General features: G+C 35.0%; 3 protein-coding genes across 3 annotated transcripts; 2 read left to right on the top strand and 1 right to left on the bottom strand.

Moving 5' to 3' along the window:
* Positions 1-17,346: 17,346 nt before the first annotated feature.
* On the top strand, positions 17,347-21,565 carry LOC141672248 (glycosyltransferase BC10-like). The gene is made up of 2 exons (XM_074478804.1): positions 17,347-18,558; positions 20,850-21,565. Exons 1-2 carry the CDS (start codon positions 17,989-17,991, stop codon positions 21,489-21,491), a joined length of 1,212 nt encoding a protein of 403 aa, XP_074334905.1. The 5' UTR covers positions 17,347-17,988; the 3' UTR covers positions 21,492-21,565.
* Positions 21,566-24,530: 2,965 nt separating this feature from the next.
* On the top strand, positions 24,531-26,104 carry LOC141674319 (uncharacterized). The gene is made up of 2 exons (XM_074481046.1): positions 24,531-25,220; positions 25,310-26,104. The coding sequence occupies exons 1-2, from the start codon at positions 24,531-24,533 to the stop codon at positions 26,102-26,104; spliced, it is 1,485 nt and encodes a 494-aa protein (XP_074337147.1).
* An 18,183-nt stretch (positions 26,105-44,287) lies between these two features.
* On the bottom strand, positions 44,288-46,595 carry LOC141672822 (pentatricopeptide repeat-containing protein At1g10270-like). Its single transcript, XM_074479505.1, has one exon. It carries the CDS (start codon positions 46,486-46,488, stop codon positions 44,776-44,778), a length of 1,713 nt encoding a protein of 570 aa, XP_074335606.1. The 5' UTR covers positions 46,489-46,595; the 3' UTR covers positions 44,288-44,775.
* Between the last annotated feature and the right edge of the window lie 25,494 nt (positions 46,596-72,089).

Below are 72,089 nucleotides of genomic sequence, written 5' to 3'. Positions count from 1 at the left end.
AAAAAATTAACATACTTTAATCTAGCAAAATTAGTCATTATCTAGTGCATACAAAGTAATACCAAGATCAAAACTTAACCACTTGAACATATAGTCATGAAATCATTTAAACTTGAAAGTACTCTACTAATACCTTTAGTTCACATCCTAAAACTAACATGCAAGCATTTATATCATCATATATTAAGCAAAACGTGGCATGCAAGAGTTTATGCTAACATTCAAGACTTGAAAATTTAGAGATCATTGACATGCATGAACTTAAATCAAGATATATGTTTGGAAACATGGTTTTTACACTAAAGCAAAGAAGATGACTAAAATTGGTTCCATTCGGCTCCTTTTTAAAGCCATTGCCGAATGGTGAGGAGGGAAATGGTGGGAGTATAACACTTCACCAACCATTACCTTCTCCAAAATAATGTATCTCATGATTTGGACCTTAAATTCAATGGAATCAAGGCCTTCCACTTGAGTTGTTAAGTATACTAGGCATGCAACACATAATCACTTAAATTTCTACACAAAACATACAAATATAACTTGGAAAAAGGTTGGAGGGTTAGATTACAGTAAGATCTTGAAAGATTGAATGAAATTTAAGTGTGTGTGTGTGTGTGTGTGTTTTTTTGGTTCGGCCGAGAGAGAGGAAGAAGAGAGAGAAGAGAGAGAAAGAAAGTGGTTTGGTTGAGTGTTTGATCTCTTAAAATGATTCCTCTTGACAAGTTTATGTGTTGATTAGATAGTGGAGTGAGTAGATACCAAGTTACCATTCCTCTAAAATAACCAAGTTTTGCATGTTATGCTACTCTAGTAAATTGGCTAGTACAAAAGGTGGTAGTGGGGTTAGAAAAGACCTTAGTACCCTTTGCTCCTTTTGGATGATCAATTGCATTCATGGGAAATTTAGTAATCAACAAATTATTATACACATTTTCAAATATCATTTAAAAGAATAACTTTTATAAATAAAAATATAATTCCATAAATTACAAGAATTATACCATAAAATAGCTTGGAATTTTAGAAATTTAATGAGATCACTCTTATAATTTTAAAGAAAATATATTTTTGAAAGTAATTTTTTATCAATTAATAATATCTTGAAAATCACACACAAAATTCCAGATAAAATATTTCGCTTATCGATTTATAATATTTTGCTACACTTGGTCACATAAACATTTACTTGACACATATTCATGCAATTTTTTAATTATTTGCAATCAAATATTTAAATACAACTCAATTATGAATAACTAAATAACGGTTGTTAAATTAAGACTAGTATGTTTGTTGATTGATGATCATATCTCATTGATCATAGATATAGTAATACTAAAGTCAAAAACATATGCAAATGTAAATATACATGGTGGTGGATAGACCTAATGTGAGATTCTACATGTCTGGTGTGTTATAAGTAATTCTCACAGTGATAATTATGTAATGATCCTTCGAATTGAAATCATTATATTTTTATACGATGATTAATATACTTTGATTACATCAAAAGTCGTCTTTAACTGGGTAATAATAAAAGTGGACTTGGGTATATTAGGAATCGTATGAGAAATATGAATGATCTAAAAATGATTTAACCCTCCTAATTGTGGAGAGATATTACCGGCCTCTTGTATAAGCTAGACTAAGAAATGTGTATCGCCGTGCTCATATGTTGATTTGAAATGATAGTCTACTCATTGATCAAGAAAACCTGGATTAAAACATGAAAATGATGACACATAACATGCCTCGAGTTTGATCTATAATATTTGGTTAAAGGGATTATATTGCATTGTACATTGTTCACGAAAGGTTTAATCGATCACTGATTTAATTATTATTACTTGGATAGCAATGATGTATTACTAGATGTTACTCCTTGTTTATAATTTAAATATGAGATATTTAAATTATTTCCAACGTAATAATAACCTATAGGGTCGCACAAAGAAAGCTTGGAGGAATATTTAATTTAAATTCGGATTTGAATTTGAATTAAATAGGAAATTCGTTATTTATTTTTGATTAAGTTGGACTTAATTAATAGGATAAATGAATTTCGAATTTGCATATTAATAAATTCAAAATTGAGTTGTTATTTGATAATTGAGTTAAACTTAATTATTAAATAAATAGAATTTCAGATTTTAATAAACTCTAACTTGGATTAGGGTTAGGACTGTTTTTGGCCTCTCTATATGAACTTCCTTAAGGCTAAAATTAGGGTTACGTTTTTATTAGATAAAAATAAAAAATCCTAGCAGCCAAAGGTGAGAGAGAGGGGGAACCAGATCCGTTCTTGGTGCTAGTACACGCCTCCTCTGTGCCGACTTTCGTGTGGAAACCTCTACGGTGTAGATCGTTACGGCGGCATACGTGGTGTTCGGTTAAATCCAGAATCTCCTTTTGACAACCATAATCGTAAATATTTTTAAGGTAAACATCGCATCCACGAATTAAATATTATTTTTCGCATGGATCATGCTGTGGGTTTCAGTTTTATTCTGTTTTTACGGTTTTATTTATTGGTTCCGCTGTGCTTTTATACCCCGAAACCCCACACAAAGTGCACAAGCTTCAACTGAAGTTGCTCTGGTTTTCTCCCAGTAGACTTGAAATGAGTTTTAGTGGGAGGTTTGAATGTAGGAGGTTTGAAGAGATTCTTTAAGAAGGTTTGGTTTGCTGTGATAGGAATTTTGAGTAGAGAGTTGACAGTAGGTTTGTATAGGTACTTAGACTTTGAGGCTTGGATGTTATAAATTTGTGTTTGGTTAGGTGTTTGAGTTTAGGTTGGCAAAGTTTTGGATATTTGGGTTACTACTGTTTTTTTGGAGTCTTTTCCATATTCTCCACCTTTCCTCTTCTTCTTACTTCATTGTTTCCCTTCTTTTGATCATTCTTGGCATCTTTAGCATCCTTATGACTCCCACCACCTCTGTTTGGCTGACTTGGATTTGAGCCAAAAGATTTATGCTCATCTTTTTTTTGCTCATCATAATCCAAGTCATCATCTCTTTCATTGATTTGAGTTCTTGGTAGCATGCTATCTAAATTCTTCAATTATTTGTCAAAAAAAATAATCATATTCACATTCGCATGAGTTTTGTTCTTTTTAGTCTTCAACTCAGTCTCTATCTATGTTCATCATCAATTTCTCGTTGCCCATGACACTGTGCTTTGGTAGCTGGAAGTGTTTGCATCTTCTGGTGTTGGGGAAAATATAGGCCACTCATTTTCTTGATTGTACGTAGGCCTCATGGAAAGCTTCTATTTGACCATTCTTTAGTTCATGAAGCAAAAGAGTCTTCTCTGGACTCGTCACTTTTACTTTGTTGATGAAGATGTCTAGTTCTGAGGCTCTTCTTGATTTTAGAAATGAAAGAGAGGCCTACATGCACCTATCAAGACCAGAATCATTTACATTCACAACAAATCTTTTCTATTTGAATTTGTGTCTTGTCACCAACACCACTCTCAGGAAATTGATGTTATTGTTCACAGCCTTCTTGTAGGTGAAGTGATTTAAGTTGAGGGAGACTCTCTGGCCTTCAAGAAACTCAACAAACTTCTTGTCAAGACAAGGGCCTTCAGCTGTAATCTTGAGTCTTTCAATCCCAATATCATCTTCACTTTGGCTTGATTTTAGCTTGGGCTCCATCATCTCCCTCTTAGGCTTGATAGCAGGCAAGGTGATATTGTGAGAGATCAGGACCCTTACCATTTATGGAGTTTCTTGTAGAGGGACCTTCAAAGCACCCATAATAGCTCCTAGAGACATATTTATCTGTATCTAAAAATACTTCTGAGAGTTAGGGACTTGATATCCTATTGTTGACTTTGAACCAAGGAGGTGAGTTGAGAGACTTGGGATGTGAGAAATTCATTTAAAGCCTTAAGTTCAGTTATTTGACTTTGAAGTTCTTGAACTTGATGTGGGGCAAGTGTGGAAAGACTAGGCGTATATGTGGTAGAGATGGATAAATCAAATATATCCTACACCACACTTTTGATTTCCTCCATCACCAAAGCTGAGGGCTCATATGCGGCCTTATGTAGTTGATCCAGTTTGACCTTGGTGTCATTATTTTGAGAGATCTAGCCCTGGATAACTGTATGAAGAGCCACAAAAGACTCCATTAGCTTCTTGACCTTGGTGTCTTGATCTCCCTTTGACTGGGAAGAAGCTCATCTATTTTAGCAGTCACCATGTGTTTGACTTGTTCTTGATGTCTTTCCAGTGTCTTCTCTAATGCTTTACCAATGAAGTTAAATGCCTTGAGTTGTGCTTTGTGAATCTATGTGACAACATCATAGACCTCTTGAAGAGTTAGCTCTCTTGTATTGCTGCCAAGGAATGGTGAGATAGTCTTCCCTGAATCTAGAAAGAGCTTCCTCCATGTCAATTGCGAAAGATTTGGATAGCTAAGCATCTACATTCATATCTCTCTCAACTTCATCTATGATTTTGTCTTATTGTTTTTCAACTTCCTCCCTGTAGGTGAGAAGGATTGCTTGATAGTCCTGGTTTGACATATCAGAAGTGAGGAGTTGTTGAGCAATGTTGGCAAACCCGTCTATTTGATCTATAAGCATTGCATCTACAGTTTGGGGTTGAGCCTGTGTATCTTGAAGCTCATTGAGAGATAAGGTGAGAGGATTATGCAGATGTGGAGGGTTGGTGTGTGTCTATTTGGGTTGAGGTTGAGGTAGATGGAATGGTTTATGAGGTGGTATATGTGACTGTTATCACAGTTAGACTCATAGTAGAAGCCGTGGTTATGACAGTGTGTTGTTCACTTGGTAAGTAGACCTCCATTGGAATTGGAGGGGAGTTGACCAGATTACTGTCATGTACCATGACCTCAAACCCTTGTTCTTCTTGCAAAGAACTGGCACTTGAATGTACTATTGTACTTGCCTCCCCAATAGCTGGATTATTGGCAATTGAACTTCTAGCTTCAGTTGTCAATGCAATTTCAACTAGGATTTTGAGGGGAGTTGTTTCTGTATGAGAAACCTTAAATTGAATTGGAGAGGATTTGAGTAACTCCCCCTCAAGAGTACTACCCTCAAACCTAGCAGTCTGTAAAGACTATTGTGTACATGAAGGTGCATTGGAAACTCTAGACACAGGGTTTTCAGTAAAAAATGATGAAACCCCTGTGTTTGTGATGGTGTGATTAAGGTCTACCTCAGCATGTAGCCTCTCACCATCTAAAGATTGTTTTTGAGTGGTGATCACAGCTTCAGGAACTGTGTCATTTGATCTTGGCAGAGCTTGAGAAGTGGATTCAAGCTCTTCATTATAAGAAGAAGAAATTTGAGAAATAAAATTTTGTAGATCAGTATTGAGTTTTGGAAACTCCCCCTAAATGGAAGATGGATTTTCAAGTGATGTGCTCTCACTCATGTGTATGCCATCTAAATTGCTTCTTTGACCCTCTTGAGAGGGCTCAAGAGGGTGTGCAGACTCTCTATATGTGGCACTTGAAATGGTGCTTGATTCCATAGTGACATCTTGTTGAGAGGATGTCACCAGAATTTGTTTACTCCCTATTTGTACAACTGAATCTTTTTGACCAAAGAATCAGAGGTGGTCATTTGAGTGATCAAATCTATTTTCCTTTGCTTCCTTGGCTTTTTGACCAAGGGTGACATCGTTTCACTTGGTTCCTCGCCAGTTTCACTAACTACCACTAAGTTGGTTTGCTTCCTCTTATTTTTAATAACTTCATCCTTTGGAGAGAATGAAGCAGTTGGATTACTACTAGCTAAGGAATGGTACGAGATGGGTACAACTATGGTATGCTCTTATGGGTGTGCCTGCATTTGTGCTACTGCAGGACCAAGAGCCATAGTTGAACTAAAGATTGCAATACTTCTCATGTCAGGCATTGGGTAAGGGTAAGTTCTAAATTTCTTCAACATGAAGTTAGTGACATTTAGACCAACCTTTACCTGGTTCTTTGTATTAAGTGATCCAAATAGAATTATGGACATTTGTTTATAAATGCCTATTTAATTTGCATCTATACCTTCTAATAAGTGTATGTCAGTTACTTTATAATTTAAAGTTGACATAATGAACTTATGGAAGAAAATTTTCTTACCCCTACTTACCAAAGGCATAGTGAGTCATGCGCTCTTAGCTCTTCCAGTATCAAGCTTCCAACATCTAGATGCTTGTTATAGGCCATAGAGTACACCAGTTGGGCTATACTTGAGATGTTGTCATAGCCAGTTTTTCTGAATGTAAATGCCCTGATGATGGAGTAAAAAACAAATGACCGCCTCAGGTTATTTTTATTTAGCCTGGCCAGGTCAATCTTTTCATTGTAGTTTATGAAGTCCATGAATTCAGCCAATTCCTGAGTTGTAGGAGTTTCAACCAAATTGTCTGTAGGAATGCCCATAGCTTTATTGATGTCATTTCGGTTGAACTCAACAGCCACACCCCTTATGGTCCAGTTAACCACCAGGGAAACTTTTGATTGTCATGGATGTTGGTGTTAATAACTGCAGTGTTCGAGAAATCATTTAGAATATCCAAGTATCTTTGGGTTGGCGGTTAAGTCTCCTGAGAGATATGAATCAGCAATAAACTTCATAAAACACTTAAAATTGTTTGGTGCCTGAGTTGGATCAACAAAGGCAAGAAAGTTGGTTCCATCCTTGGGGATGGTTGCTCTGGAAGTGTTTGTGTTGTATGCCATTTAGAAAGAGTGTTAAATTTGAGTGGGTAAGTGTTTTGAGAGAAATAAAGCTTAAAAAGTTTGAGAATGGTGAAAAATTATAGAAACTAGGTCAATTGAGATCTCGAAAGCGTAAAGAGGGATTATTTTGAGATGTATGGGTATTTATAGGGTAGAGATGTGACTTATCGAAAAGAGAAGAATGAACGGTTGAAAATCACTTGTAGAGAAGTCACATGACTTATAGAGATCTCATGTCGAGATGTCACTTTCCTGACTCTTATCGAGAACTATATAGCGACTTATCGAGATGTTGTACAAATACCAGTTTATTCTTTTGGACTAAATTGTTCTAATTTAAATTAAAGAAATCAACATAAAATTAAAATTGATTTTATATCAAAAGTATTTTACTGAATTAATTTATTGAATTAAATTGTTTCAGTTTTGAGTTATCGGGAAGTCTAAAATTTGAAATGTAGAGAACTCCATATTGATAAGTATGTCAAGATCTCTACAATACTTGTCGAGAAGTCATAAAAAGGCTTATCGAGAAGCTTATTCAAGAAGTCATAAAAAAAACTTATCGAGAACTCTATCGAGAAGTCATAGAATGACTTATCGACAAGTCATTTAGACTTATCGAGAACTCAGTTCTCTACATACTTTTGATCTTTCTTAAATCTGTCTTATATTAATTTCACATATTAACAATGTCAACTAACAGTTGGACAATTTTTCTGAGAATTGGAAAAATTCCATGTTAGATTTATTTTTGAAGAATAAATATATAGAGAATTCTGAAATATTTATAGATCATATTCCAGTTAATTCCTAATTAAATCAAATTTATTTGATTTATCAAGAAGTAATCAACTACAATATGTTAGCTGAGTTCTTTCCTTTCAGATGAAGAATTCAACATATCAATTTCACTTGCAAGTGCAGTGAAGGTTGCTTCATCCAAAGATTTAGTGAAAATGACAGCTAACTGTTTTTCTGTTGGAACATAAACAAGCTCAATACTACAATTAGTAGCATGTTCTTTAATAAAACGGTACCTTACATCAATGTGCTTAGTTCTAGAATGATTAACTGGATTAGCAACAATAGATATTGCACTAGTATTGTCATACATGATTGGAATCTTTTGTAACACTAGGCCATAATCCATTAGTTGATTCCTAATCCAAAACACTTAAGCATGACAACTTCCAGCAGCTATATATTCTGTTTCAGTTGTGGAAGTTAATACATATTGTTTTTTTTTCAATACCATGATACAAGTATTTGACCAAGGAATTGAAAACTTCCACTTGTGCTTTTTCTATCTACCCTGCATCCAGCAAAATCTGCATCTATATATCCAAGAGCTTCGAAACCAGTTCCCTTAGGATACCATAATCCAAAGTTTGGTGTTCCCTTCAAATATCTGAAAATCCTCTTGACAACCATTAAGTGCGATTTTTTAGGATTTGCTTGAAATCTAGCACACAGACATATAACAAAAATGATGTCTGGTCTACTTGCAGTCAAGTAAAGTAAAGATCCAATCATTCCCCTATAGCTTGAGATGTCTACACTTTTTCCTTTCTTATCTTCATCCAATTTGGTAGCTTTAGACATAGGGGTAGATGGAGGTGAACAATCCACCATTCCAAATTTCTTTAGAAGATCTTTGACATACTTAGTATAACTGATGAAAATTCCATCACTTCTTTTGATAACTTGAAGGCCAAGAAAGTAACTCAGTTCTCCTATCATGCTCATCTCATATTCACTTTGCATGAGACTTGAAAATCTTTAACACACCTTTTCACTAGTAGAACTAAAGATGATATCATCCACATATATTTGAACTAGGATAGTGTCATTACCATATTGCTTGTAGAATAGAGTTTTGTCAATTGTGCCTCTAGTGAATCCATGTTTGAATAGAAATTCTTATAAGGTTTCATACCATGCTCTTGATGTTTGCTTCAATCCATAAAAATCCTTCAAAAGTTTGTAAACAGAGTCTGGAGATTCTGGATCTTCAAAGCCAAGAGGCTATTGCACATAGATTTCTTCTTCTAGTTCACCATTAATTAATGCACTTTTCACATCCATTTGATACACCTTGAACTTGGAATGTGCAGCAAATGCAAGGAAAATTCTTATTGCTTCAATTCTTGCAACTAGAGCAAAAGTTTCATCATAATCAATTCATTCTTCTTGTGAGTGGCGTTAGACATTGAGTACAACACAGGGGGTGAATGTGTTTCTTTAGATTTTTAGCCTTTTTAAACAGTTTGGATATTAGGTGAACAACTCAGTTTATAATTTGCAGAGATATTATGTTTCTGAAATAAACAACAAGCACAATATTTCAAAACTCACTTAATTTTTATTAATTAAGTTTGTCTTGTTACAAATTCCGTGTTCTTAAAAATATAGGAACTCGGCTTCTTCCTTGAGAGAATACAAGAAAATGTGAATCTGTTCGTTACTTCTAAACTAAAGACCAGTGCATTCTTTATACACTAGCAGCACGGGTTTACATGACTTGCACTAAAATGTACTAAACTCTTTTCTAAAGCAACCTTTTTTCTATTTCTATTTCTAGCTTAGCAAATCTGTACAGAATCTCGCAGGTTTGTGATCATCCTTTGTGTAGTTAATCTTGGCCCTTGATCTTGTATTCTCCCAGCTACTTTGTAGACTTTTCAATCTAGTTGATAGATCATTTGTTGACTGATAAACTTGAATCTTGAACTTGTTTGCATTCTGTATATGAGAGGCATATCGAGATCTCCAGTTTGTTCTATAGAGAAGTGACATCTCGATAAGTATAATGACTTATCGAGATCTCTGAGTTCTCTATAGGTATATTTGACATGTCGAGGTCTCTTGATCTTTACATGGGAAATGACTTGTCGATATGTCTGATATCTCTACATGTAGAATTGACTTGTCGATATCTGTGAGATCTCTATATACATTTTGACTTGTCGATATCTGTGATATCTCTATATATATTTTAACTTATCGATATCTTTGAGATCTCTAATGAGAATTTGACTTGTCGATATCTCCAATTCCTCATATCTTCATTTTGACTTGTCGATATCTCTGAGTTCTCTACATGCAGAAATGACTTGTCGATATCTTTAATCTTCACATCTTTATTTGACTTGTCGATATCTCCGAGACTTCTCTATAAGCCATTTTGGACTTCTCGACAAGTCATTCTGGACTCCTCGAATGACTTCTCGACATTGCTTGATCTGTAACTTGCGATATCTTAACTTAGAACATTTTTCATAAAATAGTTTTATTCAACTCCAAGCTTCTTCACTTTTCACTGAGGCATGATCATGGCTTGATCTTCTTCCAGAGTTTATTCCTTAGCTTGAACCTGTTTATAGAAAAATACTCCGGTCTAATCTTCTAACCTTTTTATAGACTCAAGTAATACAATACAAAATACAAAATTGATTATCAAACAACTAAATCTCAGGGTTGTTAATGTGACTTAGTCTTGTTATTATACATGCATATTTTGCACAACAAGTAGCCCCTGTCAACCAATCTTACTTTGTTTCTTGTCACAATACCATTTTCATCCATTTTGTTGATGTACGCCCATTTTGTTCCAATGATGATTCTGTTTCTTGGTGCAAGAACTTATTCCTAAAATTTATTTCTTTCAAATTGGTTTAGCTCTTCTTATATATCAGTTATCCAATCAGGGTGAAGAAGAGCTTCTTCAGTTTTCATAGGCTCAATTTGAGATATAAACTATGAATGCAAGCATTCATTTGCAACGACACTTTTAGTCCTCACTACAGTGTTATGATAATAATTTATGATGTCTCTTTTGTGACTTCTATCCCATTTTCTGGTGTGATGATTTTAGTGACTGGAATTATCCTTATTTTCTTTATTGTTGGCATGACTTGCAGAACTATTTATCTCTTTCTCCCACTGAGTTTGTGCCATCAAATTCAGGTGAGCTTCTTTCTTGAGATGAATTCTCATTGTCAAAATTCACTGGTTCACTTGTCTCTTCTTTCACTCTATTGTCTGCATTATCTTTAACTTCATCTTCATAATCACTGTCAAGGTTGAGATTATCAAATTCTAAAGTTTCAACTTCATTTTTATCAAGGCATTCCAAGCCTGGATACTTGTCATTATCAGATGTCACATCTGTGCTTTCCATTATTTCTTCTGCTCTAGCACATAAACTCTGTAGGCAGTCCTTTCCAATGAATATCCAAGAAAGATAGCTTCAAATACTTTGCAGTCAAATTTTCCAACATACTCAGAGTTGTCTTTTAACACAAAGCACTTGCTTCCAAACACATGAAGATGCTTAATAGTAGGCTTTCTTTTTGTTTAGGGTGACTTCCAATGTTTTTATTTAATAAATATTTGTTCCGAGTGTAACATATTGTGCTAACAGTTTCTTACCAAAAACTGGTTGGCAGCTTGGCATCCTACAACATTGTCCTTGCAGCTTCAACCAGATTCTATTTTTCCTTTCAACCACACCATTTTATTGAGGTGTTCTAGCATCAGAGAACTCTTGAATAATGCCTTTATCTTTACAGAATTCACTTTGTATTGCATTTCTGAATTTTGTACCATTGTCTCTCCTCAGTCTTTTGACATAATTTTAATTTTTAGCCTGCTTCTCAATTTTCTTTATGTGATCAATGATAATGTGTGGAGTTTCATCTTTTAAATGCATAAATTCCACCCAAGTGTACCTTGAGTAGTCATCCACCATCACCAATATATATTTCTTTCTAGATATGGATATGACATTTACAGCGCCAAACAAATCCATATGGATAAGCTAGAGTGGAGCATTAATGGAATTCACGACTTTGCTTTTGTGACTAGACCTCTTCATTTTGCTTTTTTACAAGCTTCACAAACTTCGTTTTGAGCAAATTCCAAAGCTGACATATCTCTCACCAATTGTCTTTTCACCAGAGTATTAATTGCTTTGTAGTTTAAGTGAGAGAGCTTCTTATGCCAGGGTTTGCTTTGTTCGCTAGATGCCTTGGTATAGAAGTAACATGTCATGTCCTTATTTGTTGAGTTAATGTCTGGAACAAACAGGCTTCCATTTCTTACTCCTTTCATAGCAACTTCACCGGTTTTTTTGCTTGTGATTGAGCAATCTTCTTTGTCAAAAATAACCTTGAAACCTTTGTCTGTAAATTGTCTGACACTTAGAAGATTTACTTCAAGACCTGCAACCAGTGCTACATCTTCAATGACAATATTTTCATGAATCAAACTGCCATATATCATTGTGAATGCCTTGCTCTTGTCTCCAAAGGGCCAGTCATCTCCTCAAATCGTGATAGCAGGGCTTTATCACCTGTCATGTGTCTGGAGTATCCACTATCAATGATCCACGTAACTTTATTCTTCTTGTCCTGCACACAACGGGGTTTAAGTGTGTTTAGCTACCCAAGCAGTGTTGGACACTTTCTTTTTCTTGACAGAGTAAACATAAGTAGAACTTGAACATACAAAGAAAAAAAACATTCTTAGTTTGATTAACATTTTCTTCTTTGATCACAAATCTAAAGTTGACTTCTTTTAGATCCTTTCTCAACTTTTGACAGCTGGTCATAACTTTCATATTGCATGAAATGCAATCAAACTTGTCAGAGAAAGAGTAGGGATCATTTATTTGTCATTATATTTAAGCTCCATACTTTGGCTCACTAACAACCTTTTTATAAAGGTGAGTTAGATGATTTGTTGAGCCACATCTTTGACATTGCTTTCTGGGAGCATCTTTGACACGGATTTCCAGGAGCGTCTGCAACATAGGCATAATTGTTGCTTTTGTTGACACTTATCTTCCCATTTTTTTTCTTATTTTCCTTTACAGTGCTTTGATTCTTGATCTTATTTGATGGTGTCTTAGCAATTGGACTAACTTCTGGCTCCTTCTCACATTCAGTGTTGAGAGTGGATTTTATATTCTTCTTTTCTTCATATTCATCTGCAATTTCTTGCTTGATGATAAGCTCCACTTCACTGAAGTTCACCTCACAAGCTTTAAACAAGGGTGCATTCACATTTCTGAGCACCTCAGGAACTTCTTTGTTCACTCTCTCTTTTCCCTTGTTAACATCATTTTTCTTGTGAGATGCACCGTCCTCATAGTCCAAGCCAATAGCTATGTTAGCACAAGTCTTGTTCTTCTCATGGTATTGACCAGCCAATTGAGATGCATTTTTGAATGATTTGAGCTTAAGATCATTTTTCTCAACTTTGTCTCTTAACACAACTTCTACTTTCTCTGCACACTTCAGCTTATTCTTAAGGTATTCATTTTCTTGTCTAACTACTTCTAGACTAACAAACTGCAGCTTTAGTTCTTATTTTTCAATCTCAAGTTTCACATTCACTTTTCACAATCTACGTACTTCCTCAGTAGCTGCCAACATGCTTATGTGAATGTGAAATATCTCTACACTCATCTTTTCAACAGTTTCCTTATATTGTGTAGCATTCAAATCAATGGTGGTTAGAATAGGTATCTCAAATTTAGATGCAGATGACTCTCCTTGCTCCAAGTCCACGAGAGCATAGTTTCCATATTTTTTAACATCATCTTTATCATCTGTGTTATCCCAACTTGTACCTTCAATAATATAAGCTTCTCCCTGTTGTTTTATTAGAAGTCCTTCATACTTAGTTTCAAACTCCAAATAAGCCTTATCCTTCTTCACATTCTTTGGCTTCCTACATTATGTGACAAAGTGGACAAGTTCATGTTAGTGTAGGTGCCCTAGAGGCAATACATTATTCTTTTAAATCTTTATGTCAGTTGATCATTCAATAAATGTATTTATTATGACCTTAATTACTGCGATATTTTGTTAGCATAATAAATGTCCTTAGAATCATGATACACATTGTATAGTTTAAGTACATGACTTAAACTTGAGATTATATAATAGATCATATTCTTGAAGGTCCCTAATTGAGTATTATTATATAGGACAATAATAATACATAGATAGACTAGTATGTTGTTTGACAAGATAACCACATCTCATTGGTTATAAGTATGGGGATACTAAAGTCAATACATAGGTACATGTGAGAGTACATGGTACTGGACAGACCCACAGTGAGATTCTTCATGTTTAATAAAGTCATAAGAAAGACTCACAGTGATAATGGTGTAACGATCCTTTGACTTGAAATCATTATATTTTTATACGAGGATTAATATACTTTGACTACATTAAAAGTTACTTTTGATCGGGTGATGATAAAAGTGGACATCGGGTATATCATGAGTCGTATGAGAAATATGAATGATAGATAAAGAATTTAACCCTCCTATAATTAGGAGAGATATTATTGGCCTCTTGATTGAGTGAGATTATAAAAAGCATGGCCATGCTTAAATAATGATTTGTCTTGATATTCTACTCATGGATCAAGTAAACTTGGATTAAATGTTGAAGAGGATGACTAAATACATGCATCGAGTTTAATCTATAATATGTATGGTTAAAGGGATTATATTACACAAAAAATATTAATCACAAAAGGTTTTATCTAATCACGATTTAATTATTATTTAATTGGGTAACAATGATGTATTACTAGCTACCGCTCATTTTTATAATTTTATTAGAGAATAAAATTATTTCCAATTAAATAATAGCCTATAGGGTCGCACAAATAGAGCACTTAATGGAATAGTTAATTTAAATTATGGATTTAAATTAATTGATGATTATTTGAATTTTGTTATAATTAAGTAAGACTTAATTGAGATAATATAAATTTGAATTAAAGGGAATGTTTTTCCCATAATAATTAAGTATGACTTAGTTATTAATTAAATAATAGAAATTCATTTTTATTATTTAATCTTATACCTACTAGGGTTCGACTTTGCTGTTATGGGCCTTTTAATCAGCCATTATAAATAGATAATGATAGGTTAAAGAGGCTAAGAAGTTTTGAAAAAAAAACCCTAGCAGCAAAGAGAGGCAGAGGCAATCCGGATCGTCAAGGAGGCTAGTACATCCATTCCGTAGTCAAGTTCGTGAGACGTTCTTGGATGTGCTCGTGTGGATACCATAAAGGTGTTTTTTCGAGAGGTAGACACAAAGCGTGATAGCTAGGATCTCCGTTGAGTTCGTGAAAGTCAAGCTCTTGAAAGGTATGATTCGTTCTTGTCACATGTGCTTTTTATCATACACATAATATGTAAGTGTGCTAAAGGAATATTTTATTTAACTTTAAAGATAGCTACTTGAATTCTGGAAAAAAAATGATAGTTACTTGAATATTTGTACAATTAATTTTAAAGAACTAAATTCCAGATATAAAGTTAGGCATGGTACATAAATGGATTATTATCTTATTTATTATTATTTTTTAGTTTGAAAATATATCTCATATATTTTTAACATATTTTTTATTATAAAAAGTAATTAAAATGTACATATATAATTTTAAAGAAAATATTGAAAATAGAATCGCCTATATATAAATAATCTAGATTGGTATTAAATATTTATATAAGTTCGAATTATAATGAGTCAATAAATTTTAGTTTATTTTGAATTTGAAATCAGAATTTGGACCATTATTCAAAAAATACTCGAAATTTGACTACATGACTAGCCGAAAAATATTGTCACATTCTACGTTTAGTAAATTTAAATTACAAGTTCGACGAGAATATTTTACCAATAATGTAAATTTTTTTGATATCTTATATTAATATAAATTGATGTGTTTGAGGTATTTATAGGATTAACTCAATTGATTATTTGTATTAAAATTACTAAATTCACTGGTAGCGCAATAGTGTTTTGGGATTTGTCCCGATTTTAAAAATATTTGAATTTTGATATGAGATCTCACGAGATTTGTTAAAACTACGATGATATATTAAATTGATTTATTTTTATTTTTCACTTAAAAAAAACTAGCATTTTAAAAAGAATTCTTTTAGATAAACAATATTTATTGATCAAGATAATATTGTACAAATATTTTGAATTATTTTAATATTTTGAATTATTCAAATAAAATTTATATCTATACTATATTTTAGCATTTGATTCAATACATTTTATACTATTTAAAAAAAATATATTGTTCAATAATTTGAAGGAATTAACCAGTTCAACTAATATTTATAAAACTTTATCGAATTGAATAATATTTAATTTTAGGAGAATAGTATACAATATTATCAAATTATTATATGAAGAAATATTAGAGTTGTAATGAAAGAAACTTAAAATAGTTTAAATAACAATATAATTACAATTTTTCCTTCAAATTCTTGAAAAAAAAATCATGAACATCAATAATAAGTCTTACAATATAATTTATTTTTATGTTACATGATTGATACTCGGTCGCTGAAAAAACAGATATGGATTGTTTGTCAGTGATAATGTGAATATCATATATAAATTATTGCAATTTATTTATTACATAATTTTAATTTTTGAATAATTATAAATACATGTTATTTAAGTAATCAATTGCCTCACTGGATATTAATAATGATTATACATGTACATAAATCAGATATTTAGCATATAAATAATTGAAACCATCGTAATTTCCTAAGAAATGTAACATACGATAATTCACATGCTAACGTAGACACATATAACTTAATCTTATTTTGTTAAGAGCAGTGTAAAAAAACTAACATTTTTCCAAATATACATACGTTAAATTTCAAAAACTAACATTTTTCATTAAAATCAATTTTTATATTAACAGTAGTGTAAATTTTATATTACTTTATATTATGATTGCAAGTAATTCTGAATTCAGTTATTCATTTTTTATCTTTTTAAATTGAGTAAGTTAATTGTAAGTTAGTAGAGAACTCAGTAATAATATAGACCAGTTATATAGTTTATTTAAATAAAACTCAAAATTTTTGTTCAACCCTGTATTCAACATATATGTTAGTTTTTAACTTTTTCTTTGTAAACATACCAACGACATTCTACATATTAAGTTTATTTGTTTTATTTCAAACGTACACTGACTACCCTATTTATATTAATTTATTAAATACAATTATACAACACAGACACGAATATATATATATATATATATATATTTCTTAATGAGCTATATTGGAAACGTTGTGTAATTTAGTAATGTCTTTTATGAAAATGATACACAGATAAATACGTTAGACATTATACAACATTTACAAATAAGAATTTAACTAAAAACATTATAATTGCATGCATAAAAAAACTCTAGAAAACAACCCATGCCTCGCACGGGTTATTATGCTAGTTAAAAGTGTAATACTCATCCTTTTTCAACTCAAGAATGACTTGTTTTTTAGGTTTCGTGTTCTTCTGCTCAACAGGTTGCATAACTCAAGTCTGAGATTCAGTTTCATCTTCATTTATTTTCTTGTCATTAGCTATCAAGGCACTTGACAGATCTACAACATCTACAACGATTTTTATAAATTTTTATAAATAAAAATAAAAAATTATATTTTATGTATATTTATTTTTTTGACACAAAATATATTTAAAATAGTTGCAAAATATTATTAGGGACGGAAATTACCACTTATAAGGATCCTTGAATTATTTGGGAGAAACCCAAACGGAGCCTTATTCTGTTTGAACTCCGTGCCGGTTGTTCGTTGGTCTTAATACTACACTTTCCCAATCGAAAGCATTTTATGACAAATTCTATTTAGTTGTAATTTGTAAATCTCATAGATTCTGCCTGTACTGCACTTGCAAATTCAATCTCTCTCTCTCTCTCTCTCTCTCTCTCTCTGCTATATACATCCCCCCACCCTCTCCGTCTCTCTCTCTCAAATCTATGTACACAAACACTCTCAGCATCTCTCTCTAAAATCCTATTAAACTTCTCGCCTTCCTCGGATCACACTCCTCATATACACACAGATAAGAACTCTATAAAACTTGTATATAATATTAGTGTGATCTACATCAGTTTAGCTCTAAAATACAGATCATAATATCATATCTCGGTTTGTTTATAATATATATTACTATTTACAACTGAAAACTTTGATATTATATATATTCAAAATCAACTATAGGTTAATTTCTGTTTTTAATTGATATCTGATGATTCTGTATTGGCTTGCTTGGATTGTTGTCGATAGCTTCAATTTGATTGTAGACATGTAGTGAAGCTGTTATTGTTGCTTGCGCATTTAATTTCGACATTTTATAGATTTTGATCGTGTTATCTTAAGCGAGGGAAAAGAGAAATGAGGAGTAGAGGTTCTTTACATGACGTGAATTATAAATCCGTGCCAGGTTCCGTAAAGGATTCTTCGATTGGACTCATTAAATTGATACTGATTTTGATAACTTTTGTTGTTGGTGTGGTTGTGGGGATAACTTCGAGCTCTCACGTTGATCGGTACTTTCAGTTACAGGCTGAACAGTTTAGTGGTAATCAAGCTGTAACACCCGAGCCTGATCGTAATAATGTAATTGCTATTCCTTGTCCTGTTATACCTAAGTGTGAGAAAGAGGATTGTTTGAGTATGGAAAGTTTTTTGGCTCCGAAGAATTTGTCACATTTAATGACTGATAAGGAGTTGTTTTGGAGAGCTTCATTGAGGCCACTTAAAGCTGAGTATCCGTATCTTAGAAAGCCAAAGGTGGCTTTTATGTTCTTGACAAGGGGACCTTTGCCATTTTTGCCGTTGTGGGAAAGATTCTTTAATGGACAGAGTAAAACGATGTTCTCCATTTATGTGCATGCACTCCCTGGTTTCGAGCTTGATGTAGCCAATACTTCTGCTTTTTACAAGCGGCAGATACCTAGCCAGGTGTGTTCACTTGTAATTTTATGTCTTGCTGAAATATTTAATGATTTATGTCAGCTAAGATGCAGGTTATTGTGTTTTAGTATATTCCTTGAAGCTCATTGTCTAATAGATGGAACGATGCAACAGTTTAAACTTAGTTTTGATTGTAGTGATAAGGTTTTACTTGACCGAGCTAGGACTAACTCCCAATCCACTCTCTCAATAGAACTGAATGATCATTTTCATCCATATCAGAATGCAACTAAAAGTTGTTTGGACTTGTGTTATTAGAGTTGAGACCCTGTGTACTAGTTCGTTAGCTGAATTGTTCTACATGCAGCATATCCTACTTTCACTTATGACATTCTGATCAGGAGTCTATGTCAAATTATGTGGCGTGTACTTTCTTATATACTTAAAGATTTTCACCACTGGATGCTTAAAATGAGAAAATTACAGAAAAAGAATAGCCTCAGAAGACTTTGTGTGGACAATAGTAGAGGCCATGCCATGTTAACTAACTATAAATTTTAAAATTGTATCAGCAAACCCAAACAACAATTCAGGTTCAAGTCGTACGTAAATAGATGAACACCTTATACAAGGAGCATTTAGGATGTTCTCGGAAAAGTATGGAAGTTAAGTTTTACTCCACTATCTAGTGGAAAGTTGCCGATGATGAAATTAAATATCTAACTATTTCAAAATGATACATCTTAAAGTTTTTTTCAGCACTGTAGATCTTGGAAGATGTATTCGATGGACAAAGAGCGGCTCACTGAATGTTGTCTGTGCTGCACTAGTTAAAACTTTAAAGCATCTTGTCTGAAGTATTCGTACAATTTGTGTGCATGTATTACCTGTTTTATATGAACTTGGGAAAGAAAAAAGAACTGTTGGTGGTGTTTGAGAAGAAAGGTAAAAGACTAAATAGATAACCTAGAAGTGGATGTAACAAAACAAAAGCTTAGCAAATAAAAATTGACAGAATTATATGAAATTTAATACATAAAGTGGCCCTTTATGATAACAAAAGTTATTTCAAGCTAAATAATTTGTTTATTTGTTACGCTGATCACTCAGTCCAACTATTCTTATCTTAGGCCATCTTTGGTTGATATTTTGTTCTCTGCAAGTTCTGGTGTTGTAATTTTTTATCTCTCATCCTTGATTCTTCTTTCATATCTGTTTATAGGCTGATGATCTAGAAATTTTAATTGATTCCACTCATCATTTCTTAACCAATATTCTCTTGTCTGAACATGAAGACCGAAACCAATATTTTTTTAGAAACATCTAGATGAGGATTATAGAAAGGGGGATAATCTGTGTCGACAGTTGCAGGGTCTAACATATACCATATTGCAAGTTTTTGTAATAGTCTTGGAACTTTAGGTTTGTTGCATGATAATATTAGGGTCTAGGATTTTAATCTATCCCCAATCTGCTACAAGTAGCCTAAATTTTAAGAATCAAATATTTACCAATTGATGGAAGACCAAAGACTGCCAGGGATATCATTAATTCATTATGTGTTTAAACTTTGAATGATGTAACGCCTGATGAGTGTTGAAAAAGCAATAGCACTAATCTTTCTTCGTAGATCTGGCAAAGATAATTTCACAGAGTTGTAAAATTTTAAATTTTTTCTCCCTATTTGATTCAGCAAATGGAATTGCACCCTAATTGCAAAATAAGCTTGTTTTTGCATATTTAGGAGGGGGTGGGGACACTGACAGATGTAAGGTTATGAATCACATTTGCATATCCTGATTCCTGTTAAAAAGAGGGAGGTCAAATGAATAGAGATTTGTAGGGGATGGCTATTGGCTTGTATTTGTTATCTTCGTGCACTATGTTGGTTCTTCTATTGATCCAGTTTAAAACATAAATTTGTTTGGTAGCATTTCAGTTTCATATCTTTGACAATATGGCTTTTGACCTTTTAAGCCTTAAGAAGGTTTGCACCAATATACCCATCAGCCCCTATATTCAGAATCATACCTTTTTGCCCATGAAATACTGAAAACGTATTTTTTTACCCTTGGTACAAAAAGGTACAGTTTTGAATTACAGGGGCTGATGTGTATATTGGTGCAAACCTTAAGTCTTAAAAGGTCATTAAGCTTTTGACAATATTCCAGATTCACTGCATCCTGTTCCAATATAAGACTGCTCAGTTACTTCATAGTACGACAATGTGCTTCTCTAGTTATAATATTATACGTTAGCACTTGGCAGTGGTTAAAAATTTGTTGCCTTAGCCTGTAATTTAATTCTAAAGCGTTTTTTTCTTCTTATGTTTGAATCAGAAAGTTCAATGGGGAACGACATCTCTTTTTGACGCAGAGAGACGTCTGCTAGCCAATGCGCTACTAGATTTCTCAAATGAGCGATTCGTGCTTCTATCGGAGAGTTGTATCCCAGTTTACAACTTCCCAACTGTATACAGGTATCTCAGTGGATCCCATCACAGCTTTGTGCAATCTTTTGACGAGGACTCTCGCTATGGTCGTGGCCGCTACAACGAAAACATGAAACCTGAAATTCTTCTTAGTGATTGGAGGAAAGGTTCGCAATGGTTTGAGCTTAACCGTAATCTGGCAGTAGGAATAGTAGCAGATACCAAGTACTACACTCTATTCAAAAAGTACTGTTTGCCTACTTGTTACCCAGATGAACATTACCTTCCAACTTACATTCAGAAGTTCTACGGATCCCTAAATTCAAACCGAACCGTGACTTATGTTGACTGGTCACAAGTGGGGCCTCACCCTGCAACCTTTACAGCTGAGAATATCACAGAAGTTCTTATACAATCTATAAGGAACAACGGGACGCTCTGTCCATATAACTTTGATAGAACCCCTATTTGTTACCTATTTGCCAGAAAGTTTGATCCAACAGCATTGGAACCCTTGCTAAATCTCAGTTCGAAAGTGATGGGGTTTTGAAAATTTTGATATTGTTTAGTTGTGTTTAAAAGCTTTTCCTTTTCTATTATATCCTCATCCTCATATTTGGCACATCCAACTGAAAATGACTTTAACAGAATAATCGAGAGATCGTTTAAAAATAGAATTTGAAGAATGCTGGATATTTTATACAAAATTTTCTGCAAATGAATGACATTATTCTATTTTCGAAATGTATGAAGTTTCACATGTGAGTGTGTACGAAACCGTTAAAAAACACGCTCTTAAAATTCAGCAAAAAACAACAGGATTACTGTATTCTAACGCTGTGCTTCCAGGTTTTTTATGAAAGAAGAGAACGGAAGAGAAAAGAAAGGTAAAGAAGAGAAGTAAAAAAAATTCTTTAAAATATTCCCAGATTATTTCTTGTAAAGGAGAGAAAATTTTAAAAATATTGATTTGGAGGGAAATATATTTAAAAGGATGTGAGAGCTTCTCCCCAAATCATCTCATTTTTGGGAAGAAACTTTTGCCTAGAAAATTTTGAAAATTTTCTCTCTCAATCTTTTCTGTTCTCCCCTAACAAAACTTGGGAGCACGAAAAATTATAAAAGTTTCTTTTCCATTCTTTTTTTTTCTCTCCTAATTTGAACTCGGAGCATAGTGTAAAGGATTCGATACCACAAATTGATAGTCAATAGCTAAAATTTTAGATATCCTAATAATATTGGATATATTTGTTGAATCCATGCGGACCTATGGCAATATATGAGGCCTATAACAATATATCAAATCATTTGGTTATCATATTAAAATAAAACATTCTATTTATAACAAATAAAAATAATAATTACATACGATTTTTAAAATATATCCAACAATTATAACCAACTCCACCGAAATACAATCTCTTACATGTCCAGTAAAATTTTAGATAATCAGTACTTTAATTATTTATCCAACTATTATAACCAACAATAGTTGGAGTTTTTTTTATGTCGGGTTTATTCCTCAATTAGTAGTCACTTTGCCTTTCGGCATGTGTTTTAAGATAAAAAAGAACATAGCTTTCTTTCTTATTTTAAAATTTTGTTACTTTGAATAAAATCTAAATAATATTTTTTTTAAAAAAATGAAAATTTTAAAAAAATACAAATTTATCTATATTTTATATACACCTTAAAATACATGCAAAAACCTTAGATGACTACTAATTCGAAGTGGCCAGGGTAATAATTAAATACTGCTCTATCAATTAAGTTATTCGGTGCCAATAAATGGGTTTCTATGTCATGTCTAACTTTGGAGTTTGGTACGTTAAAGCATCTCCCAAAGTTGTCCAAAATATTTTTAAAGTTTGCCATATCAATATATATATTAGTTTTTTTTAATCTTATTTATCTTCCATATTATTTTTATCAATCTTTTTTAAAAATACACTCAAATAGTTGATAATTTCAATAATTGCCAATATAGTCTCTACAATAGTATGATAAAAATAAATTGGAAATTTGAAATAAAAAAGAGATGAATATGTTTTTTGGACAAAAGTTACATTTAACTAGATGAGTAAGTTACCAAATTTTGACAATCTTGATAATCTCTTGACAATCCCATAACTAAATTGACAATTAAAATTATCATGCCAAATAAGTATTGACAACCGCTATTGGAGATACTGTCAATAAGAAAGAAAATAAAAAATTCTGGAGTTTGAAATGTTTTCAAACCAATCAAATATCGGGTTTTTTTTATCAATTTGATCGGTCAAAAGAGGGTAAGGTTGATTCAGTTTGATCGGTTGGTGAAATAATGAAGACTGTGGCATGAAAAAAGGGACAAAAAATTAATTTTAAAAAATAGAAAAAAATGTTGAAAAGGCATTTATTACCAGCAACAACATTAAATCCTCTCAACCACACTAACCACAAAATCACCCGCAACTGATCCACATAATACAAATAATCGCAAAACGCGGGTGGTCGTGTATGCAATTTTACAACATTGTTAATTTGCGGTTTGGTTCCGGATTTATAATTTTAAAAACCGCGAAAATCCAACCGCAAGCACATATTACAGAAGTTAATATATTTTTACAAAATGTTTTTAATATATATAAATAAAATTACTCAAGTATTTAAATTTGGACTAAAACCAATATAAATAAAGTTAGAAAAATTTTACATTAACTTTTATTGTAGTTAGTTTTTTTTTAACAATTTGAGTGGTTGAACCGCAAAATTAACGGCAATTACATGGATGGATTTGGTTGATTTTTATATACCAATGATTTGATTTCGAATGAAGATATTGAAAAATCGCAAATTGTGATTTGGTTTGCTTTTTACCCTCCAATCGAATCAAACCGCACTGCGTACACGTAAAAATCAGCTTATAGCAGCACATCAAATTACCAGTAGCCGAATATTGCGAACCGCCCGCAAGGGTTGGTTCAGTTGGTTAAAGAGATGAGAACTATCCTCTTGGTCACAGGTTCGAATCCCACGGGAGGAGAATTTATGATTATTCCTCCTGAGTCAAAGCCTGTCGTTTAAATGCGATTTACCTTGGTTCACGTGGTTTGCAGGCTATTGCGTGAGCCCGTAGGGTTTACCCAGTGTGCACCCAAATGATAGCGGCTGCGGGTTACTGTTAAGTAAAACAATAGCCCACATATGTAACATGGGAATGTGTATGTCTGAGAGTCGTATAAATAAACGGGATAAGGTAACTTAACCAAAATCCTTTTTGCTCAAAATATTTACTTGGTGGCTAACGGTGTTACTTTGTTTCCATAATTAAAAAAATAAAACAAAACAAACCCTACCTCAGTTCCTTGTTTTTACCTCTTTTTCAATTTTTTAAAGATAAGTAGCGTACAAAAAGAGATTTAGGGAGAAAGATGATTGGCTATGTACATGAATATTGAATGTCTTACTTGATAATTCTCGAGTAGGGACGTTATCGTGTAAGATATCTGGGAGTAGTCAACCTCTGGAGTTTTGTTAGAGTGATAAAGTGGTGATTAAGATTGGCACAACAAACACTACAGCTGATTTGAAGGAGATTTTGGAGGGCATGGCCAAGATGTTGACATCTAAAGGAGAAGGAACATTTTCCCAAGATGCCAGCGCGAGAACTGAGAGTATGCAATCACAGAGGTTAGAACTATTTCCGATAGAGCACAAGCTTGAAGGTGTAAAGAATTACTTGAGTTGGTCTCGAAGGGTGAAGCTAATATTGGAGGCTAAAGACTTAGAACACTATATTGAAGAAACTTGTAAGGAGTCAAAAGATAAATCTAGTGTAGCGTGGAAGACATGGAAGACCACTAATTCCTTAGTGGTTGCCTGGATGACAGGTTCTCTTAATCCGACAATTGCTGGTATGGTTGAAGGGATACGAAGTGCTGCTGAAATCTGGAAAATTTTATCTAAACAATTTTCAGGAACCGGGAATATGATGATTGTAATGGATATTCAGGATAGAATAGATACAATGAAGCAGGGAGAAAAAAGTATTGCAGAATATAACACCGAGTTAAAGCGAATCTGGTCTAAACTAGACTATTATGACATGTTCACAATTACTGATAGTGCTATTGCTAGTATAGCTAATACATGGGTGGAAAAGAGTCGTGTGATTCAACTCATGAAATGTTTGAATTCAGAATTTGAGACTAGAAGAACTATGATTTGCCATCAGTCCCCTCTTCCTCGTATGGAGGAAGTCATAGAGGCTTTAAGTCAAGAGGAATCTAGGATGAAGGTGATGACCTCGAGTGGAAATTCATCAGTTTCGGTCCGTTCTGCACTGCTAGCACATATCACTAATGATAGAGAATGCTATATTTGTAGGAAAAAAGGCATATTAGTTGGAATTGGCCTTTGTCACATGATAATGGACGAGGTGAAGGTAATCGCAGTAGTCGAGGAACCTTCAGAGGACGTGCTCGTGGTCGAGGACGTGGGCATTTTACTGGCCGAGCTAACTTAGTTGTCGCAAAAAAGAGTGATACTGGAGAATCAAGAAAAAATTCTGAATTGGAAGAACTTCGGGCATATAAGCAGAGGATGGAGAGTTCCAACACTCAATGTTCAACTTATTCTTTTCTTGGTAATGTAGAAGATTATGCTCATGCTGGCTCAGGTATTCCATCACGAGCACTTGCATCATTTAAACTATCTTCTTTGGATTGGATAATAGATTCAAGTGCATCTAAGAATGTTAAAAGATCATCTAGTGGGTTTGATACATATTTCAAATATCCACCATCACATAAAGAGACTATCCAAACAGCAGATGGAAGTTTCCAACCTATAGAAGGAATTAGTTCTGTCAAATGCACAACATCCCTTGCACTTGAATCTGTTTTACATATTCCCTCATTCTCAATTAATTTACTTTCAGTCAGTTCCATCATTGATCAATTAGATTGTCAAGTAATATTTGATCGAAATTCATGTTCTTTCCAGGAGAGGGACACGAAGAGGACGCTTGGGACTAGCATCAGGCATGATGGAATATGGTATATGAATAAGAAAAATGATGGTGTTGCTCTTATCGTTACAACTACTGAGGAAGTTGAAGCTACAGTGATGTTAGAGCATTGTCGTCTCAGCCACGTGCCTTTGAAAGCCTCAGGAGATTAAGACCTGAATTATTTAATAAATTAGGCAGTAACAAAGTTATTTGTGATGCTTGTGAATTTGGAAAACATACACAAACGAGTTATAGCCGTTCAGGATTGAGAAGTGTAAAACCTTTTTATTTAATACATTCTGATGTTTGAGGACCTTGTCCAGTTACTTCCATTAGTGGTTTTAAGTGGTTTGTTACTTTTATTGATTGTTATACTCGAATGACATGGGTTTATTTAATGAAGAATAAATCTGAAGTTCTTGCCTGCTTCCAGGATTTTTTAGCTTATGCTATTAAACAGTTTAATGCAGAAGTTTGTGTTCTTAGGACGGATAATGGCACTGAATATCTGAATAAATAATTTGCATCATATTTATCTGCTCAAGAGATTGTGCATCAAACTACATGTCCGGATACACCAGCACAAAATGGTGTAGCTGAGCGAAAAATTCGTCATTTATTGGAGATGATCAGGTCACTAATGTTTACAACAAATGTTCCAAAAAATTTCTGGAGCGAGGCTGTGTTGACTGCAGCTTATCTTATTAACAGGGTGCCTTCACAAGTACTAGGCTTCAAATCTCATTGTGAGTTGTTTATGGGAGAAAATGTGTATGCAATTCCCCCTAAGGTGTTTGGATGTGTTTGCTTTGTGCGGGACCATCGGCCATCAGTAAGCAAGCTTGATCCCCGAGCACTGAAGTGTATCTTCGTGGGATATTCAGGTACCCGGAAAGGTTATCGATGTTGGTGTCCATCCGAGAAGCGAGTATTTGTAAGTATGGATGTCACCTTTAGGGAGCAAGAACCATTTTATGGAGAGAAGACACAACCTCTTGCACAACTAAAAGATTCTCCTGTTATTAGCAATATCAGTAGAAAGGAGGAGAATTCTCATGAAAGTGTTCGAGATGGAATGATGCAAGGTTCAAATGAAGTTATTATCGGAATAATACCATGTCCAATGGAAGAAGTAAATGTGCTAGGAGGAGAAGGAGAGAAGGTTCTAGAAGGAGGAAAAAAGAAGGTTGTTGATACAAACTTGAAAGTGTATAGCAGAAGACAAAAACTGGAGTACATGAAGAGATAGGAGAAACATTACAATCCACACCACAAGTCGAAGATGACACGAGAGCAAGAGAAATACCACAGTCTAGGCAACATGTTGTCCGAAATGTCTCTGATAGTCCCTCTCGAAGTCCTTTAGCGTTGTCTCCTGGAACAAATGGTAAGGAATCTCCTATTATTAATGAATCTCTTCCTATTGTTGTTCATAGAGAGCCTAGAGCTACTGCTGGAAAACCTCCGGTTAGGTATGGCTTTGAGCATGATATATCTAATTATGTATCATATACATCCATCACACCTATATACAAAACATTTATTGCATCATTACAATCAGTGTCTATACCAAGAAATTGGCAGGAAGCAAAGCAGGATCCAAAATGTCTTGGAGCAATGCACGAGGAGCTTAGTGCATTGGAAAAAAAATAAAACTTGGGAGCTTGTTCGTCGTTCAAAAGGAAAAACTGTAGTTGGATGCAAGTGGATTTTTTCTGTCAAGCAAACCCCCGAAGGTAAAGTGGAACGGTATAAGGCAAGGTTGGTGGCGAAAGGTTATAGTCAAACATATGGAATAGACTATGACGAAATATTTGCACTGGTGGCTAAGATGAGCTCTGTGAGATTGTTAATTTCATGTGCTGCAAATTTTGGGTGGCCCTTGTATCAACTAGATGTTAAGAATGCTTTTTTTTACATGGATACTTGCAAGAAAAGGTCTATTTGGAGATTCCACCAGGCTTTGGCACTATGAAGACGATTGGAATGGTATGCAGGTTGAAGAAAACTATGTATGGGCTTACACAATCACCAAGGGAATGGTTTGATAAATTTCGACATGTTGTCCTTCGAATGGGATATAAACAGTGTAATGGTGATCACACTATCTTCTATAGGCATACAAATGGTCGGGTTACTATTTTAGCCGTTTATGTTGATGATATTATTATCACGGGGGATGATATATAAGAAATTGTGCTACTAAAAAATGACTCAGCACGGAGTTTGAAGTTAAAGATTTGGGTCTCTCGAAATATTTTCTTGGTATTAAGGTTGCTCGATCTGATAAGGGGATTGTACTTTCTCAAAGGAAGTATGTACTTGATTTGCTTACAGAAACAGGGATTTTGGGTTGTCGAATAGCCCCAACACCAATCGAACAAAATCATAAATTGTGTAGTGAGTCAGGGGATCCTGTTGATAAAAAGCGTTACCAAAGGCTAGTTGGACGACTCATCTATTTATGTCATACACGTCCTGATATTACATACGCTGTTAGCATTGTTAGTAGATACATGCATGTCCTAGAATGGAGCATTGGGAAGCAACTCTGAGGATATTGAGGTACTTAAAAGGCTGTCCAGGGAAAAGTTTGTGGTTTAGAGCTAATGGTAAGTTGAGGGTTATTGTGATGATGATTGGGCAAGTAGCTTGGATGATAGGAGATCTACATCTGGTTATTGTGTATTTGTTGGAGGCAACCTTGTGTCTTGGCGTATTAAAAAACAAGTTGTGGTTGCTCGTTCTAGTGCGGAGGCGGAGTACAGAGCTATGTCCCTAAGCTTACGTGAGATGATCTGAATTAGGAAATTGCTGGTTGAACTACGTCTATTTAAAAGAGTACCAATGAAACTTTGGTGTGACAACAAGTCAACAATCAATATCGCCAACAATCCAGTCCAGCATGATAGGACAAAACATATTGAAATTGATCGATTCTTTATTAAAGAGAATATTGATGCAAAGAGTTTGGAGCTCTTACATAAGAACTGGTGGACAACTAGCTGATTTTCTGACAAAGGGATTCGGATCTAAGGAGTGGAATAATATATGTAACAAGATGGGAATGATTGATATTTATCACCTATCTTGAGGAGGAGTGTTAAGTAAAAGAATAGCCCACAGTGGTAAGGTAGATTCCGTGTGGTTTTGATATTTGAATTAGGTGAAATGGGATTTACTTGAGAGTTTGGTTTCCGAAATTCTCATAAGACTTGCCGTGAGGACATTGTTGATATCCAAGTTCGTATGCAAGCCCTGGCTATCTATTATTTCAACCCCTCATTTCGTTAAATCTCAGCTCCTTGGTGCTCTCATTGCCACTCCTTTTTTTAACATTTTGTATGACTATGAGAAGAAAGAGGGCACCATATTTAAACTTTTATAAGGCAACACAGAGAGATAGGTTTTGTGTCGTTGGATGAGTTATTCTCCGGAGAAGATTATATAGAGGTAACACACTTTATCATTCCAATTGTTACTTATTAGTACATCTTCAGTAATTACTTCTTCTTAGTACTTCAAACCCTGTTCGATTATTCTTTATTTATTGGTACCATTAATATCCAGATTTACTTATAATTCTCTTATTCTCTTACAAATTAATCTTTCTTTGCCTCATTTTCTCCGATCCCTTTGACACAATGGTATCCTTATTTCATTTTTACTATATTGCAATAATTTATAAAATTTCTCAAACATGTGTGATCCTTGAGATACGAGGAGATGATGATCCCCATTCGCCTCCCTGCCTTAGTTACATTTTTAAATAGGCATTTATGAAGTCTATTTTTGGGCAGATATGTATATAATATATGGATCGGAAATTTACTAAGGTTCCTTCTTCTTTTTGCTTACTCATTATATAACTTCTTTTTTTCTTGCCGAACTCATTATTTAACTTCAATCACATTATAGGACATCTATATAAGTTAATGCAACTAGGCCAACACTAGTTAAGTACAGAGGTTTCCCCTTGAGCCTTCTACATCTATTTTCATCAATTATAAAATTGAGAAATGTTTTTTTATGTGTTCTTGTATCAATATTGATGTGAACCATGATGTTTTAAATGGTTTTATAGATTTTTTACATAAGGTTTCAGTGTTTTATCAAATATTCAAATGTAAGTTTTATTTTCTCAAGGTGTTCCCATATCGGAAGTACTAACATGTTGTTTTTGATTTATGGTATGCATTAGTTAAATGCTGGTTGTAGATGTAGATTATGTTGACTGCAGATTGTGGAGTCTTGGTAATATTGGTGAGAGTGTTAAATTTGACCTAGAGAGGGTGGTATGGTTTTGTTGTTAAAGTGGTGCATGTAATATTAGACTTGTGTGCTTCAACTTCAAGGCATGTATGCAATCATATCTGAAATTAGACATAATCGTCGTGTTGGAAATTGATAGATTATGTTGGGCTCGTTTGTGATTTCTTAAAAAAATGTAACTTATAATTTAATGTTAAAAAGTGTGTGTAATTTAATAAGTTGATAATCTGTTTGTTAAATCATAACTTATAAGTTAGAGTTTTTTTGAAATAAAATTAAAAATAAATTTAAATTATATGAATTAATAATTTTGATACATGAATACACCATAAAAAGGAGAAAATTTAAAAACACAAATAATTAGGCAGGGATAAAATTATATAATAGACATTATTCATCACAGTTAAAATAAAATTATATTATTGATCCGGCTAAAAAAGCAAAACTAAATATAATTAGTTGAATTTAGTTTGGTAAGTATAATATTAATTTCAGATTAAAACAAACTAATATATAGTGTAATATCCTGATTTCACATTATTGTATAAAACATGCCTGTACCTTAACAAGACTAAGACAATTTATCAAATCTAAGTAAGTTGTATTGTTATCTTAGTTTGTATTTGTACTTGTAACACTTTAAAGTTTGTAAAAATACAAAGGAGCAGACTTGAGTCTTTTTCCTGAAACAATATCAAACCTAAGGATTCTATCTGGAAGAAGATCAAGGTGATCATGCCTCAGAAGAATTTTGAAGAATCTTGGAGTTAAATAAATATGTTTGGTTAAAAATACTCTAAGTCAAGATCTCTAAAAGTCAAAGATTTAGTGTTATAGAGAAGTCATTCGAGAACTCCAAATGACTTATCGAGAAGTCAAGAAAGCTACTAGAGAACTCAGAGAGATATCGACAAGTCAAGAAGACATAAAGGTTGGAGATATCGACAAGTCATTTCTTCATTAGAGAACCCAGAGTTATCGAAAAGTCTACATTCATTAGAGAACTTTGAGTTATCGATAAGTCAAAGTCTACTAGAGAATTCAGAGATATCGATAAGTCAAAATTCACTAGAGAACTCTAAGTTGTCGACAAGTCAAAGTGAAGACATGATGCTGAGAGATCTCGACAAGCCAAAGTTTCATTCGAGAACTCAGAGACCTCTATAAGTCAAATTCACTAGAGTATTAGAGATTTCGATAAGCCATTATACTTATCGAGATGTCAAGATCTCTATATGCCTAATTGGAGATCTCGAGTGAAATTCTCAGAGTACAAAATCACAGACCAATTCAATATTTAAGATAAACAATCAACAAACAATCCAACAAGTTGGATTGACAAGTCTACAAAAAGCAGCTTGAAGAATGTGCAAGATCAATGGTGAAGATTAACTGACAAAGGAAGATCAAGATAATCATAGGATGCTAAAGATAAGCTAAGCCATAAATGGAAGAGTTACTTTTCTATAAATAGAAATGACAAGTGACAGTTTAGAAAAGCTAATAACATGTCTTATTGTACACTGTGTAAACCAACAGTTAACTGAATTATAAAGTTAACACTGGTCCTTCAGTCAGGTGTAACAATTTAGATAGAATTCTTTTAATTCTCTCAAGAAGAAGTTAAACTCTTTATCAACAAAGAGCCTATAAATTTTGTAGCAAAATATTCTTAATTTTAATATAAAATTAAGTGAGTTTTGAAGATTTGTGTTCTTTATTTTCTGCAAGCTTAATTTCTGCATGAACATATTTTACTACAAGATTTAATTTACTTTGTTCAACCAAAAACATTTAAGAAAAGCCCAAAAACAGTAAAACACATTCACCCCCTCTATGTGTTAGTCATTTCCTAACAAGTGGTATCAGAGCAAAATCTGAAAGTAAAGAGATTCAAGATCTTAGAAGAATGAATACACAGAAAATCAGTAACATCAAATTTCTTACTTTTGACAAAGCTAATGACATTCTTTGGAAAAAGAAAATGATGTTGTTTATGAGGATGACCAATCCACTCTACATTCAGATCCTCAAGAATGGGCCCTTCACTCCTATGGTTAGAGTTGAGGAATCTACAGATGGAGATATCATTATTCCAGCTCATTATGCTCCCAAGGACCCGACAGAATACTCTGAGCCTGAGAAAGAGAAAGTCTCCCTGGATAGTGGCTTGCAGTTAATATTAATTGAGTCACTTGACAATGTAATGTATAACAAAATTGTCAACTGTGACACTACAAAACAGATCTGGGAAAAGATAGAGATATTGTGTGAGGGAACTGAAGAAGTTAGGTCAAACCAAAGAAGAATAGTAATTTCACAGTATGAGGGTTTTATGGCAAAGCCAAAGGAAAGCATTACTGATGTGTTTGAAAGATTCAATAAGCTGATAAATGACTTGCAACTTCATGACAAATACTATGAAGCTGAAGAAGTGAACCTAAAGTTCTTGCTTACTCTCCCTGATCATTTGGAATAGAAAATCTCAGCAATCAGGGAAGGGAGAGACTTGAGCAGAATAACACTGGAAGTTCTATATGGAATTCTCAAAACATATGAACTAGAAATGATTCAAAGAAAATCATTGAGATATGGTCAAGGACATGTTGTAAATGGCTCAAGTGCTTTAATTGTAAATGAAAGCCAAACATCTAATGATGAACCAAGATCTAAAACTCCAGTTACCTCAACAAGTGAGCAAAGAATAAATGATTCATAGGAACAAGTCATTCTGGAATTGGAAAAAATGAGTTCTACACTCTTGAAGAACTGGATGAGCTAGATCAGTCAATGACCTATTTGGCTAGAAAATTCTCTAATATTAGAGTAAAGAAGCCAAGATAATTCAAGAGTAAAGGACAGTCTTTTAACAAAGACAACAGCTGGAAAGAAAAAGGGAAGTACAATTCTGATAGCAAGAATGGCTACAAAACTGGATCTGTTGACATATCTAATATAAGGTGCTTCAATCGTGATGAACTAGGCCACTTTACTACAGAATACAGGAAACCCAAGAAGGCAAAGAAAGACAAATCTTATCTTGAACTGGAAGCAAAGTATGAAGCTCTTCTGAAAAAGCAGCAAAGCAAAACTTATATTGCAGAGGGAAAGAGTTGGGATGATTCAGATAATCATGAAGATGAGGAAGTTGGAAACTATGCTCTAATGGCTTTGGAGCAAGGTGAATCATCCTCATCAAAAGCACAGGTACTAACTCTTATCACCACTGATTTAAATGTGAATCAATATAAGGAAACTGTTGAAAAGATGAGCACAGAGACATTTCACATTCATACAAGCATGGTGGTTGTAAATGAAGAAGTGAGCAGATTGACAAAAATGAATGAGAAGCTTGAGAATGAAAAACAAGAAACTAAATTATTGTTGGTGGAGCTTGAAGCAAGAAATTGTATATCTAAAGAACAAGCTCAAGTGTGCAAATGAAATTGAAGCAGTGCTACAGGGAGAAGCTGGAAAAGAATGAAGTGAAACTGAAATCTTTCAGAAATGCATCTGAATTGGTTGGACAGTACAATGAGAAAAACAAGTCATATGCAAACATTGCTATTGTCCTTGACTATGATGCTATGAATGACAAAAAGAAGACTATAGGTGACAAAGGGAAAGCAAAGAAAACTGAAAATGCTCCAACCTTCTTGAAAGAGGTTAATGCACCTATATTCAAAGCATGTGAAGTCAACTTCAGTGAAGAAGAATTGATTATCAAGAAAGAAATTGCTGATGAGGATAAAGAGAAGAAAACTGAAGAATCAACCCAGTCTTCCAATACTGAAGAGAAGCTCATGGACAAACAAAGTCCCAAGACACCTGTTAAAGAAACCAAAACTGAAGATGCAAGAAAGAAAAAGAAAAATAGAAATAAAAAAATAGGGATAAATAAAAGCAACAATTTTGATTATGTTGCAGATGCTCCAAGAAAGAAATGTGAAAAATGTGGATCTGTGAACCACCTAACTCACCTTTGTAAAAAGGCAGTTAGCAAGCCAACTGAAGGAGCCTGCAAATACAATGAAGTAAATGCAAGTGATCCCTACTGCTTTTGTGACAAGTTTGACGGCATCCCTTGCAACTTGAAAGTGATGAAGAGTGGCCACAAACTGAGAGTAGACCTTAAATAGACAAAATATGGGTCTACATCAGATAGGGAAAATGCACAACAGTCATTGAACTCTATTTTTTCTGAAACTACTCATTTTACTTCTGCTAAATCAGATAACAAAAAGAAAGTACCCAACACTGCTTGGGTTGCTAAACATACTTAAAACTCATTGTGTGCAGAAAATCATCTTGATCATAGACAGTGGATGTTCCAGGCATATGACAGGTGATAAAGCCCTGTTATCACAGTTTGAGGAGAAAGCTGGCCCTTTGGTGACCTTTGGAGACAACATCAAATGATTCACAATGAGATATGGCAAGATTGTTTCTGAAAATATTATCATTGATGATGTAGCACTGGTAGCTGGTCTTGAAGTGAATCTTTTAAGTGTTAACCAATTTGCAGACAAAGGTTTTAAAGTTTTATTCAACAAAGAAGAATGCACTTTTATCAGCAAGAAAACTGGTGAAGTTGTTCTGAAAGGAGCAAGGAAAGGAAGCTTGTTTGTTGCAGACTTGGACTCAACAAATAAGGATGACATTTGTTGCTTCAACCCAAGGCATCAGAAGAACAAAGCAAGCTTTGGCATAAAAAGCTGCCTCACTTGAATTTTAAGGCAATTAACACCTTGGTCAAAAAGGAGTTAGTACGAGACATGCCCAAACTGGAATTTGCTTAAGTTGAAGTTTGTGAAGCTTGTCAGAAATGAAAAATGTAAAGATCAAGTCACAAGCCAAAACCGTGAATTCTACAAGTGCACCATTACAGCTCTTTCACATGGACTTGTTTGGGCCTGTAAATGTCTTATCTATTTCAAGGAACAAATATGCACTTGTGATGGTGGATGATTTCTCAAGATACACTTGGGTAGAGTTCATGTACTCTAAAGATGAAACTTCACACATCATAATTGAGCACATCAAGAAGATAGAAAAATAGGCTGAAGATTACAACTGTGTAAAAAGATTGAGAAGTGATAATGGAACAGAATTCAGAAATGCTACATTGAGTGAATTCTGTAAATGTAAAGGCATTGTTCAAGAATTCTCAGCTGCTAGAACACCTCAACAAAATGGAGTAGTTGAAAGAAAGAACAGAACATTAGGTGAAGCTGCTAGAACAATACTGGAAGATGCCAAGTTGCCAACAAGTTTCTGGGAAGAGGCTTTAAACACTGCATGTTACACTCAAAACATATACCTCATTAACAAGGCAAATGGAAAATCACCTTACTCAATCATGTCTAAGAGAAAGCGTACTGTAAAGCATCTTCATGTGTTTGGAAGCAAGTGTTACATTTTGAAAGACAACTCTGAATATGTGGGAAAATTTGACTCAAAAGTTTTTGAAGCAATTTTTCTGGGATATTCATTGGAGAGAACTGCCTACAAGGTCTATGTGTTAGATCAAAAGTAAATTATGAAAAGCACAGATGTGACTTTTGATGATGTGTTAGGTACAAAGCATGCGCTAATAATTCACGCAAGTATACGCGTTCGCAAGTAATATAGAATGATTTCTAGTTCATTCCCACAGAGACTCTGATTAATTATGTTTAATTAACACTTACTCACCAATGTATGATTACTCTTCAATGTCAAGACAATAACACTTAAGGTTGATTAACTAATTATTAACTATGAGAATTAAACACTTAAATTAACACTAAAATTAACAATATTAAACACACATGAGATCATAACTTCATTGCTACTTCGTATAATAGTCATTGTTATTACCCTTAGCATGTAACGGTAATGATATTAATCGAACAACACGAAACTGATAAAAGCCAACTTTCGTTGCACAAGTACCATTCTACCAAGCATCCACAATTAAGATAGAAGTTGAATAGGCATCAATTATGTTGAGACCCTATATGTCTACGGAATTTGACAACATAAAGATTTAAGCGCAAGTTATTCATTATGATTACACATGACAAGTAAAACGGTTAGAGTTACCCACTAATCATGCATACAATACATGAACCTATGCTAGCATGGCAAGTTCTAAATCTCAAGATTCACTGTCGATTCATAAGAGATTAACAAGCTATCTTATATGTTCGCGATGCACATAAGACGAATAAGCACAACCTATGCTAGATATCATACAATCATCACATTCCAAGTTATTAAACAATTAACTAAAGAAATCCATGGTAAATCCGCTATGACCCCATGATCAAAATTAGCCCATGATAGAACCCATCGTCACCATGGGTTCATATGAAAATATGATAATAACACAACAAAATAAACTAATAAAAATACTTAATAAAAACAGAGTACGTCACAAAAGTATTAAGGTTTCAAGAGTAAAGAAAACTAGCATCCACTGTTACAACAAATTAAAAGAATCACAAGATAAACGTATACTTCCTCTTCTTCGTTGTTGCATGCTAAAACGGTCTTATTAACCTTATCTCCTTGTTACTTGCTCCTTGCTTGTTACTTGTTGTTGTGAAAACGTCTCCCAAGATTACTTATATAAGAGTCCACAAGAAATAGCAGTCTCAAAAGCCCAATAGAACTCAATTTAGAAAATCCAGAATCTGAAAATCCGACCCCAGGAGGCCGCCTCCAATCCCACGCGGGCGCCTGCTCTCCAGGCGGTCGCCTGCTCTTCCAGGCGGGCGCCTGCACACCTTCTGGGAAATTCCACTTCTTGCTTCTGATTTTGCTGATTTCTTCGCACAACTCCCCGCAACTGGTTCCAAGTACTTCCCTAGGCTTATTATGATGAAATCCCCCCCGCAACTGGTTCCAAGTACTTCCCTAGGCTTATTATGATGAAATCCCCCTAATTACGCAAGTTATACACTGAAATGCAAAAATACTAGAAAAACGCATCAAATACACAAAATACTTGATTTCAAGACACCAATTCAAGCCATTACAAGACGTTCTAAGTGATATAAAATGCCACTTATCACACCCCAAACTTAAATCGATGCTTGTCCTCAAGCGTCACAGACTCAAAAACAAAATAAAAACATGCATGAATGCAAACTACATGAATGCAGCGATCCCCATCGCGATGACTAAACCAACCAACACATGACATCTCAACAAATGCAATTAGGCGACTAAAGATCAATCAAATCACGCAAGCTAACATACAACTAGAAACATGGTGTGTGCGAATGCTTAACAGATATGCTTCGAAACTAGATCAATTATCATAACTCAATTATCCTCAAGGCAATCACAAGATTATACGAAGAATATATTCTAGACACAAAATGACTTATAACACTGCAAGATCACTGGAGTTTATTACGGAATCATGCTTTTATTTAACACAATAAACAAATGCTTATTTGATCGTGCAATGAGTGGGGTCCACAAAAGACTTATACAATGGTACCCATTTAGCGAGCGTTAGGTTAGCGGATCCCAGACTATAAAAGCCTTAGGTCACTAGGCACAAAGTCCCCTAAGAACTTAATAACTCGAATACCAAAGAGCTCACTCGTGATCAATTATGCATTAAACCATATTTTTTCTTTTCTTTTTTTCACTCTTTTTTTTTCTTTTTATTTTTCTTTCTTTTTTTTTTAAATTTCCGAGCAAGTGTGTTTCACTCCATCTTGCTCAACCCTAGACTATTCGCATACAATACGAGCCGGCTACTAGCCATTTGACGCCTAGCCACAAATAGAAATGAATTCCAATTTTTACTCCAATTTTATCTTTTCATGCCTTTTATAATTAAGAGTCTATCATATATTCTAAGTATAAGCAATAGATTAACCTCAAAAATCATCAAACCATGACAACAATCTAGTCCTTAAGCATACTTTAAGACTTAGTGAAATTACAAGTGTTTCTAGCATGCATGTCATCCTAACAAGATTCAACATCACTCGAACGCTATCACTATACTCGCATCAATATCACATATCAATCGATAAAGCAACACAAAGGGATCATGGTATATGCATGAGCTATATGCCTTGATAAAACTAAAAAAAACTATATGACAAAATATGCAACTATATATGAGCTAAACTACATGAAAATGCAACTATATGACACACACACAAATATGTTCCTTAACTACCACCCCCAAACTTAAAATCTTTATTGTCCCCAGTGAAGGTAATAGAAAGGAACACAGGGTATACCTACTCAGAGAAATCATCATCATCATCACCCTCAAAGGGTGGAGTGTCAGGAGGCGGATAAGCAGAGTCCTCACTAAAAACGGGTCACTGGATGTCAGCTCTAAGGCCTCTAAAAGCAGTCCCAAGCACTAGGGTGAGCTCCTGCGCAAACCTACTCTGCGACTCATACATCGCATCCATCCTCCTAGAAAGCCTCCCGTACTGGACATCAGCCATACCCGAACCATCTCCTCCTTATCCTCTGGAAGAACCTGCCTCCCCCTGAGTCTGACTGGGCCTAGCCATCGTAGCACCAGCTATTGCACGTCCTCCTGAGAGATTATATCCCAAACCATGCTCCTCAGGCTCTCCACCCGTCCACTCCTGCATCGCATTCAGCGTCGATGAATCAATAGGCGCGGCCGACATCTGCAGCTGCTCATAAGAAGGCCAGTGGACTCCAACTACCTTGCACAGTTTCGTGACAATAGAGGCATACGGGATGCTGTAATGCGACTTCCCCCTCAAAAACTTCAAAATCCCTTGGTAGATGAACTCACCAAGGTCCACATAATACTCCTCATTCAAAATCCCCCACAACAGCCTGGCTCTCTCAACTGTAACCTCATGTACATGCGAAGAAGGTAAAATATTAGCACAAATAAAGGCATTCCATGCACGGGCATACCTGTTCATCGCAACAGCCGGGAAAGAACGATACTCGTTGGATCCCGTCTTAAACTTCCACACCATGCCCGGCTGACAGAGAGTAGCAATAATCAAATCTGAGTCAAAATCCTCAGGGGCCTTTTCATTCCAATTCTCCTCCTAGGGCTTCCTTCATCGCTGCCCAATAACACGGCGAATCACCGCAGACTGATAATCAACAGTAAGCCCACAAACAACAGAATACCCATTCTTGTCGGCCTTGGCATTCGCATAGAACTCGCGAACAACACTCATCGAGACCGCCTCAGGTGACTCGCAAAAAGTCATCCAACCCTTCTCTGCAATCATCGGCAATAACTCACCATCCCTCCCCGATGGCAAAAACCCCCTCTCCTTCAAAATCGGCTTAGTCAGAAGCCTAGCATACTCCTCCTCAGCATCCCTATCCACCAATCGGGGCCTCGCAGCAGTACCTCTTGAAGAATCAGCAGTCGGAATGGTGCTGCTGCTATCTACAGTTCGAGATCTCTTTGGGGCCATTGAAACTGAGAATAAGAGTTGTAGAGTTGTGTTTTGTGTGTAGGAGAGAGTTCGTAAGTTGAAAGTATAAGGGATGTGTATGGAGAGGTTATGTGTATATATAGGGTAGGATTAAGGTTAGAATTAGATTATGAGTGGGGTTGTGGCTAATTTGTAGGAAGAAAATCATGGGTAATGGGGTTTGTAGTGTTGTGGTTGTGTTTTTGGGTTTTTTCAACCATCTTTTTCTGATTTTTTTGGGTTTTTAGATAGAGTACTAAATTCTAAGGGTTCCTATGGTCTCATATCTTGGGTTGCCTCCCAAGAAGCGCTTCTTTTACGTCATTAGCTTGACGTAGAGTAGTTTGATCAAGTTGACAATAAAACGACACTAACCACTTCTCGGTTTGCCGTATCCCCATAATAGTGCTTCAATCTCTGACCATTTATTTTGAATGCTTGGCCCGAATCGTTCTCAAAAATCTCCACCGCTCCATGTGTAAACACAGTTTTGACGATAAATGGTCCAGACCACCTTGATTTCAACTTTCCAGAAAAAAGTCGGAGACGAGAGTTGAATAGAAGAACTTGTTTCCCCGACACAAATGACTTAGGAGATAGCTTCTTTTCGTGCCACCTTTTTACTTTTTCCTTGTACATCTTGTTGTTTTCGTACGCTTGAAGTCGAAATTCATCAAGTTCATTTAACTGAAGCATTCGCTTCTTCTCAGCTGCATCCAGATCAAGGTTTTGCCCAATAAGCCTTATGCTCAAACTCCGCAGGTAAATGACATCCCTTACCATAGACAAGTTGAAACGGGGACATCCCAAGTGGAGTCTTGTATGCTGTTCTATAAGCCCAAACAGCTTCATCGAGCTTTAAAGACCAATCTTTCCTAGACGGACAAACAACTTTCTCTAGAATGTGCTTGATCTCTCTATTAGACACTTCAACTTGACCATTAGTTTGCGGATGATAGGAAGTAGCAATGCGATGATTCACATTGTAGCGTTGCATCATAGAAGTGAACTTACGATTGCAGAAATGCGAACCCTCATCACTTATGATAACTCGTGGCGTTCCAAACCTTGTGAATATCTGCTTATGAAGAAAACTGTACACTACCTTTGCATCATTCGTCGGTAGAGCCTTGACTTCTACCCATTTCGAGACATAATCAACTGCCAGCAAGATGCACTGATTATTGCATGACGAGATAAATGGTCCCATGAAATCGATTCCCCAAACATCGAAGACCTCAACTTCAAGCATCACATTTAAAGGCATCTCATCCTTTCTAGTAAGATTCCCTACTCTTTGGCAACGATCACACCTTAAAATGAACTGATGTGCATCTTTAAACAACGTGGGCCAGAAAAAACCTGCTTGAAGAATACGAGCTGCTGTCTTTTCACCATCATAATGTCCACCATAAACTGTGGAATGACAGTCTCGTAATATCCCCTCCGTCTCACAGAATGGGATACATCTCCTGATAATCTGGTCAGCTCCTTGTCTAAACAAATATGGTTCATCCCACATGTACCACTTCACCTCATGCAGAAACTTCTTCTTTTGAGCCGCATTCATATTAGAAGGCATTATATTGCTGACAAGATAGTTCACAATGTCTGCGAACCATGGCTCTTCCTCTTGAACTGCGAATAACTGCTCATCCGGAAAAGATTCATTGATCAATGTCTTATCATGTGAAGTAGAATCGGGATTCTCCAATCTAGAGAGATGGTCAGCTACTTGATTTTCAGTACCTTTTCGATCCTTGATCTCCAACTCAAATTCCTGTAGCAAGAGCACCCAACGAATTAGTCTAGGCTTCGAATCCTTCTTTGAGACCAGATAGCGAATGACAGCGTGATCAGTGAAAACTGTCACCTTTGTCCCAAGTAGATAAGATCGAAATTTTTCGAAACCAAAAACTATAACCAAAAGTTCCTTCTCAGTAGTGGTGTAGTTCATTTGAGCTCCATTTAGCGTTTTACTAGCATAGTAGACCACATGAAAGAAATTATTCTTACGCTGCCCAAGAACTGTTCCCACTGCATAATCACTTGCATCACACATCATCTCAAAAGGTTCTCTCCAATCAGGTGCCGTAATAACTGGTGCAATTATTAAACTCTTGAGAGTCTCGAATGTTGCCAAGCATCCATCATCAAATTTGAAAGGCACATCTTTCTCGAGCAAGTTGCACAACGGCTTAGATATCTTAAAGAAGTCCTTGATGAAACGCCGATAAAAACCCGCATGACCAAGAAAACTACGGATTCCCTTAACAGAAATGGGTGGCGGAAGATTTTCAGTGACTCCTACCTTGGCTTTATCCACCTCAAGGCCCTTGCTAGAGACCTTATGCCCAAGAATGATGCTTTGCACCATGAAGTGACATTTTTCCCAGTTGAGCACTAGATTGGTTTTCACACACCTTTTTAGCACCAAACGAAGATTATTCAAACATTCATCAAACGAATGTCCAAAGACGGAGAAGTCGCCCATGAACACTTCGACATTATTTCCAATCATATTAGAGAATATGGCCATCATGCATCTCTGAGAAGTGGCAGGTGCACCACATAAGCCAAAAGAAACTCTGCGAAAAGCAAACGTGCCAAATGGACAAGTGAAACTAGTCTTTTCTTGATCTTCCGGTGCAATGCAAATTTGATTGTAGCACGAATAGCCATCCAGAAGACAATAATACTCATGACGAGCCGACCTGTTAAGCATCTGATCAACAAATGGAAGAGGGAAGTGATCCTTCCTCGTGGCTTTATTCAACTTCCTGTAGTCCATGCATACCCTCCATCCGGTGACTGTTCGAGTGGGGATGAGCTCGTTCTTCTCATTTGCTACCACAGTAATACCTCATTTCTTAGGTACACATTGCACGGGGCTCACCCAAGAACTGTCAGAAATAGGATATATGATTCCTGCATTCAGCCACTTTAGAATTTATTTCTTCACCACTTCTTTCATGATAGGATTAAGTCTTCGTTGTTGCTCAACAGTCGGCTTGCTACCTTTCTCTAGCAGAATTTTATGTATGTAGTACGAATGGTTGATCCCTTTTATATCTGCTATAGTCCATCCGATGGTCAATCTGAATTCTCTCAAGATCCTCAAGAGTTTGTCCTCATCACTACCTGAAAGGTCAGATGCAATAATAACAGGCAAAGTAGATGCATCACCTAAAAAAGCATACCTCAAGTGTTCAGGCAATGGTTTAAGCTCCAAAGTAGGTACTTCCTCAATAAATCGTTTGAGCCTTCCCTCAGCATTCTTGAGATCAGTATTACCAAGAGATTCAAATGGCATGTCTAGCTTTCGCTTCCAAGGAGAATCATTTAGATATTGTAGTTGCTCATTGTCTTCCTCATCATCACTGTCAAATTCCCCCAATAAGGCTTTTTCTAAGGTATCAGACCTTAGCACATGATCAAGTTCTGAAGTAATTGCAAAATCAATCAAATCCACCTTGAAACACTCCTCATCTTCTGTAGGGAATTTCATCGCATTGAATACATTGAATGTTACATTCTGATCTTGCACCCTCGTAGTAAGTTCACCTTTTTGCACATATATCAAGATACCGCCTGTAGCCAAGAAAGGTCTTTCCAAGATTACGAGAATCTTCTTATCTTCCTCGAAATCCACGAAATCCAGAATGAGGGTAGCAGCTTGTCTTGCAGACCAAAAAATTCTTACGTGTTACATTGATCTTTTGCCTTTTAATTACCAAAATTGAGACGGGGTGTTGTTTTTTGCTTAGCTCTGATTTTTTTACGAAAATGTTTTCACCCTCGACTTTTATTGCCCCATAGATGTGAAAAATGTTACAGAGAAGTAAGTTATAAGTATAGGGTTCTCTCTGCTTCTCCTTCACTTGAAGAATGGTGATATAAACTTGATGCCAGGTTATTATTAAATCCCTGTCATTTAGTCATTCTTATTCGGAAACTGGTCAGGACTCGGGAGGCACCATTTGGCTCCAAAATACAGGACCATTAAATTTGAACCGGATTAGTAAATCTGATAGGTGGAGGATCCATGACGGCAAGGGGATACATATTTTAAACATATTTTTTTTAAAAAAAATAAATAAAATTATAAAACATGACTACAAATAGTATCTAAAATACTAATTAGCTATTTTTTTAGATTTATGCTGCTGTTCCAAACTCGTGTTGTGTTTAACAAAGTTTTTTACTCTCATGATATTTCATGCATCTTCATTAAGAAAGAAAAAAATATATCAAATGAAAATTAAAAGTTTTTATCCATGTCAGTGCCCAACTAAAAACGGAAAAGACTTTTAATAGGTTTAATATATTTAACTTACTGTATTTTAAAGCTTCCAATTCTGCCTTAATTACTCGCTGAATGTAACATCAAATTTTTGTTAGCATTCATCAGTGCTGTAAAATTAAGTCTACTTTGAAGTATCACAGCATAGAAAGCAACAACTGCCAGGCCAATTACCACCATGAGCCAGAGGAGTAAACAAACCCTAAAATCCCATTAAAAAACCCCACTCTAGCATGTTTCAAGATACGACTTGTACATTATTTGGCAGTACAGATATTATCAGTGTAGGCTATTATTACATTTTGTATATTACATGTACACAAAACCTTGAAATGGCATATGAGAAGCATGGAAAGAGTTCCTGCATCATGGAGGTTTTGTTTTATATATACTATATGTAACTGAGAATAGAGTCTGGAATTTTAAACAAAGCATGTTTCAGGTATGGACCACAACATAGATGATAGAAAGAGCAAACCTACGTTCCTCTTACAGGGAAATGCGAGTTTAGAATACACCTAAAATTATTACATATAAATCAAAAGATTGTCTCTGTTATTGCCAATAGAAATAACTACAATAAATACAGAAAGGTCCCTGGTACAATTAATTCGTAATCAGTCAGAGGCAACAAAGCACATGATCCATGATCATAATTGTTCAGCAAAGATACCACCTTAGCTTGCAGCAACTTAAGTGCTCATATATACTCACATGATTTTTTGCGTTTTCTTTTTTTATTTTGCATAGAGCATATGAAAAATGATTGAAACGGGGAGTTATGCAATGGTTGAAACAGGTAGTTACGCAATTCTGTACCTAAAACTCAAGATGGAAGTGGTCTGCCTGTATGAGGTGTTCCAGCTGTTAGTCTGGCTGTTTGAGGGGGTTCTGCATATGGAGCATGTCTCATATGTACAAGTCTATCAATCTCTTCGCCTCGCCCTTCTTTGCCAAAAAGCTCAGTCAGAAATTGCTCAAGTGCTGAAGGAATGCCTACACCAACTCTAACCATCTGTTCAACGAGCTTGAGAATAACATCAAAGTTCCCCTGTTCGCTAAGCCCGCGAATCACAATATCATACGTCGAGACATCAGGTTTCACTTCTCTCGTTGCCATTATACTCAATAAGGATTCACATTCCCTAACTTTACCATTTTCAATCAGAAGTGAAAACCACCTGTCAGCGTAACGAGGAAGCACCCGTAAACCTTTATCCACCATTTGAACATATTTTTCCAAAGCAGTATCAACCCTCCCCGCCTTGAAATACGCATCAATTAAAGTTCTATAAGTCGTAACATCCGGATTCAACGACCTTCCGCATAATTCCAAAAAAATCTTCTCGGCATCATCCACCATGTCATGTTCGCAGTATCTCATTATCATATTATTAGACCCTCCAACATCCATCATAAAAGGCTTCGACTTGGCACCCTTACCCACTCTCTTAAACACCTCATACGCCTCAGAAATCCTCCCCTCTTTAAAACACTCATTAACCATTATATTAAAAGTATCAGAATTCACAGCCTGTATCGTAGGCGGAGTGTGATCATCCAACATTTTATTAAACAAAGCCTCGGCTTCAACCTTCCTCCCATACCTAAGCAAAACTTCTAAAAGCACATTACAAGTAGGTGGAACCATCCTAAACTCTCTACTCAACAAATACTTATAGGCTTCTATTGCATCCCTCTCCTTCCCTTGTTTAAAATACCAATCCATAAAAGTACCAGTCACAATCCCGTCATAAACCAAACACCTCTCCTTTAACTCATCAAAAAGCTCATTTGCCTTCTCCAAATTCCCCAACTCAAGAAACCCCAAAATTAAATTATTATAAACCAACGAATCTGCTCCATGCCCTTTACTAAGCATTTCCCTAAGCAAACCCACAGCTTCCCCAATCCGTCCCGCATCAACTAACCCTTTCGTTAAATGCCTATACGAAACAGCAGAAGGCGAAAAAGGCGCATTCTCAATAATATGTCTATAAACCCCTAAAGCAAGATCCACATTTCCCATATCACAATGCGCATTCATCAAATAATTATAACTAACCACATTAGGAACAATATTCGACTGCTTAAAGAAATAATCGAACAATTCAATTAAATCCTTGTATCGTTTAACCCTATGCATAGAAGCAACAACAGCATTACAAGTAAAAACAGTAGGTCTAGGATTAGAAAAGACCGATTTACGGGCAATGACGGAGGCGTTATCGAGATCGCCAGCACGAATTAGGGACTGGACGCGGTTATGGAGAGAGAGGCGAGGGCCGACGAGAGAAGAGGTGGTGTCGGGGAGACGAGGGGCGTTGGGATCACGTGGAGGGCGAGGAGTTTGGTTGTCACGACGGAGGGCGTGGAGAGGGGGTTCAATTCGGAGGCGGCGTTTGCGACGGCGACGCTCGGCGGCGGCTTCTTCGGCGGAGGAGAAGGCGAGTGTGCGAAGGGGGATTAAGAGGGTGGGGTGGGGGGAGAGGGGGTGGGTGCGGGTTAGGGTGCGCAGGAGTAAGCGGTAAAGTGTCATTTTGGGCGAGAATTGAGAGAGAGAGAGATTTTAGGTGTGAGGGTTTTAGCTTAGTTAAACCCTAGAAATGAATATGGGAACTTTAATCCTTAACAGGACCAAGGACGCAAATAACAGTTTTTTTTGAAAGTATAACAGAAGTACCACAGCGCGAGAAGGATGACCATTTTTAGCATTTTCAGTATGCATAATACAAATAATTTTTTTTATTAATAAAAACAGAACCAAATACGCATACAAAAAGCAGGTAATAACTAATAAGTCATCAAAGAATGTGTTTTCCAGTCTATCACGCATTGCTCTAATGGGTATATTTATTTTTTATTTATTTTTTAATTCTAAGCTTATTACGCATTTATTGTACAGGTAATGCCTAATATGCATTTTCACTATACGTATTATAATCATTTTTATAGATATTTTGTAATCAAACACATTACGCACGCATTTGTATAATGGGTGTTTCTATTTCGAATTTAAAATAATTTCTGAAAATAATAAATTTTTAACGTTCGAAAGTATTAAAAATTGTTAAATTAAACTAGAATTCGTTGTGTTATTTTTATTTTTTTAAATGATTTCTAAAACCCAAATAGAAATGGTTAAACCCTAAAATATTAAAAATTGTTAAATTAAATTATAATTCGGCTCCTAGGGTTTAGAGCTTAAAGGCCCTAAACCCTAGATTAAATTAGGGTTTAGGTTCTGGAGTTTAGGGCCTGAAACTCCAGATCCTAAACCCTAAACTGTTGTATTATTTTTGTTTTTATTTTACAAATTTCTAAAACCCAAAAAGAAATGGTTGAACCCTAAAATATTAAAATTTATTAAATTAAATTAGAGTTTGGCTCCTAGGGTTTAGGGCCGCCCTAAACCCTAGATTAAGTTGGGGTTTAGGATTTAGAGTTTAGGGCCTTTAGCCCTAAACTCTAAATCCTAAACCCTAAACTGTTGTATTATTTTTAATTTTTATTTTACAAATTTCTAAAACCCAAATAGGAATGGTTGAACCCTAAAATATTAAATATTGTAAAATTAGAGTAACACACCATTGAATTTTAAAAAATAATTATTTTAAAAAATTAATTTAATTTTTATCTAAATTTTAACATATTTTTTTTAAAGAAAAAAAATATAATCTATTTGAACATTTTAAATGTAAATACGCATTTTAGAGTTGGGTGAAGGTAATACGCATTGCACAAGCATGTAACAACCATAAAATATTTATATACATGAATTGTAATACGCATATGGCCTGAGGGTAACCGCTAATACGTATTTGCATATCGTGTGTTATATGTATTTTTAATGCCTGTTACGTATATTTGTAATGGGTAATATTTATTATGTATTTTTAAAATGCGTATTAGCCTTATTTGTACACTACTGCTACTATCTCCGATAGACACAAAACACAAAACAGACCTTTGGTTTAGTTTTATTCTCTCAAATTATGTGAACACTGCCGTATATTATTGTTGCTTTCATACAATAAAGTGAATCTCTTATAATGAAGATGAAGGTTGCATATTCAATTGGGTAATTTAAGGTACTCATTCTATTTCTACAATCCTAACTATATTTTTATTGGGTACAATGTCTTCACAAAGTGATTTTATTTGGGATTGGGTTTATTATGATGGAAATATTATAATCGATGATGTAGAAGGGGTTAAATATGATAGAAAAATGACTAGATTGGTGAAATTAGGGTTTAATCTTACTTTTGAAGGGTTAGTGAATCTTTTAAATACAAAGTTGTGGACGGATAACACTTTGTATAAGCTAAATATATCCCGTAGATTTTTTAATCCTTCAACAAATATGTTTGAAATAACTCCGATGTTTGATGATGAAGACGTTGAATATATGTTTGAGTCGGTGGATTTTTTAAGTTTGAGAAACTACGTAGAACTCTATGTAGACAAAATTTCAACTAGTTCCGCGGAATATTCGAATGTAAGGGGTGAGAAGTCCGTAAGTGGGGAAAGAGGTTCAAGCTCACATGGTTCAAAAAAATTGCGAACTAGTGAAAGTGGTGGAGTTAGTGGTGGAGTTAGTGGTGACATTAGTGGTGGAGTGAGTGAAAGTATTTCAAGTGGAAGTTCTAGTAGGTGCACAAGTCGGGTTGATAGTGACACTAACTCTAGAGGAAGTTTTGAATTTAGAGATGAAGACATCCCTTTCTACAATTCTTTTGATGGGTCATCAATGGTAGCATCTTTTCATGAGCCGGTTCTAAATAAATCTCTTGATATTTCCAATGCTTCAGAGTTACGAAAAGGAATAATGTTTCATTCAAAAAATGAGTTGATGCGTGTAGTGAGGGATGTTCATATTGCCAACCACCAAGAGATAAAGGTGGTAAGATCAGATGCAATGAATTGGGAAGTGGAGTGCAAGAGGAAGATAACAAGTTGTGAATGGATGTTGAGAACTAGAAAGAGAGCAATCCATAATTTTTTCGAAATTATGGAAACTAAGGGTCCACACACATGTGTCAACCCAAACATCACACAGGATCACTACAACTTGACCTCTTCAAATATTTCACATGTAATTAGTGCACAGATAGATGCAGATCCAAGTGTCTCGGAGAATGTATTAGAGGCTACTGCTGTGAGCCACTTTGGATATAGACCTTCAAGAAGGAAGATTAGACATGCAAGAGAGATGACATAAAAAGCTATATTCAAGTCTTCTGAAGAGTCTTATGAGTACCTTCCCAAATTTATGAATGCGTTGCTATCATTCAATCACGGAACAATTGTGGATTGGTTGTAATATCCGGGATATATCGTATAATTATTTTATGTATTCAATATCTATTCTGTGAATTAATTGTTAAGTGTTAAATGTGTTTGGATATTTAAAAATATTATTAATTGAGTATTTTAATTTTTATATGTCCAAAATAAAATATAGATAATTGTCATATCTTCCTATTTATTTTTATGTTGATTTATGAATTTATAGGAATTATATGAATTTTATAAAATCTTTTTCCGGGTATTTAAAATCTATTTTATAAAAACGGGAACCAACCGACGTCATCCGTTGTTACGTTTTTAGAACCCGAAACTCTTCCGAGAACTCCTTCCTAACCTAATTGCAATATTCCGAGCATTTTTCATGTTTCGACTTTTTCGATCCGGCGTACGGTTTGTCCTGTGCGGGTCCCGGCGCAACATTTTCGATACAATATTCGTTTCGGTAAATCAATAAAACTCGTATTTTGATAAACGAGAGCTTTTTTTATTAAACTATCACAATTATCACTTCGTTATACGTGTAACCAGGCGCTGAGACCAAGACCGCAATACAAATTGTACTGATTTGGATAATTATCTCGAAAACCGGTACCGTTTGGATCAGTTTTTATAAATAAACGTACCATTTTATATCCAGAATGATCCAACGGGATAATAATTTCCCGTAATTATAAATAGCCTCTACCGTATTTTATTTTGTACCGGAAATCATTTGCAAACAGTATTTACAGAATTTTTACAGAGAAAATACTTTAACTCTAATTTGTTCTTCGTAATCAAACACAAATTCGAAGGCGTTATCGATATCCGATTTTGGCGTACATATACTCAAAACGAAGCTACTGAAATCTAGAATCCAAATCTTCCATCAATTTCAACCCAGAAATATCAGGTGATTTTCTATTTAATTATTTATATTCGAATTTCTTGGTGTAAAATTATGAATTTTTGTACGGATGGTTGTTTGAATGATTTGATGATTGTATGTTGTAGAGCTTGTTTTCCTGATCATTTTGGTATATTATACTTCAAATTTGGAGTTCAATAACATGTTCAAATTAGGGTTTGATTCTCGAATTGATGAACTAGGGTTTTTAATAGTTTGAATGTTCTTAATTAGATTTAGGCGTTTCTTTGTTTGGGATTGAAAGCTGAAATTGATTACATCATTGAGTAAATCGTGGAAAAACAAATCGATTCATGTGTAGCTTGTTAACCGACGACCTCTGGATTGTGTAACTTGAATATCGCCGGAAAACAAACCCAGGCGGCGGCGGGATTTTTCCGGTTAATTTTCCGGCTGAATTACGAATGCTTTCCTGGATTAATTGTGATATTTGAGTCCCTGATAATCTGCTCTTGAACCCTGCAATTTTTGGCATGTTTCTGGGACGTTTCCAGCCGTCGGAAAAGCTCCATGGCGGCGGCCATGGAGTCCGGCCGGCGGGAGTTCGTCGGAGAAGACACAGGGGTGGCAAACTTCAATTTGGCCCCTGTAGTTGTCTCCAATATTCAGACTTCATACCCCAGTTTTATAAATTTACAAAAATTATACTTCTGTATTGAATTTTTTTCAAAAACTAGATTTCTGTTTATAAACTTTTCAAAAATAGGATTTCTTTTTATAAAATGATTTTAAAAATAAAAATAAAATAGTTTTAACTATTTAAAATTCTGAAAATGATTATTTTAATTCCAAAATTTGTTTTTAATTCAAAAATAAATTTAAATTATTTAATTAATTAGTTTTAATTAATAATTAATTGATTAATTGATCAATTAATTTAAATATTAATTGGTTAATTAGTTTAATTAGTTATTAATTAATTTTGATTGATTATTTAATTGGATTTAATTATTTTAAATTGATTTAAAAATTCCGGAAAATAGTTTCGAGCTTTAAAATATTATTTTAAATTATTTTCAAGGCTCGATAATTATTATAAAATTGTTTTGAAGCCAGAATTGGCCAACCGAACCCGTTTATTACTCTGAAATTGATCCAACGACCCGTTTTAATTCCGAAAAATGTTTTAAAAATCATTTTAATTACCTGAAAGCCTGTTTATGACCCGAGACTTCTTTATAAACGATATACCATTGATTATTTGACATGTTATGTGTTATATGTGACTTGTTGGTTGACCATCGGTCTATATATTCGGTGATTACTTGTTTATAGCCTAACTTTCGATCCGTTAATCGGATTTGGGTGAAACGAAGGGTAGATAGAAATGTATGTCGAATAGAATCGTATGAGTTAAATATTGATAGATATTTATAATGCCTAGCAGAGTAAGCAAGGCATAAGAAAGGGAAGCAGGTGATCAGAAAATAGAATTGACGTGTAGAAAATACAGCAAGTAATCAGGGAATAGAAGCGAGGCATAAGAAAAGCAGACGAGTGATTGTTGAATGGAGTCAGTAGATAAGTACAAGTGAAGTTGAAATCGATTATGATAAGGCAAGTACTTCTAAACCTTTCTCGAGATATATTGCAAATATTTCTAAATTCTGTTGTGACATATTGTTAATACTCAAAATAGCTCTGTTTTAAATTGGAAATACTTTGAATCCTTCAGCCTTGAACCTGAGCCACATCATTTGATCTTGAGCTGTAAGCCTTATTTTTTGTGAACCATTTCTGGTTGATTTACCAAATATTAAACCACACATATACGATACTACTCCACAAATATATAACCATCACATACCAAACACTGCAACAAAATTGTTTTAAACATGCAGAACTTTTATACTTAACCATACCTTGTGACATCAAAGTATTGAAACCCTGTAAAAATATTATTCATCTAATACCCGATTGTCCTGCAGACTGGAGGCCACTTCTTTCATGTACTTCGACATACCCTTTCAGTAACCATGAATTTTACCATGCTTTTATACAAAAGTTTTATTGTTATTGATTATGATCAGGTTTTATTGAATTCTGTTGTTTATCATATTGAACTGCTTTAGAATTGGATAGTTTTCTTTGTGTAGACCAGATTCGTGGTCAGACCATATCAATGGTCAAGTTAGGCCAATGTGTGCCTTGGATCCAGTAGTTAGAGCAATGCTGTGTGCTTTGCTCGGGGTTAGTGCGTGACTGATCAGCAGCCTAACCTTGGTTTTAAAAACTTAAAATAAATATCCAATTCTATTGGTTATTTAACAAGAAACTTGATTCCTTTGAATCATCTTGTTTATTATTGTTTAACCTCAGTGAATAATGATATGACTTGCTGAGCTAGTTAGCTCACTCTTGCAAATCTTTTTATGTATGCTACAGTTACAAAGGATACAGTTGATAGCGAGGTTTCACAGTTCAATGTTCGAGCTAGGATTCCAGATTATGATTGATCGAGCTAGCAGGAGCTTATTGCAGTAGTGAGATAGTAAGGTTGTAAGAATAATTTCATATCAGTTGTAAATTAAATTAGTTGGGATTTGGTACGTTGTAATAAAAGTTAAGGTTGTGGCTTGTTTTCATACTTTAACCTGTTGCGATCCGTGGTTATGTAAAGCAGGGTCATTGTAAATAATATTTTATATTCAGGTTTATATATTGAGTATGTGTTGTGGACCCCAAACTTCTGACCCGGGTTTAGAGGGCGCCACAGGTTGGTATCAGAGCTACAGGTTATAAGTCACTGAAACAAGCCTAGATTGTCAGGATTGGGTAGAGGGTTAGGATTAGGAATAGGAAATAGAAAGATAGGTTATCGTGAGTTTGAGTGCGAATGTATAGTAGGTCTCCGGCACGGGTCGTGTTGCGATTCGGGATTCTCAACTAGCGACGTGATATTCAGGCAACGACAATGGCTGATCCTGATTTCCCTGCATCGACTGATCATTTGGAGCTTTCCGTTTAAGGATCGTCATCTTTTCCCATATTCGATTTACGCCTTGTTCTTCCATTAGTATTAATGGTATTACCTTCTGTTATGACAGTTGCGCCTCTCCAAGGTTTTCAACGCTATTCTATCATCTTTTGATATGAGACTACCTATTCAAGAACCTTTATTTGCTTATTCTTGTTCTTTTGAACATTTAACTATGGATGTATCTTTTCTGTTTACTATACACCATATTTTATATCCTCAGTTTGAAAACATTTCCAATGAAACAACAACATTTGCGAGAAGGGACACGATAGCTGCAGTAAATGGTGAGTATTAATATACAAATTAAGGTGAGAAGGAGTTTAGAAAGAAGATTTAAGTGTTCCGGAGGATGGCTGTTATCAGGTTACAAGAAGCTGTTAGTAATTAGGCCACTCATGACTAGCTTATGAAATGGAGTAGATAAGTGTTGAAGAGAGAGAGTTAGAGGAGATTAGGGATCTGAAGATTTCTTGAAATTAATGATATTGTAATGATGTGACATTAGATGACTTGTTGACTATTGGATAGTCTGTTCCACTTAATGATTGCAAAGTGGTTAACGGAAGTACTACCAGTATGGGAGCCTTAACGTGAAGTTACAAATAAGATAACGTGCAACGATAGCGGAAGTTTTCATTGATTACGGAAAGTAATAGACCCCAATGAAGGAGAGGAGATAAATGGAAGTGAATGGACCTTTGAGTGATTGTTTCTTTAACTTGGTATCTGGTCATAAGAAGGACAACAACCAACTCATACAGTAAGGACAACCGGAGGTGTGATTTTCAAAATTTTCAAAATTTTTAACAAGTTTTCGAAAAAGATTTTCCTCACAAAATTTCCAAAGGCCTTTTTGAATAAAATAAGTTTTAAACCTTGGTTGTCAAGTTACTACTTGAGTTTCTTGTTAGTTAAAGGACCCGGATTATCTGGAAGAATGTTGTTTCAGATTCAATATTGTTAATTCGAAGAATTCATTAATTAAACGGAAGCCTGAGTATGATCGAAGAAGATTGAGAAAATTTTCAGACTTTTCTAAAGGAAGAATATTATTAATAAGATGATCGCTATGTTGAATGATTCATGGTTATTCCAAATTAAAAAGTGGAAACTCAAAGTTATCTGATAAGAACGCCATTATGATCAAATTATTAAAGTATTATACGTGTAGGTGCGACGTTACAGACGCGAGACTTAACAAGTAAGAATCTACCATAATGCTTAGTTGCGAAGGCATTTTAGCATACTTCTAAAGTTGTTATGTGATACAAGTGGGAAATGATCGAGCAAGCTCGAAAGATGAATACAAGTGAGATGTGGATGGTGACCAATGGTATCATTCTTGTCCTCAACATTACAGAATACATGCCTTTTTAATTCCTAAAAATGTATGAACTCATTTTCTTAATAAATTCTTTCTGATGATATCAAAAAGAAGGATTTTGTATTCCTTTCAAATTTAATTGTTCCCCTCAGGTTTTGTTTTCTGATTGGGACAAATAGTGTTATGATGAGACATTTTGTCGGAATGACGAAGAGTCGGGTGGGACGCCACCTAATCATGTGTTGTATGCCATACGGTATGAAAGACTGGCCATCTTAAGTACCAATGTGGTTGTCTCATTCATATTCAAATCATTACTTCTTCTTTCTTTTCAACTCTAAGTTTATTAAAATTGTGAATCCTTCTAGTTGTTTCGTTGTACCGTTATTCCTTGTGAGGGCTTTTTAAACAAAATTCAACATATTATACACCCAGCGGGCAAAGTCTCATCTACCTCTCATGCATGGAAAGGAAATAAGGGCATATGGTGAAAATTGCAAATCACTGGCCCTAGCCAGGGATGCATTACGAGTCAAGGGAATCTACTTCAATAAAGAATACGTCTCCGAGAACGAGAATTTGTGATTTTCCTGAGAAATATGTTATTTAGAATATGGATGTGATAACGTGGAAGATTATCGCGGATACCTAATGCGTTAAAGTATTGAAAGATGTGAGAGCAATTTGATCATGTATCTCTCAAGGTTTTATTGATAAGATGAATTATCCTGTTGAATCAATAATTTAATGACTAAAGGACTAGCAAGTAAAGAACATACAGTTATTGAATAAGTAAGTACCAATGGCGGAATCGATATTTCTGGCAATAAGCTGCGAAGAATTGATATCATTTGAGATAAGAGGATTTGACATTATTTTCAAGAGTGGATTAACTATTCAAGTGTGATGCCCAGGTAGACCGTCGTGATGGAAGATAGTTCTGAAGACGCCAAATGAAAACATGAAGAAGTTTAAAGGACAAAGGAAAGTAAATAATTTGTTAAGAATGATTTAAGATTACAGTGACTAAAATATAAGTGCTATGACGATTATGACTAAGAGTCCGGAGCAAACCGAACTTGAAGATTTTACAGTCTCAAGATATATTTCCAGATGAGTTACTAATATTTCCTTTAGATAAAGAAAATGTGTTTATGATTGATTTAGCACTTGAAATGAAGCCAGCGTTCAAAGCCTCGCACAGAATGGCACCAGATAACATGAAGAAGTTACCAGAGCAAACGCATGAGATGATTAGAAGAAAAAGCAACTGGACCTAGCGTACCCCTAAAGTACACCGACACGACGTGTTAATAAGAAAAATGGAAGGGTGAGCTTATGTGTTAGCGAAAGCTCAACAAGTTTACTCTCAAGAGCAGATATATGTTACCTCGAACCAATGGTTTGTTTAAATAAATGAACGAAGCAAGGTATTTCTATAAGATTGATTTAAGGTTGGGTATATTACCAAGTGAAGATTGAACTTATGGACATATCAAAGATAATTTTCAGAACTCTGTACTGTTGTTACAAAATTCTAGAAATGTTAGCTGGATGAACTGGTATACCATCGATATTTAAATTTGATAAGTAGAATCTTGAAAGAGGAATCTGGATAAGATATACTTGTGATACTTATGAAGAATCATGCAACTGATAGCTGAAGAGTCAAAGAAGAAGGAAGCGGTATAAAAAGTTTACCAGGTGAAAACTTTAATGGTAGAAAGTATAATTCTTAATATAGATAGTCAGTAAGGAGGAGACAAGGGGGGATTCAGCAGAAAAATTTAAAGATAGTATGAGTGAAGAAAGATCAGAAGCACCAACAAAAATAAGAAATTTTATCATGGGCCAGTTACTATCAGAAATTTGTGCAAGATTTCTTGAAAGTTGCAATATTTTGGGTGAAGCTAACCAGGAAAAGCAAAAAAGTTATATGAAATGAATAAGGGTGAAGAAAGTTTTGCGAAGTTAAATGAAAGAATGGTTACAACACCTATTTTATCACTTTGAAAGTATCAGAGAGATTTGGTAGTTTATAGTGATACTTCTCGTAAGGGAGTAGGATGTGTGTTGACGCAAAGCAATAAAGTAATTGCATATGCATCCAGACAACCGAAACCTTATGAGCAGAAGTACCCTACTCATAATTGGGAATTAAAAGCAACCATAATATTTGTTTTGAAAGATTGGGAAATATTATAAGTATAGAGAAGGATGGAGATATATATGGACCATAAGAGTTTGAAGTATGAACTTCCGAGGAAAAGCAAATGTAGTGGTAAGAGATGGGAAAGAAGGAGGGAGAATGAACATAGAGAATATACCAGCAAAATTATCTATGGAATTCTAGAAGTTGGAATTGGAAGTCAGGGTTCATGATCTAAAAAGGAGTAAGAATGTATGAGTATAAGTTTTCAATCGGAATTGTTAGAAAAGATAAAGAAGTGTCAGGAAGAGATAACGAATCAGGATATAAATCATTTAGTAAGTGAAGAATTGTGCACATAAAAAGGATGGTCGAGGTATTCTTAGGTTTTCTTCTAGAATTTGGAATCCACCAGTGACGGAGTTGAAGAATGAAATTTTACAGAAAACTCATAATTTAAAGTATTCAATTCACTCAGAGAGTATCAAGATGTAGAGAGATTTAAAGGAAAATTATTGGTGGCCAGATATGAAGAGAGAAATTTTTGGAATGAATTAGCAGATGTTATACATGTCAAAAGAGTTAAAGCAGAGCATCAGAGACCAAGTGGATTACTACAGCCATGGAAAGTTCCAGAGTGGAAGTGGGAGCATATCACCATGGATTTCATAGTTGGGGTTACCAATCACAAAAGTTAATCATGATGCCATTTGGCTTATAGTGGATAGATTTACCAAGTCAGCTCATTTTCTGCTTATAAACGAAAGATTTTCGCTCGATAAGTTAATCCATAGGTGCCTGAAGGAAATTGTAGTTCGTCATGAAATTCTTGTGTCTATCGTATCTGATCGAGATCCAAGATTTAATTCAGGATTTTGGAAGAGTTTTCAAGAATGTTTAGGAACAAGATTGAATATGAGTACAGATTATCACCCAGAGACGGATGGTCAAAGTGAAAGAATAATCCAGACAATAGAAGACTTATTACGTGTTTGTGCTATTGATTTCAAAGGAAATTGGGGCGAGCATTTACCTCTGATAGAATTTGCTTGCAACAACAGTTATCACGCTAGTATCGGGATGTCACCCTAAGAAGCCCTTTATGGACGCAAATACAGATCTCTAGTGTATTAAGACGGAGCAGTAGAGCGCAAAATACTTGGACCTGAATTAGTACAGCAGACAAAGGAAGTTATTGAAGTTATCCAGAAGAGATTGATATTCGTACCAGACCGTCAAAGGAAATAAACAGATCAATCAAGGAAAGACATGGAATTCGAAGAAGGAAGCTTAGTACTACTGAAAGTATCGCCGTGGAAGGGATTAACGAGGTTTGGAAAGAAAAGAAAACCGAGCCCAAGATATGTCGGACCTTTTGAAATTTTAAAGCACGTTGGCAAAAGTAGCTTACGAGTTGTCGTTACCTCCGCACATAGAGCACATTCACAATGTTCTTCACGTATCGATGCTTAAGAAGTATAATCCAGACTCCAGGCATGTAATAGAATATGAGTCAATAGAGCTTCAGGCAGATTCGTCATATGTAGAAAGTCCGATAGAGATTTTAGAGGAAAGAGAGAAGGTATTGAGAAATAAAGTGGTAAGGCTAGTAAAAATATTATGGAGAAACCCAAAGGTTGAAGAGTCAACCTGGGAGTTAGAAAGTGATATGAGAGCAAAGTGTCCTCATTTGTTTTCTTAGGAGATTCTGAGGACAGAATCCTTTTAAGGGGGGAAGGATGTAATATCCGGGATATATCGTATAATTATTTTATGTGTTCAGCATCTATTCTGTGAATTAATTGTTAAGTGTTAAATGTGTTTGGATATTTAAAAATATTATTAATTGAGTATTTTAATTTTTATATGTCCAAAATAAAATATAGATAATTGTCATATCTTCCTATTTATTTTTATGTTGATTTATGAATTTATAGGAATTATATGAATTTTATAAAATCTTTTTCCGGGTATTTAAAATCTATTTTATAAAAACGGGAACCAACCGACGTCATCCGTTGTTACGTTTTTAGAACCCGAAACTCTTCCGAGAACTCCTTCCTAACCTAATTGCAATATTCCGAGCATTTTTCATGTTTCGACTTTTTCGATCCGGCGTACGGTTTGTCCTGTGCGGGTCCCGGCGCAACATTTTCGATACAATATTCGTTTCGGTAAATCAATAAAACTCGTATTTTGATAAACGAGAGCTTTTTTATTAAACTATCACAATTATCACTTCGTAATACGTGTAACCAGGCGCTGAGACCAAGACCGCAGTACAAATTGTACTGATTTGGATAATTATCTCGAAAACCGGTACCGTTTGGATCAGTTTTTATAAATAAACGTACCATTTTATATCCGGAATGATCCAACGGGATAATAATTTCCCGTAATTATAAATAGCCTCTACCGTATTTTATTTTGTACCGGAAATCATTTGCAAACAGTATTTACAGAATTTTTACAGAGAAAATACTTTAACTCTAATTTGTTCTTCGTAATCAAACACAGATTCGAAGGCGTTATCGATATCCGATTTTGGCATACATATACTCAAAACGAAGCTACTGAAATCTAGAATCCAAATCTTCCATCAATTTCAACCCAGAAACATCAGGTGATTTTCTATTTAATTATTTATATTCGAATTTCTTGGTATTTAAATTATGAATTTTTGTACGAATGGTTGTTTGTATGATTTGATGATTGTATGTTTTAGAGCTTGTTTTCCTGATCATTTTGGTATATTATACTTCAAATTTGGAGTTCAATAACATGTTCAAATTAGGGTTTGATTCTCGAATTGATGAACTAGGGTTTTTAATAGTTTGAATGTTCTTAATTAGATTTAGGCGTTTCTTTGTTTGGGATTGAAAGCTGAAATTGATTACATCATTGAGTAGATCGTGGAAAAACAAATCGATTCATGTGTAGCTTGTTAACCGACGACCTCTGGATTGTGTAACTCGAATATCGCCGGAAAACAAACCCAGGCGGCGGCGGGATTTTTCCGGTTAATTTTCCGGCTGAATTACGAATGCTTTCCTGGATTAATTGTGATATTTGAGTTCCTGATAATCTGCTCTTGAACCCTGCAATTTTTGGCATGTTTCTGGGACGTTTCCAGCCGTCGGAAAAGCTCCATGGCGGCGGCCATGGAGTCCGGCCGGCGGGAGTTCGTCGGAGAAGACACAGGGGTGGCAAACTTCAGTTTGGCCCCTGTAGTTGTCTCCAATATTCAGACTTCATACCCCAGTTTTATAAATTTACAAAAATTATACTTCTGTATTGAATTTTTTTCAAAAACTAGATTTCTGTTTATAAACTTTTCAAAAATAGGATTTCTTTTTATAAAATGATTTTAAAAATAAAAATAAAATAGTTTTAACTATTTAAAAATTCTGAAAATGATTATTTTAATTCCAAAATTTGTTTTTAATTCAAAAATAAATCTAAATTATTTAATTAATTAGTTTTAATTAATAATTAATTGATTAATTGATCAATTAATTTAAATATTAATTGGTTAATTAGTTATTAATTAATTTTGATTGATTATTTAATTGGATTTAATTATTTTAAATTGTTTTAAAAATTTCAGAAAATAGTTTCGAGCTTTAAAATATTATTTTAAATTATTTTCAAGGCTCGATAATTATTATAAAATTGTTTTGAAGCCAGAATTGGCCAACCGAACCCGTTTATTACTCTGAAATTGATCCAACGACCCGTTTTAATTCCGAAAAATGTTTTAAAAATCATTTTAATTACCTGAAAGCCTATTTATGATCCGAGACTTCTTTATAAACGATATACCATTGACTATTTGACATGTTATGTGTTATATGTGACTTGTTGGTTGACCGTCGGTCTATATATTCGGTGATTACTTGTTTATAGCCTAACTTTCGATCCGTTAATCAGATTTGGGTGAAACGAAGGGTAGATAGAAATGTATGTCGAATAGAATCGTATGAGTTAAATATTGATAGATATTTATAATGCCTAGCAGAGTAAGCAAGGCATAAGAAAGGGAAGCAGGTGATCAGAAAATAGAATTGACATGTAGAAAATACAACAAGTAATCAGAGAATAGAAGCGAGGCACATCATTTGATCTTGAGCTGTAAGCCTTATTCTTTGTGAACTGTTTCTGGTTGATTTACCAAATATTAAACCACACATATACGAAACTACTCCACAAAAATATAACCATCACATACCAAACACTGGAACAAAATTGTTTTAAACATGCAGAAACTTTTATACTTAACCATACCTTGTGACATCAAAGTATTGAAACCCTGTAAAAACATTATTCATCTAATACCCGATTGTCCTGCAGACTGGAGGCCACTTCTTTCATGTACTTTGACATACCCTTTCAGTAACCATGAATTTTACCATGCTTTTATACAAAAGTTTTATTGTTATTGATTATGATCAGGTTTTATTGAATTCTGTTGTTTATCATATTGAACTGCTTTAGAATTGGATAGTTTTCTTTGTGTAGACCAGATTCGTGGTCAGACCATATCAATGGTCAAGTTAGGCCAATGTGTGCCTTTGATCCAGTAGTTAGAGCAATGTTGTGTGCTTTGCTCGGGGTTAGTGCGTGACTGATCAGCAGCCTAACCTTGGTTTTAAAAACTTAAAATAAATATCCAATTCTATTGGTTGTTTAACAAGAAACTTGATTCCTTTGAATCATCTTGTTTATTATTGTTTAACCTCAGTGAATAATGATATGACTTGCTGAGCTAGTTAGCTCACTCTTGCAAATCTTTTTATGTATGCTACAGTTACAAAGGATACAGTTGATAGCGAGGTTTCACAGTTCAATGTTCGAGCTAGGATTCCAGATTATGATTGATCGAGCTAGCAGGAGCTTATTGCAGTAGTGAGATAGTAAGGTTGTAAGAATAATTTCATATCAGTTGTAAATTAAATTAGTTGGGATTTGGTACGTTGTAATAAAAGTTAAGGTTGTGGCTTGTTTTCATACTTTAACCTGTTGCGATCCGTGGTTATGTAAAGCAGGGTCATTGCAAGTAATATTTTATATTCAGGTTTATATATTGAGTATGTGTTGTGGACCCCAAACTTCTGACCCGGGTTTAGAGGACGCCACAGGTTGGTATCAGAGCTACAGGTTATAAGTCACTGAAACAAGCCTAGATTGTCAGGATTGGGTAGAGGGTTAGGATTAGGAATAGGAAATAGAAAGATAGGTTATCGTGAGTTTGAGTGCGAATGTATAGTAGGTCTTCGGCACGGGTCGTGTTGCGATTCGGGATTCTCAACTAGCGACGTGATATCCAGGCAACGACAATGGCAGATCCTGATTTCCCTGCATCGACTGATCATTTGGAGCTTTCCGTTTAAGGATCGTCATCTTTTCCCATATTCGATTTACGCCTTGTTCTTCCATTAGTATTAATGGTATTACCTTCTGTTATGACAGTTGCGCCTCTCCAAGGTTTTCAACGCTATTCTATCATCTTTTGATATGAGACTACCTATTCAAGAACCTTCATTTGCTTATTCTTGTTCTTTTGAACATTTAACTATGGATGTATCTTTTCTGTTTACTATACACCATATTTTATATCCTCAGTTTGAAAACATTTCCAATGAAACAACAATATTTGCGAGAAGGGACACGATAGCTGCAGTAAATGGTGAGTATTAAGATACAAATTAAGGTGAGAAGGAGTTTAGAAATAAGATTTAAGTGTTCCGGAGGATGGATGTTATCAGGTTACAAGAAGCTGTTAGTAATTAGGCCACTCATGACTAGCTTATGAAATGGAGTAGATAAGTGTTGAAGAGAGAGAGTTAGAGGAGATTAGGGATCTGAAGATTTCTTGAAATTAATGATGTTGTAATGATGTGACATTAGATGACTTGTTGACTATTGGATAGTCTGTTCCACTTAATGATTGCAAAGTGGTTAACGGAAGTACTGCCAGTATGGGAGCATTAACGTGAAGCTACAAATAAGAGAACGTGCAACGATAGCGGAAGTTTTCATTGATTATGGAAAGTAATAGACCCCAATGAAGGAGAGGAGATAAATGGAAGTGAATGGACCTTTGAGTGATTGTTTCTTTAACTTGGTATCTGGTCATAAGAAGGACAACAACCAACTCATACAGTAAGGACAACCGGAGGTGTGATTTTCAAAATTTTCAAAATTTTTAACAAGTTTTCGAATAAGATTTTCCTCACAAAATTTCCAAAGGCCTTTTTGAATAAAATAAGTTTTAAACCTTGGTTGTCAAGTTACTACTTGAGTTTCTTGTTAGTTAAAGGACCCGGATTATCTGGAAGGATGTTGTTTCAGATTCAGTATTGTTAATTCGAAGAATTCATTAATTAAACGGAAGCCTGAGTATGATCGAAGAAGATTGAGAAAATTTTTAGACTTTTCTAAAGGAAGAATATTATTAATAAGATGATCGCTATGTTGAATGATTCATGGTTATTCCAAATTAAAAAGTGGAAACTCAAAGTTATCTGATAAGAACGCCATTATGATCAAATTATTAAAGTATTATACGTGTAGGTGCGACGTTACAGACGCGAGACTTAACAAGTAAGAATCTACCATAATGCTTAGTTGCGAAGGCATTTTAGCATACTTCTAAAGTTGTTATGTGATACAAGTGGGAAATGATCGAGCAAGCTCGAAAGATGAATACAAGTGAGATGTGGATGGTGACCAATGGTATCATTCTTGTCCTCAACATTACAGAATACATGCCTTTTTAATTCCTATAAGTGCAAGGATTTGTTAGCTTATTGTAATTTTTCATGAAGTCAAACCTAGAAACTTATTTTAAAATATTGTTGTGGATTGTATTGTACTTATGGTTGAAGTTTCTGATGCTATTTGCTGGATTTTCTGATATTTCAGTGGCTGATTTTTAATTTTCAAATACATGGGATATATTTTTAGTTTTTTTTAACATTCATTAGTATTTCTTGTTGAAATTCGGGTCATAATTTGATGCTCTGTTGTAATTACCATGCATGCCTGCTTGATCTCTTTATATCACAAAAGTTTCTTTTTGGCCGAGCATTTTGTCATGATTTAGTGCAGCAATCTAATTTTTTTTCTATATTATGTAAACCATGCTTTTCCAGACGCGTAGTACATGTAGTGATCGTAGGGTGATTATGAAAAATCTGGCAGCATATTGGCCTCTAGTCTAATATTATTTTTTAGCTATAGAAATAGTTAGCTCTTCGAATTTTATCTTCAATAAAGTTGAGTCCTCACCCGTTGCAATGCTAGATATGCAACTAGCCAATAACCAACTAACATCAGTGCCATAATAAACACATCGGCCCATTGATTTTACGGCAGGAATTTCTGCAATCCGACAATATATTGACACACACACTAAAAAACCCCTAAAATAAAATTAGTTCCAAAACATATATTACTACTCAGTCACAATTTCATTATCTAGCCATTTATGGCTCAATTTCACAATATATCTGATAACTAAAATGTAGAAAAGTTGCCCAAAAACTAAACATCTGATAATGAAAGTCACAAGATCGATCCCAAGAGTAAACTTTCTAATGCAGCTAAGTAGTCAACTATAAGTTGCAGAAATTAGTGGTCTCTGTACTCCAAAATGAAAAAGGTGCATAATTTTAGAAAGGAGGCTAAACTATGGAAATCATTGAAATTCTCAAACTGTATCATCTTGAGGCAATTGCTTCCTACATAAATACAACATTAAATTAAAATATTAGGCATTCTATAGTTACTAGTTTAACAGCTACAAGGGAAGAAAATCACTACACAAAAATAAAACGTATATGTAGACTAATATTAGTCCATATCTAGCTGATGCAATCATCATTTTAGTTCAGCATTTTAGTTTTTACTAAATATAAAGTATCTTACCGAAGGCGCTTATAACGTTGAGTAATTGGCGGGACTCTCTTCCGACCTTTAGTCCCACATCCAGGAGGTTCACGATTGCGAGGTCGCAAACACATGTGATGATTCACATTTTCTGCTTCTTGTTCCTCCAATACAGACTACTGCATTATATAGGTTCCAATATAGTCTCTTCACGTACAACTTCTTCCAATACAGGCTGCTGCACAGCTGGTTGTTGCTGCTGTCCGGGTCCTTCAAGTACAGATTGTTGGTTTTGTACAGAATCTTTAGGTGGTTGATGCTCCTGTTCATGTTGGTTTAGTGAGTACAAAACACTACGTTAAAGAAAGAACTAAACTATAATCTAATCACCCCTACGTGATTACTCTTAATTTATTTCCCAAATAAATAACTAACATAAAAATATAATACCCACTACTTTTAGGTAAATCAAACCTGTGATGGCGGGGTCAGAAAATTATTAGAAGACACTAATCGAAAGCTCGGAATCCAATTGCCATTATCATGTTCATGTGGTGGTGGTGGTTGTTCATCTTGTACTGGTTGTTTCAGTGGTTGCTGCTTCTGTATAGCTTGTTCGTGCTACATTAAAACATACAACAAATCTTTAGGAAAACAATTATACACCTTTTTATAAAAGGGTTGATTAGCATCTTATTTTTAAAACACCAAATTTTTATCATTAAATTTTTCCTAAAAGACTAAATACTCTATATTGTTATTATTCGACTACCAAAATACCAAACTTCTATTTTTTTTGGCTTTTATATTATAATATACCATGGTTTAAAAATCCTATAGTCTACACAAATGAGGGTATTGTCATCACAGATGGTCGTTATAGTACACGTCTCCCCTGCCGGGAGCACTAATATAGATAGGCATGGTGTCTAGTACAAAAGATATCATAATTCTATCACTTTTTCGTAATGAAAACAATCATAGTGGAAACATGTACAAGCCATATGAATTATCAGGTCAGACCTGTGCAGGTGGGGTCAGAAAGTCGTTAGATGACAGCAACCGAAAACTAGGAACCCAATCTGATGGTGAGGACCAAACAAGGATAGAATCATGTTGATGTACTGGTGGGAAATGAAAGTCAGTAGGCGGGTGCAAGTAAAAGCTGGGATGAGAAGATGGTGCTGAAAGGTCGACATTTAGAATCTCTGTCTCGTCATAATCACCTGCATCATCCATGTCATTTGCCAATTTTTTAGCAGCAAAGAAATCAGAAACCTCTTGAGCTCTTCCTTAAACCACGTGCTCCTCATCCACTAAATGAATATTCTCTTCATTGCCATAATCACAGCCTTCCTTATCGATACCCATTTTACGTCTCTTAGGAGCATTTATCCCTCCTTGACCTCCTTTATGACCGATCTTTTTTGGTTTTACTCTTAAAGCCTCTTCTCTAATACGACGCTCATCAATGGGAAAATCTTGAAAAAGGCCACGACTGTATTGATATTCCAATACACGTCGTCCATGAGTAGCAAGTGAATCTATGAGACTGTTAGCCCCAACAAACGCATCACCCCTGGCTATAGAAGATATGCGATCAAGAATATGAATCTGCAATATATATAAAACAAATAACACATTAATGTGGTAACCAGTAACATGAACAAACAATTTAAACATGACACTTAATTTAATATTACCAAATATGATCATGCAGCAGCCAACATTATCAACAACAAACACATGCTACAATCGGTTATCCCAATATGATATATAGTCCTTGTGTTTTTCCCCCAATCAACATCCCACTTTCCTTTTAAATTCATATTATGAAGCTCTTTAGAATAATCAGCAGTAGGTGAAGGGATAGCTTGAACCATACCAAACTGACGAACGCATCTGTCCGGTTGGTGTTGCTCCACTATATAGAAGCAGATAATCGGACCCTTATAACACCAAATAGCACTACCCTCGGTGCAATGTTTGTCAACAACGGCAAGAATATCATTCGTATATGGCAACCATATGAAGTGTTGAGGAGCAATAACATCCAAAGAAAGTCGATGAACACATACCACATGTGAAGTAACATCAGCAAATGATTTAGGACCGCACCACCTAGGCAATATAATAACATGTAAATTCAAATTACAATCGACTATAAATAAATCATCTAAAATATGTCAAATAAAGTACGCATAATTAAACAAAAAGATGAAAAAACACATAATTAATACACATATATTTCTGTGTAGCTAGCTGGGAATAGTAGTTTTAGGGAAGATTCATTGAATGGTGTAGACCAAACCAGTCTGTGGTTAAGCAGGCTGCCTCATAAACATATATATGGAAATGATATAATCATTATTTAGTATACCAGAACATTATGCATAAACATATATTATGCATATATTTAGTTATCTTGACAACAAAGCTTACAGAAATCTGCAGGTAGCTGCTTTAGTGATACAGTTTACCTAACTATTTCTTTATCATTCTGGAATAGAATCAAGTAATTAATTAAATAAAAATGAAGGTACCTCAAACCATACGGGCCTGCAATATCACCCCATACATCCAAAGGAGGCTTACTTGGGACAGGGGCCAAAGTAGGGAGTCGCGTCCATGCCCACAACTGAACTAATAAAACACATCCTGCCATTTCCTCTACGTCAATCTTGCAGGATTTGCATAACTCCCTGTACAAGTATGCAAGTACACCCGAACCCCATGATAAAGTTGCACAATGATCCAGATTCTGCAGTAGAGGTATAAACATACAATGCACCTGGGAACCCTGGTGATCATTGAATAATACACCACCAAGCAACTGTAGAAGATATGCCTGAGTATATCGAACTAGCTCACGCTCATCAGCGTCATCAGCAAGAACCTTAGGAACAACTGAATCTAGCCAGCTCAACTTTAACCTAGCACCAACCATTGCTCGACTCTTAACTGGATCTGGTGCTGTTACAAATATGTTCCTTATAAGGTCCCTCCAACCACCCTCAATGCCCTCAGCATGTGTAAAACCAGTGATCACATTTCCATCTATCCGCAAACCAAGAATCATGCTTACATCCTGCAATTTAATAGTACACTCTCCGGTTGGTAAATGAAAGCTATGTGTTTCCGGCCTCCAACGCTCTACTAAAGCAGTAACAAGGCTCCAATCTATAGTGATGCCAGCAAGCCTTGCAACACCATCAAATCTCAATTTTCTAAGAATTGGAATCATCCTTGGATGTAATTCAGGAAACTTGTAACGAACCCGGGATCTCTGACTGTCCCCACCACCTGCATTCCACACATTAGTTGACCTATGTTCTGCCTGTAAATACAAGATAGACGTATCTCTAGGTCCCGGCTGAAGCTCAAAATCATCTAATAATGTGTCATCCGATACCTATACATATATAGAAAATACATCAGTTAATGCATAAACACAAATATATCAACAACTTAACTCTTAAAATGCACCCATTAGTAAGACGTAACTTAATTTTGAAAATATAAATACAAACATCGTAACATTATGCGTACGCATTATAATTATAAACTAAGAAGCAGCCATGATATTGTTGCTATTATCTAATGTTCTTTGAATCATTTTCACACACAAATACATTCCAACAAGCAAGTTCTTGTTCATCAGATTGAAAATAAACATTCCAACAAGCAAGTTATTATTCCATCAGATTAAAAATAAGATAATGGAGAGAGTCGTAGTAGTGTACAAATAATGCTAAAGATTGTTGTTGCCTCAGAATGATTCAAGAACTAAGGCAATTATTTGCGTGAAAATGGATGTCTTAATGCTTTAAACCCAAATACACAGCAACTGGGATAAAGGCTGAATATGCATCAATCTTTGAAGCCCCTGAATTTTTAGAGATCATCAGTACCGAGATTATAGACCATTGTCATGTACCCTTGTCAGCCGGATTTATTTCTCAAGTTAGCAATGATGTTAACATTATCCTTATTTCCGAATCCAATACTAATCACTCCCAATTGCAGGATAAGGCTATTATCAATTTGCAAGAAGCTCGTTTAGTAGCTACTTTACTCTCCTATCTCTCATCTCCCCCCCTCTCTCCATATTTATCTCTCTTATATCTTTCTCTATCTATCTCTGTCATCTCTCTCTCTCTCTCTCTCTCTCTATCTATATATATTATCTATACATATATATATCCCCTTCACGCACACACTTACATTAGAATCAACTTTGATATGCATAGTGAACAGCTCCACAGCTACAATTCAGCAGTATATCGCAAAGAAAAGAGAGGGAATTAGGTTTATAATTTGGAATGATCTGAAATAAGAAGATGTACTATTAATAAAATTAGACGGGTTATGTCCATATGGGCACGTTATTAACGGGTCGGGTTAATAGATATTACGCATTTGACATAGGCATAATAGATTGGTACTTTTGGCCATCTACATCTAAAAATGTTATTTCGGTAATGAATGATCTAAATAGTGGTAATTATGTCATTTTTTCTCCTTAACAAAGACTTTCCTGATAAAATGTAAACATGTCTGCTGTTAAAATATTTGAATAAATATAAAGTGATTGTCAAATTGAATCGAGGAAGTCTCTCAAATCTTATTGATGAAGGCTTGTATAGTTTCTTAAAAAAAATTAATCAGGAAGACTTGTAAAACTTATCGAGGAAGACTTATAAAACTTATCGAGGAAGTTTTGTAATACTTAATGAAGAAGATTTGAATAACTTATTTAGTAAGACTTGTAAACTACTATAAATAGCTTATTTAGCTAATGAAATGGGATACAACTTTCTCTTTATATCTTTTATTCTCTTATACTTCCTCTACATTAAACATAATAAGTCAAGATTTATAACACATTATCAGCACGAGTCTCTGCCAACTGAATCTTGATTCTCAAAAGAGGTACGACTTATTCTGACCCACGAGTCTCTATCAACTAAAACTATTTCATAAAAGAGGTACGATTTCTTTTACTCATTTTATTCTAATTATTGTTACATATTTATTTATGTTACTGATTGAAATCTATAAAGATGGCTATGTTGTCAAATAATACTATAAAGATGGCTCTGCCGTCAAGTAATAGTACTATAAAGATGGCGCTGTCGTCACGTAATAATCAAAAGTTTTCTGGTCGGCTATGTCGTCGTAACTTTTGTATAAACTTGTCTGTTTAAATATTATGTGACATATTATATCTTATTTAAAATATATTCAGAATGGCGAATCTTGCAAAATTAGAGTTCGTTGCCTTGGATGTTTCGTGGAATAATTATTTGTCATGGGTCCTTGATGCGGAATTACACCTTAGTGCTAATGGCCTAAAATATACTATTGACCCAGAAAAAATCCCAACTGTTGAACAAAATGCAAAAGCAATTATCTTTCTTAGGCATCACATCCATGAAAATCTAAAAACTGAATAACTCACTATCAAAAATCCACTCACCCTTTGAAATAATCTCAAGGATAGATTTGATCACCAAAAACTTGTTCACTTGCCATCTGCCCGATATGACTGGATTAATTTGAGGTTACATGATTTCAAATCTGTAGCTGAATATAATTATGCTCTTTTCAAGATAAGCTCAAAATTAATTTTATGTGGTAAAAATATTACTGATATTGAAATGATTGAAAAGACCCTCTCAACCTTTCACCCCAACATTATGATCATGGCTCAACAATATAGGGAGCAGAGTTTTCAGAAATATAGCGAACTAATATCTCTCCTTCTTGTGGATGAAAAGAATAACGAGTTGCTTTTGAAAAATCATCAGATACGTCCCACGGGCTCTGCCCAGTTACCTGAAGTACATAACACGCCATTCCTGAAGAATGAACGTGAGAAAGGGCATAGAGGAGAACGGTGTTATGGACGAAACCGTGGACGTGGAAATTTCCGTGGTCAGTTTCACAATCAATATCATTCTGGCCACCAGAAGTGACAACGTGATGGTTACAACTCTGGCCACCAGAAATGGCAACGTGAAGTGCCAAATAAAAGAAAGGCACCCCAAGAAGAAGATAAGCGAGACATTCGTCATGGATGCGGATCTGAGGGGCACTAACAACGTACTTGTCGCACACCCAAACATCTTGTTGATCTCTACGAGTCATCCAAAAGGAATAATGGAAAGAAAGTAGAAACCAACTTCGCTAATTATAATCTAGTTAATGAATCATTCAATAAGGCCTCAAATGAAATAGACACTGGTGTTAATCTTTATTATGGTTTAGACGACTAGACTTCATATGTATTGTCTTGCTTTACTTATTTCCTTTGTGTTTTTCTTATTTCTATTATGTACTCATTTTATGTACTTATTTCATGTTGTTGTTCTATGTACTCCGTATTTTTTTTAATAAAGATGTTTTTCGTTTATATATGTATAGAGATGGAAGATATATGCATTGTTGACTGCGCAACCACACACACTATTTTACAAAGTCAGAAATACTTCTCACAGTTGACTAAAACCAACTCACATGTCTGGACGGTATTGGTTACATAAAATATAATAGAAGGTTTTGAGAAAGCTAGTTTTCTTCTACCAAATGAGACACACATACACATACAAGAGGCTCTATACTCTAGCAAGTCAACTAGAAACCTACTGAGTTTTAAAGATATCTGTTTTAATGGGTTTCACGTTGAAACTACTAATGAGAATGAAAAAGAATACCTTCTCATCACCTCAAACACCGTTGACAATAAAAGGGTCTTAGAAAAATTCCACTAGGTTTCTTCATGATTATATGTTACGAGTATACGAGTTCTTGAATCTCATAGTGTCAACATCCCCAAAGTCATAGACCAAAAACTACTTTCCCTTTTACACGAAAGACTCGGTCATCCAGGAGTATCTATGATGCGTCGTATCATTGAAAATTATGTGGGACATCCTCTTAAAATTCAAAAGATAATATCCCAAGATGAACTTCATTGTTCAGTATGTTCCTTAGGAAAACTAATTGTCCGACCATCTCCAGTTAAGCTTCAAACTTAGTCCCCGAGATTCTTAGAAAGAATTCAAGGTGACATTTGTGGTCCTATTTATCCATCTTCTGACCCATTTAGGTATTTTATGGTTTTAATTGATGCGTCAACTCGATGGTCTCATGTATGTCTACTTACAGCTCGAAATACAGCTGTTGAGTGGCATTTATGACACTCTATTATGCTCTAATAAGCTTTGGATTGATGCATTTGTACTCAAGTTGTTAAGTGTTTTAACGTATTTTCTAGTGTTTTTGCATTTCAGGCATTAATCTGTGAATCAGGTAAATTAGCATTGTTTTAGTGCTAATATGGTGTCTAGGTGGTGTTGGAATAAAAGCTCGCGAAAACTGGCTCGCAGCTGCAAGATAAGGAAAAAGAAATTGTTTCTGGCAGAAGTCCAGCGCGCCCGTGCTGATGAAGCGCGCGGCCGTGCCAAAGTACAGAGAGCCAGCGCGCCCGCGCTGATGAAGCGCGCGGCCGCGCCGTCTCGGGATAATAAAATCTTGATTCTAATATAATTCTATTTTCTGGACTCCTGGGTTGA

Source organism: Apium graveolens, chromosome 7 (genome assembly GCF_009905375.1).
Source record: "Apium graveolens cultivar Ventura chromosome 7, ASM990537v1, whole genome shotgun sequence".
Taxonomy (NCBI): Eukaryota; Viridiplantae; Streptophyta; class Magnoliopsida; order Apiales; family Apiaceae; genus Apium; species Apium graveolens.
The sequence above is the reverse complement of the archived record's forward strand: the minus strand, read 5'-3'. Positions and strand labels throughout refer to the sequence as shown.

Coding starts and splice junctions, on each gene's coding strand:
- LOC141672822 (XM_074479505.1), bottom strand. CDS start 46,488: ATGACACTTTACCGCTTACTCCTGCGCACCCTAACCCGCACCCACCCC.
- LOC141674319 (XM_074481046.1), top strand. CDS start 24,531: ATGGCCAAGATGTTGACATCTAAAGGAGAAGGAACATTTTCCCAAGAT. Junction 25,221..25,309: donor AAGAGGAATCTAGGATGAAG/GTGATGACCTCG, acceptor CTATATTTGTAG/GAAAAAAGGCATATTAGTTG.
- LOC141672248 (XM_074478804.1), top strand. CDS start 17,989: ATGAGGAGTAGAGGTTCTTTACATGACGTGAATTATAAATCCGTGCCA. Junction 18,559..20,849: donor AGCGGCAGATACCTAGCCAG/GTGTGTTCACTT, acceptor TGTTTGAATCAG/AAAGTTCAATGGGGAACGAC.